At 36.1% G+C, this 72,089-nt stretch overlaps 5 protein-coding genes across 6 annotated transcripts in view; 2 read left to right on the top strand and 3 right to left on the bottom strand.

Annotated features, from left to right (window-relative positions):
- Positions 1-11,489: 11,489 nt before the first annotated feature.
- dnal4a (dynein, axonemal, light chain 4a) lies at positions 11,490-17,332 on the bottom strand. Its single transcript, XM_067381606.1, has 4 exons — positions 17,264-17,332; positions 15,097-15,179; positions 12,406-12,489; positions 11,490-12,195 (listed from the first exon to the last, which is right to left on the bottom strand). Exons 2-4 carry the CDS (start codon positions 15,166-15,168, stop codon positions 12,031-12,033), a joined length of 321 nt encoding a protein of 106 aa, XP_067237707.1. The 5' UTR covers positions 15,169-15,179; positions 17,264-17,332; the 3' UTR covers positions 11,490-12,030.
- A 5,899-nt stretch (positions 17,333-23,231) lies between these two features.
- cbx6b (chromobox homolog 6b) lies at positions 23,232-31,807 on the bottom strand. Its single transcript, XM_067381584.1, has 5 exons — positions 31,127-31,807; positions 28,978-29,227; positions 28,220-28,461; positions 24,972-25,151; positions 23,232-24,024 (listed from the first exon to the last, which is right to left on the bottom strand). The coding sequence occupies exons 1-5, from the start codon at positions 31,805-31,807 to the stop codon at positions 23,791-23,793; spliced, it is 1,587 nt and encodes a 528-aa protein (XP_067237685.1). The 3' UTR covers positions 23,232-23,790.
- A 6,671-nt stretch (positions 31,808-38,478) lies between these two features.
- Positions 38,479-42,850, top strand: LOC137017395 (E3 ubiquitin-protein ligase TRIM39-like). Its single transcript, XM_067381607.1, has 8 exons — positions 38,479-38,554; positions 39,819-39,907; positions 40,018-40,577; positions 40,659-40,754; positions 40,835-41,068; positions 41,169-41,295; positions 42,136-42,162; positions 42,301-42,850. Exons 2-8 carry the CDS (start codon positions 39,838-39,840, stop codon positions 42,846-42,848), a joined length of 1,662 nt encoding a protein of 553 aa, XP_067237708.1. The 5' UTR covers positions 38,479-38,554; positions 39,819-39,837; the 3' UTR covers positions 42,849-42,850.
- An 837-nt stretch (positions 42,851-43,687) lies between these two features.
- Positions 43,688-54,395, bottom strand: LOC137017384 (chromobox protein homolog 6-like). Its single transcript, XM_067381589.1, has 5 exons — positions 54,247-54,395; positions 51,826-51,869; positions 51,673-51,738; positions 51,233-51,299; positions 43,688-49,198 (listed from the first exon to the last, which is right to left on the bottom strand). The coding sequence occupies exons 1-5, from the start codon at positions 54,313-54,315 to the stop codon at positions 47,945-47,947; spliced, it is 1,500 nt and encodes a 499-aa protein (XP_067237690.1). The 5' UTR covers positions 54,316-54,395; the 3' UTR covers positions 43,688-47,944.
- A 1,721-nt stretch (positions 54,396-56,116) lies between these two features.
- The window catches only part of baiap2l2a (BAR/IMD domain containing adaptor protein 2 like 2a), an 18,436-nt gene continuing 2,463 nt past the window's right edge, over positions 56,117-72,089 (top strand). Inside the window, exons 1-12 of one of the 2 annotated variants that reach the window (XM_067381600.1) lie at positions 56,117-56,335; positions 56,758-56,833; positions 59,668-59,754; positions 60,417-60,478; positions 60,597-60,668; positions 60,915-60,995; positions 62,217-62,348; positions 63,445-63,546; positions 63,682-63,733; positions 63,843-64,035; positions 70,466-70,531; positions 70,599-70,752. In XM_067381600.1, coding sequence (XP_067237701.1) covers positions 56,282-56,335; positions 56,758-56,833; positions 59,668-59,754; positions 60,417-60,478; positions 60,597-60,668; positions 60,915-60,995; positions 62,217-62,348; positions 63,445-63,546; positions 63,682-63,733; positions 63,843-64,035; positions 70,466-70,531; positions 70,599-70,752 — 1,131 coding nt within the window. In that variant the 5' untranslated portion in view covers positions 56,117-56,281. The remainder of the gene's footprint in view (positions 56,336-56,757; positions 56,834-59,667; positions 59,755-60,416; positions 60,479-60,596; positions 60,669-60,914; positions 60,996-62,216; positions 62,349-63,444; positions 63,547-63,681; positions 63,734-63,842; positions 64,036-70,465; positions 70,532-70,598; positions 70,753-72,089) is intronic. The other variant, XM_067381601.1, reaches the window with a different exon arrangement.

Consider the following 72,089-nt stretch of genomic DNA (forward strand, 5'->3'; position numbering starts at 1 on the left):
TAGTAAGTGTTAAAGGAACACTCCACTTTTTTTGAAAATAGGCTCATTTTCCAACTCCCCTAGAGTTAAACAGTTGAATTTTACCGTTTTCGAATCCATTCAGCCGATCTCCGGTTCTGGCGGTACCACTTCTAGCATAGCTTAGCATAGATCATTGAATCTGATTAGACCGTTAGCATCTCGCTCGAAAATGACCAAAAAGATTTGACATTTTTCCTATTTAAAACTTGACTCTTCTGTAGTTAAATCGTGAACTAAGACCGACGGAAAATGAAAAGTTGTGATTTCTAGGCTGATATGGCTAGGAACTATACTCTCATTCAGGCGTAATAATCAAGGAACTTTGCTGCCGTTCCATGGCTGCAGCAGTGCAATGATATTACGCAGCGCCCGTGAGCCCCTGCTTGCACAGGGAACGTGCCTTGCAACCATGGAGACGTTTGTGACAAACGCTGCGTAATATCATTGCGTCTGCTGCAGCCATGATACGGCAGCAAAGTTCCTTGATTATTACGCCTGAATGAGAGTATAGTTCCTAGCCATATCAGCCTAGAAAATCGCAACTTTTCATTTTCTGTCAGTCTTAGTTCACCATTTAACTACAGAAGAGTCAAATTTTAAATAGGAAAAATATCAAAACTCTTTGGTCATTTTTAAGCGCGATGCTAACGGTCTAATCAGATTCAATGAACTATGCTAAGCTATGCTAAAAGTGGTACCGCCAGAACCGGAGATCGGCTGAATGGATTCGAAAATGGTAAAACTCAACTGTTTAACTCTAGGGGAGTTGGAAAATGAGCCTATTTTCAAAAAAAGTGGAGTGTTCCTTTAATATTAATGGGTCAAGTGTTGACAAAAAAGATGCGCCTTTAGTCGTTTCATGAAAATGGCTAAAGTTTCAGCTGCTCAGGTGGAATTAGACTGATCATTCCACTAGGGAACAGTCAAGGTAAAGGTCTGTGAAAGTGAGGTACTTCTAAGTACAAGTAGTGAGGTAGGCATATGGGGGTGCAGAGCCAGTGATTGTTCTGCAGACAAACATCACCATTAATTTTATGCTAGCAACAAGTGGCAACCAGTGCAATTTTTATGAGGAGAGGTGTGACGTGCGCTCTCTTTGATTTGTAATTCTCTTCAAATTGCATTGCTAACATTCGGTTTGCATGCTTTAAGGCTATGGTTAACTAATTAGATTTCCCAGTGTATGTAGGCCTATTTATTTACTTGTGGTCTTGTGTCTTATGCAAGTCGTTCCCATGTGCACTATTACAAGACTTCCGAAGCCATGGCATCAAGAGATTGTTGCAAGATGTCTTTTAGACATTATCTGTTAATTCTCATGTACATATCTCATTTGCATACACACAGTAAGAAGAAATTAGCAAGAAAAAAATTAATAATTGTGACAGTAAAAACATTTATGTTACAAAAAAATCTATTTTAAAGAAATGCTGTTCTTTTGAACTTTCTATATCATCGAATCCTGAATAAAAAAATAAAAAAAATCCACAAAAATATTAAGTAGCACAACTGTCTTCAACACTGATAATAAGAAGAAATGTTTCTTGAACATCAAATCAGCAGTCCTATATGATTTCTGAAGGATCATGTGACACTGAAGACAGTGATGGTTGAAAATTCAGCTTTACCATCACAGAAATAAAAGACATTTTTAGTCAAATAGAAAAGTTATTTTAAATTGTAATAGGCTAGTATTTCACAATTACTGTTTTTACTGTATTTTTTGATCAAATACAACCCGAATTCCGGAAAAGCTGGTACATTTTTTAAATTTTAATAAATTTAATAAATATGTCTGACATATTTTTCTCTATAGGTGAAAGATCTGTACTGAAGGCAGGATAATTCAGCACCCAGACTCTTCTACAAAGAAGCCATGCTGTTGTAATAGCTGCAGTATGAGGTTTTGCATTGTCCTGCTGAAATACACAAGGCCTTCCCTGAAATAGACGTCATCTGGACGGGAGCATATGTTGCTCTAAAACCTTTATATACACCTTTCAGCATTCATAGTGCCTTCCAAAACATGCAAGCTGCCCATACCGTAGGCACTTATGCACCCCCATACCATCAGAGATGCTGCTTTTGAACTGAATGCTGATAACACGCTGGAAGGTCTCCCTCCTCTTTAGCCGGAGGACATGGCGTCCATGATTTCCAACAAGAATGTCAAATTTGGACTCATCTGACCACAGAACACTTTTCCACTTTGAAACAGTTCATTTTAAATGAGCCTTGACCCACAGGACACAACGGCACTTCTGGACCATGTTCACATATGGCTTCCTTTTTGCATGACAGAGCTTTAGTTGGCATCTGCAGATGGCACGGCAGATTGTGTTTACCGACAGTGGTTTCTGGGAGTATTCCTGCGCCCATTTAGTAATAACATTGACACAATCATGCCGATGAGTGATACAGTGTAGTCTGAGGGCCCAAAGACCACAGGCATCCAATAAAGGTCTTCGGCCTTGTCCGCTATGCACAGAGATTTCTCCAGTTTCTCTGAATCTTTTGATTATGTCATGCACTGTAGATGATGAGATTTGCCTTTGCAATTTGTGAGGAACATTGTTTTTAAAGTATTCCACAATCTTTTTACGCTCTCTTTCACAGATTGGAGAGCCTCTGCCCATCTTTACTTCTGAGAGACTCTGCCTCTCTAAGACATCCCTTTTATAGCTAATCATGTTACAGACCTGATATCAGTTAACTTAATTAGTTGCTAGATGTTCTCCCAACTGAATCTTTACAAAAAATTTTTTGCTTTTTCAGCATTTTTCTTTTCTCCCTGTGCCAACTTTTTTGAGACCTGTAGCAGGCATCACATTTTAAATAAGCTAATTTAGTGGATAAAAGTGTAAAATTTATCAGTTTAAACATTTGTTCTATGTTCTATTGTGAATAAAATATTGGCTCATGTGATTTGAAAGTCTTTTAGTTTTCATTTTATTCAAATAATAAAAAAAAACCCATCCCATCCGGAATTCGGTTTGTAAATGCAACCTTCCAAACCATTTAAAAACCAATTGATTGATAGATTAAATAATTTCTTAGGCTCCATTTCAGTCTGTTCTTTACACAAAGCTATCAAATGATTTTAGAAGGTGTGGAGTAGGCTACAGTGCGCAACTCGCGCAAGAAAGTCATATGCATCTAGAAAGAAATGATGGCGAGTAACGGATGACAGAATTTTCATATTAAGTGAGCTAGTATCCCTTTAAAATGCAAATTTGAATTTCTTCTCAGAGAGTAATGAAAACACATAAGAGCCAAAGTGGAGACATCAGGCACCCTCTCAAAGAAACATGACCACATCAAATGCATGATGTCAAAAATCCTGGAATTAAGAAAACATACACACATGATCAGATTGCCATACGCAGAACGGCACCAGCCTTAAAGCCAGACCACTGCTTATCTTAAAAGATCCTTTACATAACATACAGCAGCTGTAAAAGAAGAGACCTGGGAAATCAGCCCTTAAAGCACTGGCCAAATGGCAGGAGCAGATTTGACATGCTTTTATCCCCAAAGTATGGAGCGCCGCCGCAGATACGATCCACCGCATCATTAATTCAGAGGCTCACTGCCGTATGCAGAGAGGCTGATCCCCAGTGTAAAATCATTTACGTGTGGCTTTTGCGTCTCCACATACACAACTCAACTCCACTAGCACAACAGATGCGCAAGTACCCTAAAGCACAAACAAACCAGATTACCAAGATGTTACTAATTAATATAGTGCACCCTAAAAGTATGAAAAAAGTAAGTGAGGCTCTGTTTGAAATACACTATTAAGATTCCTGCATAATAATATGAACATTTTCTGTAAGCATGAAATAGCTGGATAACCCTCTACATTGATCAAAATGCACAGTAGCCTATGTTTAGAATGAAGTTTATTATTTAAATAATAGGAAATGATGACAAGCAAACTAAAAGTCCATGAAAATAAAAATAAAAAATGACAGTTCGTGGCAGAATCAAGGTTTTTCTTTAACTAAAACTATTTAAAAAATGGTTAGGCTATAAAGTAAAATAATAAAACTGTGAAAAAGAATTTAATGCTTTGGAGTGCAGAGGAATATTGCAGAATGGCTTGCTTCCCAGAAATAAAAAGGGATCATCAGATGTTATTTTTCAACAAGACAAAGTGGCTTGAGTACAAGTCCATCAGGCTCATGTTTTGGCCTGATAAGAGTCCAGATTTGAACCCTAATGAATATTTGGTCTCACATTAAACTCAAACTAACTCCATGGGAGACATTTTTAACTACTCATGAACTGTTTGAAGCCATCAACATTGATTGGAACTCTTCTTCATCTTATAAAAAGCTGTCTACAAGTTGGGGAAGGCTATTCCCTGCTAAGTTACTTTATCTACTACAGTATTTGTGCAATTCTTGCTGATTTGTGATTAAAATTACCCCAAGCTTTACTCACCCTCAAGCCATCCTAGGTGTATATGACTTTCTTCTATCTGATGAACACAATCAGAGATATATTAATATATATCCTGACACATCCAAGCTTTATAATGGTTGTGAATAGGACCAATGAGTATGAAGCTGAAGAAAGTGCCTCCATCCACATCCATCCATCATAAACGTACTCCACACGGCTCCAGCGGGTTAATAAAGGCCTTCTGAAGTGATGCATTTGTGTAAGAAAAACACCCTTATTTAACAAGTTATGAAGTAAAATAATCTTAGCTTTTGCCAGACCGCCTTCCGCGTTCAACTTAGGAAGAAAGTGCAACACACTTACACTACATCCTACGCCTTCCCTATTCAACTTACGGAAAATACATTTTTGTAAGTTGAATACGGAAGGTGGTTTGGCGGAAACTAGATATTTTACTTTATAACTTGTTAAATATGGATATTTTTCTTACACAAATGCATTGGTTCGCTTCAGAGGGCCTTTATTAACCCCCCCAACTGTTTTATAATGAATGCAATATAATGACATTATGTTATCACAATGATGCATATTACTGTTTTAACTGTTTGTTCATTTTATTTTTTAAATAGCACGTTATTCAGTATATATTGCACCAAAATCCAGAAAATTAGTATGTCATTCCATTGCAAACATCGCCAGTGTTGATTATGCATGTATGCAAATAAATGAGAAACAAAATGTCCCGTTAAAATTCACTAACATATGATGATATGTTCTCTAAACCCATTTTTTTTTTTTTGCATATTATTTACCTCAATTCTACAAAGCGTAACACTTTACAATCCTTTGCAGCATTCAAGAAAACAGCCTGCTGTTTCACTCATAAATACACAAGAGCATCCTGCCATCCTGTTTATTAATACTGTATGTGTCAAGAGGCTAGACGTCAAACTCAAGGACAGATTATTAAATATTCATCCCCTTTTCTCTTTCTTGTGCATTACCTTCCTAATTCTTCTTGTCTGTGAATTTGCTAACTCCACACCTCTTACTCCATCTTTTCATCTTCCACATGGACTGCTGGTCTGTTATTTGGAATTCAGAGGGAACTGCTGCAGTCTGTAGGATGGAGAGTGAGGAAGCTTTGAATGATGCACTATTTGAGGCATCCAGCAGTCTTCTAATTCCTGTCTGAATAAGAAATTTATGGATGAAAGCTCAACACTCACAAATAAAAACACTGTGTGAGTGACATATCTCCACACGTGAAGGAGGGAACATGTTTGAGACACTCTGCTCACTCACACTGCCAAGCAATGAATATTTCATTCAGCCCAGAGTGAGAAACCAAAAGAGCGAGAGAGATGAGAGATTATTAGAGGAGTCACAACTATCGTCAACAGTTATATAACTAAGCAATAAGACCAGTTGGCAGACAGGGAGTGTATGGGAGACCTGTTAAATACAGTCATTTTTGCAGTTCAATTTGGTGCCACTAATGGAGCAGAAAGTATACACTTAAGCCACAGATTTGTGTTTCTTGAGCAGCAAATCATCATATTAGAATGATTTCTGGAGGATCTTGACACTGAAGACTGGAGTAATGATGCTGAAAATTCAGCTTTATACTTAAATCATCATTTTGACCAAATAAATGAGTGCGACTTTATATATATATATATATATATATATATATATATATATATATACACTGTAAAAAATAAATCTGTAAAAGAATAGAAAGTACCATTATCCAGTAATTATACTGACATTTTGCTTCTCTTGTTGCCCTTCAACTGAAAATTACAACAAAAGCTGCACAATGTGGCATCATATATCATATTCCGAGTTATATCAGTGGTGTGCAGTGGTGTTCTGAATGTTTTACAAAGAATCTGCCATTATTATAATGCATTTTAACTTTATTTATAATTATTTATGAAAATATATAATGCAGGGGTGTCCAACCCTGCTCCTGGAGGGCCACTGTCCTGCAGAGTTTAGCCCCAACCAATTAAACACACCTGAACTAGCTAATCAAAGTCCAAGTTTGCTTAGTAAGAAACTTTCAAGTAGATGTGTTGAGGCAAGTTGGAGCTAAAGCAGGACAGTGGCCCTCAAGGACAGAGTTTCAAAACCCCTGATATAATGCATTATAATGTACATTGTGAATATCTTTATAATGCATAAGGCTTTAAGTAAAGTGTTACAAAGAATGATCTTAAATCACTATGGAGAAAAGGAATAGGAACTCATACTGCTAAAAAAGTGGACAGATACCACTGTACTCTATAATGTCTGTGAAGCCATGCTATACTGTGAATAAAATCACAGCTGTAAAGGCCATTGTTAGGAATAACACACTTCAGCCGTTACTACTGACAATAACACTAATTCAACTAAAAACAAAACCTACTGTAGCTTGATCATAAATGTGCATGTATACAAAGCATTGGCCAATCAGCACCTAGAACTGGAAATATGTTGTAAAAAGTAGTATATAGATTGCTGCAAAAAAAAAAAAAAGGAGAGAAATCAAAGGAAAAAAGAAAATTGATTTGTATTCATCCCTCAAACTCACTCTTATCCCCTCGCTGATGCTGTCCTCACATCTCGTTCACTTCTTCATTTCTCTTTCAGCACACACACACACACACACACAAAGAGAGAAAGAGAGTTATGTAATCAGTGTAATCTCTCTTCTGCTTCATCTGAACATTCATGATCTACAAATCACTGTGATGATCTTCCCCAACTGCTGCTCTCTCTTTCATCAATCACTCATCTCTCTGTTCAATCTACTCTCTCTCTCTCTTTTCTTTTCCAGGAAGATTCTGCAGCAAATGACAAATTCATTTAAACTCTTTTCTCTTCCATCTTCACCCTCTTGGGTTTTGGTGCATATTTTATCGTATATAAAATCTCAGGAATGATGCATTCCTTCTAACTAATGATCTTGTTTCAATCTGATATTTGGCTCACATTCTTCTTCCCGTCGAGTCTCTCTGCAGTATGTTCCTGGTCAGCAAAATGTCAGGCAGATCCTGCATTCCCCTAGAGAGAGCCAAGCTGTTAATGTGGAGCGTGAGCCAGAGGCACACAGCACCACCCCGCCAAATGATCTGAGCTCGGTTTATCTGAAATACAGAGAGGGAGGAGAAGAGAACAGAAAGAGAAAAGACTGGGAGATGATGCAGTATAAGAGAGGAAACAGCATGTTTGGACAAGAACTCATCGAGAAACAAATAAGAGCATGATGAGGTGGACATAAGAGGAGCTTTTAGATATATAAAGCCTTTAAATATGAAACAAGTAGAAGTTACTGAAATTAAAAAATTAAAACACATGGGGAATCCCATTAAACTGCAAGTGTCTGACTTCACACTTAATGCACAGTTGTGGATTGAAAAAGAAGTAAGGCCCGTTCACACAGAACCATAGCAAAAACACGAGATGCGGGTAGTGGAGATGGGTTTTTTAAAAGTTGCACATATTTTAACTTGAGCGCTGTGTTTTTGGAATGCCGTATCAAGCACAAGACCTAGTAAAAAACAATGGAAAAGATGTGCCATAACATAATACTTATTACAATACTTAATGATTAAAATTTATAATAGAAGAGGTTAGTTTTAAAACAAACATTGGGGTTTACCACTGTAACTTTTTTTGTAAAAGTCTGCATGAAAAGAAAGATGCAGTAGTCTTTTCTTCCTTATTGTGATGTATATATGAGTGAAACAGCTTCTCAAACAAGAAAAAATATAGGGCGGGACTTGATTTTGTGGTATTGATTGGATGGTTGTGGTTTGCTATTGCTGTGATGTCATGTGAGTGACAGGTTGCCCCGCCCTCATGTCAGTAAACACATCATAGAACAGATGATGCTGCAAGAGGAAGGGGGAATTATTTTGATTAAAGATTATGAGGGCACATACATTGAATTAAATGATGTGCATAGAAAAATCATTTAATAAATACTGCAATATTCCATAAAAAAATATCAGTCCTGATTTCAACAGCCAATATTTATGAAAACATCTAAAATGATGCAAAATCAGAGTCAGTCTTCATCCCGAAGGTCACACAGCAAAAACACATTTTGTGGGAAAAATGCAGGAGATGCACCCAAACATAAGTGAATACTAAACCTCTTATTAATCCAAAACAATGCCTTTATATAATCAACTTAAAACTCTTCAGTTTTCAATTTTGTCCCTGTACTCATGAATCAGTCAATCGATATTTAAACTCAAATTTACCTCCTAGCTGTGATTAAAGCATATTCAAAGCATTGTCTGGAGTCTTGTCTGGTTATTGATGTGGGTCTACGACAGGTCAGTGGAACACTAGAGACCTTATTCCCAAGTCATAGTGTTCATAGGGGGCGAGACATCGTCCGAGACTCATAGGCATCCAGGGTTACAGATGCAGTCAGTGTAGCTATAGTCTTGGGTGTCTTATGCAATCAAAATATTATTAGGCATCTGTTTTTCCAATGCAGTCAGAGTAGTTATTCTTAGGCGTCAAGGTTTACCGATGTAGTCAGAGTGGGAGTCACCTGAGGATAACTGGAGGTGTCAGGTGTATAAGAGAAATCTACCACAACTCGCATGTCTTTTTTTGGATGTTTATTTATCTAAAACAACAATTATTGCACAGTGTTGACATTGAAAATAATGAAACATTGAATAAAAGATCAGAATAAAGTCATTAAAGGTTTTTAGGGGTGACTACCGCATTTAAACATTGCAGGTACTGTAGGATGGAACATTCTGAAAAAATCTTGCAGCATTTTACCAAAGCTGAAATCAAAGCACCATTAATTGCATTATAGTTGTTTCTCAGAATGATGTCTGTAACATAATTGCATGCATCCTCTGTGATAAAAGTCTTGAATTTGGCAGCAAGTTAGAATTGCAATCTATTTGAGTGGCCTGATTGGGTTAGACAGAATAACATTGGCTAAACCAATGGTGTGAGTTTGGGGGCATTTGGAAAACCAATGGCAGATGTGGAGTTTCATCAGAATTTTTGCATTTTGTTTGGTGACACTAGTGATGCAGAAATTACACACTTGTAATCAACAGCAAAAAAAAATAAAGCACATTTCTGTAATGACATAATGTATCTGGTAAAATGTACCACCCTGATAGGGCTAAAAACTATTAAAACAGGATTTTGGTCGTAAAAAATGACAAATTATGACATTTGTAAAATTACAGGCTGTAAAGTGGTACAAAAAGAATATTAATCATATTATTGCACGACTACAGAAACCTTCAGAAGTCAAGTTTAAAAAAATCTGAAAACCTTATATCACATTCAAGTATTCATGCTCTACAAATGCTGGTTACGTAAGAGAGAAAAAGGACAGGGCACAAGATTCCTGGGGTGAGAATGAAAGGATAAGAAAAAAGCAGCAGTGAAAAAGAAAGAGGAATCTGAAACAGGTGGCAGAGCAGCCCACTGAGAGACACACTGCTGGACAGGAAACAGAAAGAAAGAGACTGAGAGACAGAGAGAAAATGCATTTTTAAAATCACACATGAAATAAGAGTGCAGCGACACACATTCTGTTCTGAACAGCCTCACACAGCAAACACACTCCTACGACAACCTGCCAGACAAATACAACTGAGTATTCTGAGCCTCAAAGAGACAGAAATGCAGACTGACACCTCATTTGTTACAGAGCACATCAGTGTATGTTCAGTCACAAATGCACTGAAACAAATATTGGGATGGAAGCATCTTAGAATGAGGATCATGTGACACTGAAGACTGGAGTAATGATGCTGACAATTCAGCTTTGCATCACAGGAATAAATTGCATTTTAAAATTTATTAAAATAGAAAATTGAAATAATATTTTACAATATTAGTGTTTTTCACTGTACTTTCAATCAAATAAATGCAACCTTGGACAACTTTTGAATGGTGTTACATAACGGGATGAATTACTGAGTTAATGAGCCAGACCACAAAAATGACTAATAGAAATTTGGCTCTTGGTAAACATTATTCAACAGCATGCACAGCCTACATGATGTCAACAGAAAAGGAAAGCTGATGATGGATTTAAAAGGCAGATTTTGTTTGGAATAACATATACCGCTTTAGAGTTCGACATGAAGTTCGCAACCCAACTGATTCTGTAATACAATGTATTTCTGAATTTAAAATTATATTCAGTAAGAAAAAAAAAAAAGATGACAGGCGGTTGACCTGGAGGGATTTAAAGGGTTATTTCACCCAAAAATGAAATTTCTGTCATTTATTACTCACCCTCATGTTGTTCCACACCCGTTCGTTCATCTTCAGAACACAAATTAAGATATTTTTGATAAAATCCGATGGTTCAGTGAGGCCTGCATTGCCAGCAAGATAATTAACACTTTCAATGCCCAGAAAGCTACTAAAGACGTATTTAAAACAGTTCATGTGACTACAGTGGTTCAACCTTAACGTTATGAAGCGACGAGAATACTTTTTGTGCGCCAAAAAAAACAAAATAATGACTTTATTCAACAATATCTAGTGATGGAGGATTTCAAAACACTGCTTCATGAAGCTTCAAAGCTTTACAAATCTTTTGTTTCGAATAAGGGGTTCGGAGTGTGTATCAAACTGCCAAATGTGGTATGTGTGTGTATCAAACTGTCATGTGATTTCAGTAAACGAGGCTTTGTTACATCATAAATGTTTCGAAATTTCAATGGTTTTCTACTGGGGGGTGTGAGTTTGGCAGTTTGATACACACTCCGAACCAATGAATCGAAACAAAAGATTCGTAAAGCTTTGAAGCTTCATGAAGCAGTGTTTTGAAATCGCCCATCACTAGATATTGTTGAATTAAGTCGTTATTTTGTTTTTTTGCCGCACAAAAAAGTATTCTCATCGCTTCATAACATTAGGTTTGAACCATTGTAGTCACATGAACTGTTTTAAATACGTCTTTAGTAGCTTTCTAGGCATTGAAAGTGTTAATTATCTTGCTGGCAATGCAGGGCTCTCTGAGCCATCGGATTTTATCAAAAATACCTTAATTTGTGTTCTGAAAATGAACAAAGGTCTTAAGGGTTTGGAACAACATGAGGGAGAGTAATTAATGACAGAATATTCATTTGTGGGTGAACTAACCCTTTAAAAATAAGATGGATTGGCAGCATCAGCTGAAAAGGAAAATCCTTTGTGAGGAGGGCCAAGTTCATAAATATTTGATGAAATATTACAAATACAAAAGTTTTCTTTGGAATAACGTGCTATGGTGAAATGCTCATGATAAGACCAGGAATGTGATTTAAGCAAGTAAACAGGAAAAGTCTCTTGGTCCTGCAGTCAGTTGCAATAAACTTTATTAAAAATGCTAAAAAAGTCAATTAAACTTATTAAAATCTGTGTTTAGCTTAAAATTGAAGCCTATACATTAAGACAGAAAAAGAGTCACCTGGAGAAGTGCAAAGGAATCTGTATCCTTTGTTCTCCTCATATACAATTTCACACATTTGGGCACACACACGTGTCAAGTCAAATAGGGTTGCATAGTTAAGACGGGTCCGTGAGTATAAATATCTCATAGTGGCAATTGTGTGGGAAGCAACATCAGGAGCATTTCCAAACGCACACAGCCAGACTTCCTCCGAAGAACATGTAGAGCAGGTTCTTGACTTCATGGGTCACCTCGAACCCAAACCCCTCACCGATCACCACGTGCCACGAACTGCCAAACTTCTTATCCATGGACTCCTTGATCATTTTGGCAGCACTCTGAAAATAAAGCGAACCAGCGAGAAAGAGAGCGAGATGAAAGCATGTAGGCTAGTAGAGCAGTCCAGATGGCCAGACTGCGAGTGTGTGAACCGTCCTGACTCAGTACTAGACGGAAACGCAGAGCCCAACCCTACCTGTGTGACCTGGGGAACACATTTATTTGAAAGCCTGCACTTAATAACACTAAAACACGCAAACATGACTGACCTCATTGTTGGATGCAAATTTCTCACAGGCTGTGACGCAGAGCTCCATGGTCTCCACACGCATCTCCTCTGGCATATCTGTGTGCTGACCAACAGAACATGTTCTAGTCAAGCTCTTATATGTATAACAAGATTATTTTTTGAGGTATAACAAGATTATTTTATGAAGTACAAAGAATAATATATAAAGTAATTTGGAGTATATACATTGCAGTTCAAACGTTTGAGGTCAGTAAAATTATATATATATATATATATATATATATATATGTGTCCCAATTCGCATACTATCCGTCCTAAATAGTATTCGAAATAAGATTTAGTATGTGCCAAAACGTAGTATGTTGAAATGAGTATTCCAAAGATATTCGGATGGTCTACTTTTTCCAGTTAGATTGCGAAGTGCAGATCCGTGCACACTTCTAATGGTTAATATTGCCCATAATACATTGCGCTGTGGACAAGGATTCGATTAGAACTACAAATACGAATAAAAAGTGTTAAAAAACTACAAACATGACGGATGTGCGAGACCGACGGTTAAGCAGAGCGGTTAAGATAAAGGGCTTGAATGTTTAATAATCAGTATAACCTGACAAAAAGATATTTATTAAATGTTATCCACATTATATTTCATCTGCAACAGCATTGTGAACTTTTATAACGATACGTTTGGTCTTTAACTTTTAAATGCATCATTATGCAAAGACGACCCATGACTGTCAGATTAACGTGCAACGTAACGTAAAACTGGAAATCAAGTATAGCATGGGTACGATGTCATTGATAGGCGACGCACGGACACAGTCCGTGTCCTGGTTAAAATTGCTTATTTCTCTGGATTTAAACATTCTTGGAAAAACTAACAAAATATATAACATTGTTCTAGTGGTTTTTGGATATTTTAATCCAACAATCTTACATATTTAAGATTGTAAAAAGTCAAATAACAAAGAAGTGCAAGTACAGTGGGTACGGACCGTATTCAGACCCCCTTACATTTTTTACTTGTTGTTATATTGCAGCCATTTGCTAAAATCATTTAAGTTCATTTTTTTCCCTCATTAATGTACACACAGCACCCCATATTGACAGAAAAACACAGAATTGTTGACATTTTTGCAGATTTATTATAAAACTGAAATATCACATGGTCCTAAGTATTCAGGCCCTTTGCTCAGTATTTAGTAGAAGCACCCTTTTGATCTAATACAGCCATGAGTCTTTTTGGGAAAGATGCAACAAGTTTTTCACACCTGGCTTTGGGGATCCTCTGCCATTCCTCCTTGCAGATCCTCTCCAGTTCTGTCAGGTTGGATGGTGAACGTTGGTGGACAGACATTTTTAGGTCTCTCCAGAGATGCTCAATTGGGTTTAAGTCAGGGCTCTGGCTGGGCCATTCAAGAACAGTCACGGAGTTGTTGTGAAGCCACTCCTTCGTTATTTTAGCTGTGTGCTTAGGGTCATTGCCTTGTTGGAAGGTAAACCTTCGGCCCAGTCTGAGGTCCTGAGCACTCTGGTGAAGGTTTTCGTCCAGGATATCCCTGTACTTGGCCGCATTCATTTTTCCCTCGATTGCAACCAGTCGTCCTGTCCCTGCAGCTGAAAAACACCCCCACAGCATGATGCTGCCACCTCCATGCTTCACTGTTGGGACTGTATTGGACAGGTGATGAGCAGTGCCTGGTTTTCTCCACACATACCGCTTAGAATTAAGGCCAAAAAGTTCTATCTTGGTCTCATCAGACCAGAGAATCTTATTTTTCTCACCATCTTGGAGTCCTTCAGGTGTTTTTTAGCAAACTCCATGCGGGCTTTCATGTGTCTTGCACTGAAGAGAGGCTTCCGTCGGGCCACTCTGCCATAAATCCCCGACTGGTGGAGGGCTGCAGAGATAGTTGACTTTCTACAACTTTCTCCCATCTCCCGACTGCATCTCTGGAGCTCAGCCACAGTGATCTTTGGGTTCTTCTTTACCTCTCTCACCAAGGCTCTTCTCCCCCGATAGCTCAGTTTGTCCGGACGGCCAGCTCTAGGAAGGGTTCTGGTCATCCTGTCTGGTCGAAACGTCTTCCATTTAAGGATTATGGAGGCCACTGTGCTCTTAGGAACCTTAAGTGCAGCAGAATTTTTTTTGTAACCTTGGCCAGATCTGTGCCTTGCCACAATTCTGTCTCTGAGCTCTTCAGGCGGTTCCTTTGACCTCATGATTCTCATTTGCTCTGACATGCACTGTGAGCTGTAAGGTCTTATATAGACAGATGTGTGGCTTTCCTAATCAAATCCAATCAGTATAATCAAACACAGCTGGACTTAAATGAAGGTGTAGAACCATCTCAAGGATGATCAGAAGAAATGGACAGCACCTGAGTTAAATATATGAGTGTCACAGCAAAGGGTCTGAATACTTAGGACCATGTGATATTTCAGTTTTTCTTTTTTAATAAATCTGCAAAAATGTCAACAATTCTGTGTTTTTCTGTCAATATGGGGTGTTGTGTGTACATTCATGAGGGAAAAAAATGAACTTAAATAATTTTAGCAAATGGCTGCAATATAACAAAGAGTTTTATTTAAAAAAAAACACAGAAAATGGAGCAGTTTGAGTGATAACCCTAATACAGACAAACACAGACACATCAATAACGGATTCTTTCTATCTAGGTCACAGCAGCAGTCGAGCTGCACCCACCCTGATGAGCGGAAAGCTTTGCAGTCTTTTGTAGTCGGCATCCTCTTTTTTACCATCACCAGTTTCTGCCATCCTTTTCTTTACTAAAAAGAGAAAAAGAGAGACAGAGGGATTAGTCCTGTCTCATGGAAAGGAAACAGAAACAGAACATTAGGTCAAATCTCCCACCCATTAAGTGCATTAGGTCATAAATCTTATATTTTCACCATTTGGAGGGAGAATGCAGAATTTTGTTTGTAAGCAAAATATAAACATTCTCCTGCAGGATGACTGTCCTTATCAAATATTTAAATTGATCAAAAAGAACAATGAGGACAGTAATACTGGTATATTTTAATATATTGCCATTTCCTAGTTGGGGTCTGCTTTCCAAAAAGACTGGTTATGAGCTTATATAATTACACCTCTTGGGGATCTTTGATAATGATTTTTGAAAATCAGTACACCAACATCGACTAAATTAGAGATTTTATAGCTTTAAAGCTGTGTTAGGAAAATGGTAATGTTTAAGTAATGTTTATATGCAAGTACTTCTGTCATTAGTGTGATGCTTCCACATAATAAAAACTTTGGTAAAGTTGGTTTTATATTCGCACATTCAGACTTCTGATAAATTCAGACTTTCCAATAAATGTGCAATAAATTAATGTTTTAATTTTATGCAGCTACATGATATTGACAACCAACGATTGTCAACTTACAACATTTTTCACAGTCGATCAAAATAGGCAAGTAATGTTTTCATGGCATATTTACTTGTGAATGTCCACTGAATGTCCAATGTAGTGTGATTAACAAGGCTATTGAATACGGATGTCCGAATGTGCGAATATAAAACCAACTTTACCCAAGTATAATAAAACCAGATTATCAGCATTAATACGCATAAAATAAGTTACAGCTTCACTTATTACTGCATTTGCACAATAGAGTGTCAATGAAACAATCAAAATATCTTAAAAGTGGTGTGACATGATTAAACATCTAAAACAAGTATAATTTTATAATACAAGTATAATTTTTTCTACAAGTATAATTTTTTCTAATTATATAACTAGTATTGTGCAGAGATTTCATGACCTGAGAGATTACATGGAATATTTGTACTTTTATAGCTTCACTTGTCACACCACAGAATCATTTAAAACAAACTATTAAGACAAATTTATCATCATCAGCATGAAACGGAACTTTTATTAACTATTGTGATATATATCTGAGTTAAACGGCTTCTTGAACAAGAAAGAATGTAGGATTGTATTTTTTTTTCATGGGGAATTGATTGGATGGTTGTGGTTTGCTATTGCTGTGATCTACTTGGGTAAAGCTGGTTTTATATTCGTACATTCGGAGATACGTATTAAATAGCCTTGTTAATCACACTACATTGGACATTCAGTGAAAAATGTTGTAAGTTGACAATCATTGGTTATCAATATCATGTCGCTGCTTAAAAATGAATTGTAAATAAATTGTAAATGTTGATTTCATGGTGACTTTAATTTAAAAAGGACTTGTTGACCAGTTCTACACTTTTTCTAATACAAATGTATGTATTTTAATCTAAAATCTTGATGTTGAAAAAGAAGGTTAAAGTCCATGTCATTAGTCAACTCAGCATCACACCAAAACGCATAAACTCTCATTATTATCAAGTGTTTTTTATGTCATATATCATCGATTAATGTAAAGGCATTGCACAAATACCTTCACACTACAAAACAGTCAACAGACAACTATTATTCAGAATATTAAAACAGCCAGATTTTGAAAGTTAAATACTCTTGTTTATCATTCAAATCTGTTTAAAATTAATTATTAGAAAGAATAATGGCAGTGCACGAGACAACTTGCAAACTGAACCAGTCCTACAAAACCGACACTAAGATATCGTACCAATCCAAATAAAATAAAAAACGAGCCATGCAAAATCACGTTTTCAGTCTTTAGCGCATCATTATGTAAAAATAAAAAAAAGAAGATAAACACGTGTCGAGTAAGCGTTTGTTTTTAGCATCCCTGAGCTAATGTTAGCTTGCTAGCTCGACTCCATCCCTTAAAACGCTACGACTGATAAATGATTGAAAGCAATGGAGAAATATGAGCATGTAAATCGTTTAAAGCTCGGGAATAGTTAATTTTATATCACCACATTTCAATAACCTACCGTTCTGTCGCGCTGTATACAGACACTTTCCTCCACTAGTGTTGTCATGGATACACACCGGCCTCGGCAACCTCCGGCCCACGTGACCTGCTTATTTCCGCCACCGGCTACTGAATCTTTCTTTCTTTCTTTCTTTCTTTCTTTCTTTCTTTCTTTCTTTCTTTCTTTCTTTCTTTCTTTCTTTCTTAACAGTACCATTATCTTTCCATTGTACACAAAGGCATATCCAAGAAGAATACAGTACATTTTTGTTAGTTATGGTACAAAAATTGGTCCCACTCAACTCAGGGCCACCCCTTTGGCCACCCCGCTCACAACTGCAGTTTCTGTCTACTTTTTTTGTTGACAAGAATTGCGTTTATTTAAACGTAGAACCGTATCTTTAAGACCACAAAAAAAAAAAAAAAAAAAACGGGAGACTTTTCAGACGTGCACTCTCAGAGCCAGGCGCATGTCAAACGCGCGCGGAAATTATACAGGTGCCGAATGAGCTTCAGCAGAACAACGGTGAACGGCGAACATTATAGCCTATTTAGTTTACGTAAATGTTTCTCAACTGGTAACTTGCTAGACCGCGCACTTTTCAATCACGCGCAAATACGGCGCGCTGTATAGCTATTATTCACTATAAATAAAGCGCAAAAGAAAGTACGAGCATGCAACGTCGTAGTTCATTAATTATACATAAAATTCAAGGTTGAATAATCTTTGAACTACAGTATGTAGTTATCTGCATGTCATCCATGGAGATGCAACAATGGAGAACAAGCTATTGGGGGTTTTGAGAACCAGAACTGACTGAACAAGTTGAAATTTAGCTAGTGTATGTCCCTTTATTAATATGCCTGGAGGTGAACAATGATTTAAAAAAGACAAGAAAAAAAAGGTCAAATTCTCTCAGCATTCCATGATCTCAATTGTAATTAAGTACAAATTAACTGTATTCAGCTGTGTTGCAGGCACAGTCCAGTACATTATAGACAGACTCATTTTTATGTTGAAATAATGAAGATTTCTGTGCCACCCCAGAGTGGTTGCTGGCCCCTGCCTGGCCACCCCTATGAAAAAATCCTGGCTCTGCCACTGGTCCCACTTTATATTAAGTGGCCTTAACTACTATTTACTTACTTCAAAAAATAAGTACAGTGTACTTATTGGGTTCATATTGAATTGCAAAACACTTTTGCTACTATTGAGGTGGGATACGGGTAAGCCTATAGGGACAGATTTTGTGGCATGGTTCGGTTTAAGGGTAGGGGTATAATGTGTAAAGGATGGGTCAACAGTGTAATTATATATGTTAATTACAGAAATTAATTACTGATGTAATTACATGCAGGAGTTTTTAAAATATAAGTACAATGTAAAAACATGTATGTACACAATAAGTGCATTGTATCAAATGATTAATTTAAATGTAAGTACATAGTTAAGGCCACTTAATATAAAGTGTGTGACCCAAAAATTTAAGTAACAGTAGCAAAAAAAGCTTGAAGGTGTGTTTTTGTGTTAAAATAAGGTCAGCCGGTTGGTGTGCCACACAAATCTGGCAGTAAACCTTTTGTTTTTTGATTATAATGGCATTAAAGCCTTTCACTCGTGAATTGTCTGAGAAAGAGAGGGCAGAGAGGTAATCCCAGTGGGAATTATGACATTTTGGAGATTAAGGAAACTACTATAGGCAATGTGGGTCATCCACATCAGTGTTCTGGCATATTAATCCAACCAAAGTTCTGATCAGGATTGTTGAAAATGGCTTTGACTATTTTTTGTTCCACGTGCAGATGTTATTGAGCAGGCTGCCATCAGCGCCCACACCGCCAACACAGATAACAGTATTTCATAACACAGACTAGAGGTTAAAAGACCTCCTACACATCCTTCCCAAGCATCATTCACATCTCCACAGGGTACTCGGTTTGTTGTCGGTTTCAGCACTTTTTACTGGATTACTTTTCTGCACCTTAAACTTGGTTGGCATTTTTTGGAGATTCCCAGCTAAACACTATAGGATAATATCAGATTAAAAGTCAATCACATGAACATGGCTTACACTCTTAAAAATAAAAGTTCTGAAAGGGTGTTTTCTCAACAACGCCAAAAGAACACATTTGGTTCCCAAAAGAACCTTTCAGTGAAAAGTAGCCTTCTTAAAGGAACCATTTGCTTCTTACTGTGAAGAACATTTTAATAATACTAAGAACCTTTTTAAACTGTAAAGAACCTAAATGGAAAAGTTCCATTGATGTTTAAGGTTCTACATGGAACCATTGATGCTAATAAAGAATGTATAATCTGAACATTCTTGGCTTGGAAAAAGGCATCTTAACTGATTGAAGTATGAAGAGGATTCACAAGGATTTCACAAACACACCTCAATCTTCATTCTTAATTCAAGGAACGATTGAAGAACAATGTGGAGAAAAGAGGAAAAAATTGAGATCAAAATGAGAAGATGCTTATTTGAGGTTCCCATGTTGTAAGAACCTTTGGAGAACCTCTAGGCAACCTTTTAAAAACACATCCAGAGATAGGCTTATTGGTCTGTGCTTCTCGGGCTTCTAAAGCATGCTGGGATTCTTTTTATATTCTGAGAGAAAATAAAAAAGAGACAGATGCACACATACTCAAGAGAGCTGGGTCAGTTGAATTTGCTGGCAGGGGCACAAATGATGCAAGATGTGTTGCCTAATCCACTCATATAATGAATACAGTAGTGGACTGCAAGAGACAATACATACAGAAAAAGACTGGAAATGGTTTAACATCAACACAAAAGTAGTACATACATACTGATAAATGAATATATATATATATATATATATATATATATATATATATATATATATATATATATATATATATATATATATATATATATATCCCAGCATGCTTTATTATATATATATATATATATATATATATATATATATATATATATATATATATATATATATTTGGTCAAACAGCAACTATGCTGTTTACAGCAATGGAACATTGACATGTTATTTTTAGCTTAAACTTAGATCTAGCTGTCTCAGTCATACAAAATTAAATTGGTTTTCTCCAAAAGAAATATTGGATTTGGATGGAGATAACAAATCTAGACTGTACACAAAAAGACATGCGATCTGGTGATCATATGCTTGTGTACAATCACATTCAGTCAGTATGTACAAGGAATCATGGGACTAATAAACAAAAAGATAATAAACATAAATAGTGCACAGCATTTCAAAATCATTTTACATTCAGATATTTGTGCATCCCCTGCTTTTATAAAAAAAATGAACAAAAACAACAACCAGAGAGAGAGAGAAATGAGAGAGAACACTGTTGTTATTGTGCTATATATTTTAATTCTCATTGTCATATTAGATATTAAAGCATTTGATCTCCATTTCAACACAGACAAAGACACTGACAGAATTCAAGAAATGAACATTAGAGGATAGAAGAAAGATTTGAAAAATATAAATGAGTAAATCCTCAGAGTGTAGAAAAATGTTCAAGCAAAAAGAGAGAACTTTACATCCAACTTCCAAGATATATCTTCATTCAAAAACAAATATATTCCAGAAAAGGTAACAGTATTAAACAATCATTTGTAAACCACTCTTTCTGAACACAATATAAAGCTTGTTCATGTACACTGAAAGAACTGAACATCACAAAATGACTACTGAAATGCAAACAAACAGGCATTGCACAAACAACAGCAAGTACACAATACATCAGAAAGAAAATATATTTAGTGCTGAAACACTTTTAAAAACACAATTCCCAACCATTATGACGATCTTGTGCAGTTCAATTGTATGGCCACGAAATCTCAAACCACATGCCTATAAAACAACTGTTTGCAACATACACAAAATGAAACCAGTTCTGTGAGTCAGTATATATGATTGCGCATTTGGGACAGCATTCTTGTGTTTGACAAGGCCACAAAACTGGCATTTTTCAGCCTGCTGCATTTTACATATAGACAATACATTGAGTATAATCCACATAAAGCATACCATATGTGCGGTGTAATTTACATAAGCTCTTTATCAAGAGATGAAGAGGGATAGATAGATAGATGGTGGGATACACATATAATGGTGTAAATATTATACATTCAAATACGGAATGTTTGTTGCTTATTTTACAAATATAATTCTGTTGAGTAGATTCTTGTATAAATCTATATAGGCTATATATGCTAATTTCTCAGCATGAGAAGATATTTGTTTGTCTGTAGATATTTGCAGATTACGTTTAACAGGAACGCTGAAAACAGTTCTCAGAAAGCATGTCATTACAGGTGCCATATTATAAAGGGTTTCAAAACCATGGCTTTAAAGGTTAATAGCTATTCGTTGAAATATTGCTGAAGTATTCATCTGGCCAAATGCCTTCTTCAATTGCTCCTTTTTTCTGTCCTTCATTCTAATTCGATGTGATTCTGATGATGTTAAAGGGTTTTTAATGGAGGAGAATTCAACCAGGACTGGCCTGACCAATAGGATTCAAGTCTGTTGGAGTGATCACCATAGAAACAGTGTGATTCAAAAACATCTAAAAAAAAAAAAACTTGAATAGAAAAAAAAAACTAGTATAAAAAACTGCAGACTAAAAGCAAACAAATTCCCAGCTGTTTGAGTGTGTGTGTGTGTGTGTCAAAACTGATTTCAATCAAACAGGCTACACTGTATAAATAACAACAAATCTGAAAGAGTATGCAAACATTTGCTTTGAACTGTGGTAAAAAAAAAATCCTTTCATCAAATACTGAGACTGAAGATCCCACATCAAATGATGTTTGCCACTCAGATGTTCAACAAGGTATAGCTAGTAAAAAATGTGAATAATTTAAAAGGGGTGATACTTTCTCATGCAGAACTCGCCTCCGTGATGCTACGGTGCCATTGGTTGTTGCCATTGCTATGCTGTTGCTAAGGTGTTTGGAATGGTCTTTAGTATATTGCTAAGGTGATTGCTAAGACATTGATAGATGGTAAAGAGCCTATGATATTGGATACAATATTCTGGTCCCTAGATAAGGCTTATCTATGGTCACTTTAGCAAAATTTTGCCGAAATTTAGCTGGAATTCAAATTTCGCTAACAAAAGAGTCTTTTGTCAATAGTATAGCGATGTATAAAGAATATCTCACAAGTCACTTTCAAAACAAGAAGCTTTTTTGTTGCTCAACATGGGGAATCGACATGACCAATTTGAACTTGTTGCGAAATCTGCATTGGGAAAACTTTCGCCCTCACCTGACGTTCCAGATCATGTGGGTTCCTATTGAAATGAATGTATTTCGCTCGTGAAAATTCACCAAACAACAGTAAATGTGACTGCGACTTAAAGGGTTAGTTCACCCAAAAATGAAAATTATGTCATTAATTACTCACCCTCATGTCGTTCCACACCCGTAAGACCTTCATTCATCTTCAGAACACAAATTAAGATATTTTTGATGAAATCCGATGGCTCAGTGAGGCCTCCATTCCTAGCAAGATAATTAACACTTTCTCTGCCCAGAAAGCTACTCAAAACATATTTAAAACCATTCATGTGACTACAGTGGTTCAACCTTAATGTTATGAAGCGACGAGAATAGTTTTGTGCTCCAAAAAAACAAAATAATGACTTTTCAACAATATCTAGTGATGAGCAATTTCAAAACACTGCTTCATGAAGTTTCAAAGCTTTACTAATCTTTTGTTTCGAATCAGTGGTTCGGAGCGCCAAAGTCACTTGATTTCAGCAGTTTGACTGATTCAAAAAGTATTCTCGTCACTTTATAATATTAAGGTTGAACCATTGTACTAACATGAACTGTTTTACATACGACTTTAGTGGCTTTCTGGGCACTGAAAGTGTTAATTAACTTGCTGGCAATGGAGGCCTCGGATTTCATCAAAAATATCTTAATTTTTGTTCCGAAGATTAACGAAGGTCTTTCAGGTGTGGAACGACATGAGGGTGAGTAAATAATGACAGAATTTTCATTTTTGGGTGAACTAACCCTTTAAGGTGATGTTGCTTGGGCACTTTCCCATTGGATATTTAGATCGAAATTTGTTGCCCATTCTCAATGGGAAAGTGCACAAGCAGCATCGCTCGGCAACATTGCTCAAAAACTTGCCCTGTGTATCATCACCTTAAGTCTATAGGATATTTGTACCCATTTTATGATCCACCAAGTGAAAATTCCTTGGCTTGCTTAGAAAAATAAGTGCACATTTTTCCTCAACTAGTCACACAATTTGAGGTATCATTCTTGTTTGTAGCACAGATGGTGTGGGACAAGCTATGCGCTGAAATTTAACACTTAGAGTTAGGGGTTTGTTCAAATCACTACCCCTGAGCAGTAATAATAGTGAGGCTTGTTTCAGCAAACACCACTAAACAACTTTGCCTTGAAATCAACATACATATCTGATGGTGGCGTGGTTTTCTGATGAATCTTTTCCCATTCTGAAACCCCGTCTTTGACTCTCTGACCCTTTAAACAACCGCTCACGAGATTATTACTGTGTGACGCTGGTGCGATGCTCGCAGTGTTCGGCCGGTTGCTTGGTGACGCCTCCGAAAACCTCTACCTCACGGCTGGTCCAGGGGACTACATTACCCAGCATCCCTGTGCTGCAGTGGGCAAGAGCAGAGAGCTCTGTGTGTGAAAGCGGCCGGTCCCACATATTAAACTGAGACAGCTCTCCCACCATAGCCCGCGACGCCTCGAAACGAAGACCACCCACTGAGCTCTGCAGGAAACAGGAAATCATATTCAGAAATTTTTGTATTGTTTAGGAAAAATCATATTAAAATGAGTGATTTTAGTAAAACTCTAAAAGTTTTTCATTTATTACCTGCCTTAACCACTAAATTTTCATGTCTGGTAATTAATGTCCCAATTAAAATATTTTTGAGTGATAACTCTAGCTCTATACTCAACAAAAAAATTCATAAATGTCTGGTAAATATTATAGCTTATTTTACATGAAAGCTTATTTAAATATGCTTATTTTTAAAGACAAAATAAGAAATAAGAGAAAGCTGATGACTTTGTTGTTGGAATTTTGTTCCATCCAGATATTGATTATCTCGGAAAGCACCATTTTTGTGTTAAACAAACTTAAGAAACAGCACTTGACAAAACATATATATATATTAGTGTTATTAGTGTAAAATCTAATCCAAAATGGCATTTAAACTTCATGCAGCGCTAAAAAACGGCGAAAGAACATTTGTCCATTTCTGAGACTGATAGTGGGACCTTTTTTAGTTTTATCTCCAGTGATATTAAAAGATTTGCCTCATAAAAATGTAATATACCATTTAAATGTGTCTTTTAAGCTGTCTAATATTCCAATATTATATATATATAAAAAAAATGGTCCCAGACACATCCACAAATGTATTAGATAAGCTCTGAATAGCCAATGATACTAGAACCGCCAAATCAGCTCAGAGAATTCCCAGAAAATTCACTTGCTAAATGGTCCTGAGGATGACTATAAGCCCTACTGGGTCCAATGTAAGGATAAGTATGCTGGAGTTTAACGAAATCGGGATGAAGAGGGCAGGAAAAGGTAAAGGAAAAGATAAACAAACATTGTGTTCATGGTACATGCTGTGTGAATACCAAATCCTTCTCATCTTGACCTAGCACCGTCTGGCAACCAGTTACAATAGCCAAAGTCTGACGTACCTGTTCTTGGCCAAGTATGAGAGTTCCTCCCCGTCGGATGCTGTGACGGGTTGCCAGGTCACTTCCTTCACTTTTTAGCTTGCCCCCTAGGTAGGCATGCCACGCTCCAGCTCTCCGGTTCCAGCTCACACACATATGCTGCCATCTGCCTACTGTTAAGTTGAGAGGTAAGTGCGCCACCTAAAGGATGGAGGATCAAAAAAAAAAATCCAAATTACAATCCAAAGACTGATCCTGTGGCCCATGTGCTTGGATAATTGAGACCAGCCTGAAAGCCTGAGAGATTATCTAACTGTCCACTATTACAGCTCTAAAAAACACACTGCTGAACACGGGGCAAAACAATTCAATTCAATCGCTTTAACATTCAGTAAGAGCAGTCAGAGGTCAATCTAAGCATGTGTTCATCTTTTACCAAAAACATCCCTTAAAATCCTAATAGAAAGTATCCTGAAATTCTACTCTCTCTTTTAAGGGCTGTTCACTCTAAGGATGATGACTACAAAGTTCAAATACTCATTCCATTAGAATCAACCAATCAGAAACCACAGCACTTTAAAGAGGCAGGCGACATAACTGCAGCATACTTCAAATAAATGGAACGTTATTGTTGGTTGGTGAGGACTGATATAGTTATTGTTATGGTTATCTTTATAGTTATAATTCTTAGTGACATTGGGTCAAAACTAAATAATATGGGTCTTATCGGTTTCAGTCAATGGATGACAATGATTGTCACTGGAATTATCTCATTGTGTTACATTGTAGATCCGAGTAATTATGTTTTTGAATCCATTATAGATTTGAGTCATTGATCACAGCATTTCTAGTGAGATTATCTAAATACAATATTGTTAAATCTGCTGTGTAACGCCGGGTTCAGACTACACAATATCAGCCCAATGTTGGCATGATTCGTAGGGCGTCCTGGGGATTCATATTTCGTAAATGACAATGGCCGTCAGGACACAAGAATCAATTTGTTTTATCTCTAGCTTCACGAGATCCCAACAGAAAGACACAGTATGTTTAATTTTATTTGTTCAGTCACATCTGTGACGTTGACCAATAGGTGCACAGAAGCTCTTCCCTACACAGCTTTCAAACATGACGAAACAAAGAGAGACGATTGTATTGGTGTTGCTAGGTGGAATTATGCAATAGAGGAAAGCTTTGTAGAGCTTTGGCAACAATACTCAAACCTATATGAAATTTTCTTGAGGGACTACCACAACAGAGTGAAAGAAGACAAATTCTTGCAAACGATGGCGGAGACAATTCAGCCGCCCAACCATTGTTTGTTTACACTCTTGTGAAAACACAAGAAACCGGCATAAGGGGCCATTTACACAGAACATTTCTGCATTCCACTGAACTGCTTTTTCATTGTTTTGTTTTTATTATGTAAACACACATCTGACATTCACACTTTTAAAACAGAATTTTTCCTCTCAGGTACATTCATATGGTTGGGAACTGAGAGTTTGGCAAATGACATTCGGTTCTGTTAATGGTTCAAGCACGCAAATTCTTTCGCTGAAGCAGATGGTACACATTGTATACAAAATACAAAGTATCCAGCACTACCAATTCAACTGTGTCACAACGACACTGCATCTACTATCTGCAGAGCGAATGACTCCTATAAGCCATTCATTTCAGTGAATCAACAACAAACAGTGCAACCAGTGTAGTCTGAGTCCAGCTCCCGAATGAGTGACTCTTATACACCGGTTCTTTTTAGTGGATCAAATTATGAGCCAGTCCTTGTTAGTGAATCAACTTCAAACATTGCAACCACTGAAGTGCGATTCCTGAATGAATAGTTGGTACTTTTTAGTATCAGACATACAGCTTAAATGTAAGACTTAAATCTGAGAGACTTACCCCCAGTTTCACAGACAATGCTTAAGCTAGTCTTAGACTAAAATGCATGTTTGAGCTGTTTTAAAGTGCCATTGAATTAAAAATTGAATTTACCTCGGCATAGTTGAATAACAAGAGTTCAGTACATGGAAATGACATACAGTGAGTCTCAAACTCCATTGTTTCCTCCTTCTTATATAAATCTCATTTGTTTAAAAGACCTCCGAAGAACAGGTGAATCTCAACATATCACCGACTGTTACGTAACAGTCAGGACCATTAATATGTACGCCCCCAATATTTGCATATGCCAGCTCATGTTCAAGGCATTACACAAGGGCAGCCAGTATTAACGTCTGGATCTGTGCACAGCTGAATCATCAGACTAGGTAAGCAAGCAAGAACAACAGCAAAAAATGGCAGATAGAGCAATAATAACTGACATGATCCATGATAACATGATATTTTTAGAGATATTTGTAAATTGTCTTTCTAAATGTTTCGTTAGCATGTTGCTAATGTACTGTTAAATGTGGTTAAAGTTACCATCGTTTCTTACCGTATTCACGGAGACAAAAGCCGTCGCTATTTTCATTATTAAACACTTGCAGTCTATATAATTCATAAACTTCATTCTTTATAAATCTCTCCAACAGTGTGTAATGTTAGCTTTAGCCACAGAGCACCATCAAACTCATTCAGAATCAAATGTAAACATCCAAATAAACACCATACTTGCACGATTAGACATGCTGCATGATGAACACTTTGTAAAGATCCATTTTGAGGGTTATATTAGCTGTGTGAACTTTGTTTGTGCAGTGATAGAGTCGAGAGCTCGGGAGGGGGCGGAGAGCATGCGATTTAAAGGGGCCGCAGCATGAATCGGCGCATTTCTAATTATGCCTCAAAATAGGCAGTTAAAAAAATTAATTTAAAAAATCTATGGGGTATTTTGAGCTGCAACTTCACAGACACAATCAGGGGACACCTTAGACTTATATTACATCTGGAAAAAAACGTTTGATGGCACCTTTAACTGAAATAACTTGCTCTGACATATCTTAAAATATGTCAGTGCCATTGTTTCGTCTCAAGATGCACATCAATAATGTGTTTTTCTAATGAACATTAAAGCTACTTAAATGCCCTAAATGAACTACGGCCTAATCCTGGCTTAGTCTAAGCCCTGTCTGTGAAACCAGGCCATGAATATTTAAGACTCAAAGACAACTTTACAGTTCTGAAAGCAGTATTTTATAATGATAAAATAAACGAATTAAATATGTTACCACATTGTTTGTTTGATGTCAGAATCTGAATTGTTAAATTATTTTCACTTCCCATCCCCACATGTCAAATATCATGTTGTGATGCGCTACCTCATTATTAATGATGAGCTCGATGGGTCCATGAACCAACTGCTGAAGCACAAACTCATGGCTCTGGTCAGAAACAGCATAAGAAACTGTTGTTCCCAAGATGCTCTTTGCAGGTTTGAGCCACATGCAGACAGTCAAAGTGTGGAGGATGGGGATTTCCTGCTTTATGATAGCATACATGGAAGTGCTGCGTACAGGGAACGAGAGCCTATAACCCTCTGGAAACTTGTTCTCAGAGAGACCTGTGGAAAAAATGTGAGAAACAGAACGAAAGAGAGACAGGGAATGAATGACAAAGAGTGAGTTAAATTAAAAGCCCAGAGAAGACAACACTGGATACGAGTTTAAAGGCATGTTCCTGGTTCAATACAAGACAGCATCTGTCAATTTCACTATCACTATATTGATTTGAATGCTCTAAATGTTTTACGGAAACTGAGTCCACCCAAAAAAAAAAAAAAAGTCGCTCATCATTTACTCCGTCTCATGTTGTTCCGAAACGGTAAAGTAGATATTTTGGTGAACACTGGGAGCCAAATAACATGGGAGCCCATTGACTTGCCCAAAAAAAAAGAGACATTATCTTAAGATATTATAATATCTTCTTGTATGTTCCCCAGGAGAAAGAAAGTCATGGAACAAGCCATGAAGGTGAGTGAATGATGACACATGTTTAATTTTTGATTGAACTATCTCTGTGAGAAGACTTTGGTTAAAATCGATATTTCTTCCGGCAGTAAATCCAACCTCTGTCTCACCTTTCTCCAGACTGCTTATCCGCTGGTGTACAGTGTCCAGTCCATAATCAATATGCTCCTGATGTTTCTGTGTCTCTTTGCGCAGAGTTTTCCTTTCTTCCTCCAGCAGTTTTATCTTTCTCTTCAGTTCTCCTTCCAGGTCCTCCACTCGTCTCTGTGCAGCTGGTTTACGGGCAGCGCTAGAGGCAGTACCTGCTTCTTTCCGTGAGCTTGTGTCGCTGTGATTGAACGCTGGTGGTGCTATTTCAGACTGTAAACAAGACAGAGATTTTTCCTGTGTGTTGTGATGTAAGAACCTCATTCATCAACAATGCACGAGTGCAATCAATCTATCAATGAAAAGTGAATGCATTTAACAACCAGTATAATTACTCACAATGTACACTTATTACTCAAAATACAATTATTAACCTATATTCAAATGTAAACAGTTATGCATCTTATATTCTGATCAAATCAAACCCTGTCTAAATTTAAGATTTAAGAATTCATCATGTTTTTTAATTGATTAATTAAACAGAATCAATTTTCAGAGCAAATATTGCACTTCTAGCAAGTATGAGAGAGGCTGGATGTTTAATGAAACTGATTAGCACTACATAATGCTTCCTTACTTGTATGGCAATAACAAATTCTATTCTATTCTATAAGTATGGGATGATTTTAAAGGCATCTGCACCAGCTTGCAGAGATGCCATTCACAGCTGCAGGAGTCCATAATATGCTTCCAGTGGAGTGTGTCATGTTTCTCATCTCTCCCCTGCTGTCACACAAGCTGATTGGCTCAGGCTAAATATAGGCTATTCTTGATTTTCAAACATACATTCTGGAGTATAACTCTATCTTTTTCTTGAAATATAGCCGTTATGCTCCTTCTAGTACTAGTTTTTCAGACTGATAGATTTGGGTTAGATCGAGGTTAATCAGATGCGCTAAATGTGGTCGTGATGAGGATGTAATTTGTTGTTCCCATCGGCTCGTAAACCATGAAATCTGCTCACGTAGCCCATATTTCCTTCGAAAAACCCAATCAGGGACGCGCGTCTTGGCGCACAGCAATAAATCACGGCACAGGCGCGCGATGGTAAACGTGAGCTGAAACGCAATCATACTCCAGAACTCACAGAAGGATGAACTTTACGAGCACACTGCAGCACCTACACCTACGTGTTCAAAAAAGCAAAATAAGGCTGCTATAGGCTACTAATCACGTTTATCAACAGGTCAGACAGTAGCCATCTAGCACCAGCTTTATCTTATAGCCTAGGCTTACACTGGGTTAAAAACAACCCAAGTTGGGTTGAATGTTTGCCCAACGTGCTGGGTAGCTTTAGTAATTATGTGTCTGATTTTTAATTTTCAACCTTTTTGGGGGGTTAATTTTAAGCGTGCAATATAGTCATTTTTAAACAATAGTTGAGTTAAATAAAACTGTCCAGCACTTAGGACAAACATTAAACCCAACCGCTGGGTTAAAACAACATAAACGCTGGGTTTGTCCATATTTAACCCAACTTGGGTTGTTTTTAACCAGCATTTTATTTTTTTAGATTGTATGGGTCAATAACATAGGCTACGCTCATTTAGCTATTCAAAATACTTTTTTTGAATGAACATTTTTTTAAATTTAAAATTACATTTGATAAATTGAAAACTTTTTTTTTTTTTTTTTTAAATAAAAATTAAGAATGAATTTGGCTATATTTGGCCAAAACAAGGACATTGTGACGTAACAAACATCGGAGAAGCCATTTTGTTGTCATGTGACTTTTATCATTAAAGGTTTTTAAAAAATAATATTTTGAACTTAAAAGCCACGATTATTGACAGCCTATTCATGATTCAAAAATATAATTTCACAGATATTTTACCTCAAATAGTCTATTTTTTTTTAGCCAATAACAGTATTTAGGCTAGCCTATTTTTATGATTTTAGAACTTTTTTTAAATACAATTTTTCAAAAATATGTAAAACCAACATGATTGTTACATTTCTAATAACTCAACATGTTTCTTAAACTTCATTTTAAATACATTTCCCATTTTTACCATCTCTCAGACAACCTAGTTTATTATCGACCTACAAAAAACTTGATTCTCAGTCACATTAATAAATGTAGGCTTTTATAAGGTCTTGCGTGTTTCTTACCTCCAGTTTCTCAATGCGGTCTTTCATTTGAGTTATGGCATGCACCAGCTCCTCCACCGCATGAGCCGTCCGCATTGAGGATCCCGCATCGTCCCGCATCATTAGTTGCTCCTTATTCTCTTTACGCGCATCCCCAAGTCCTGCGCTCCGTTCTGGGACCTTCCGTCCCTTCAAACCGCTCTCGCATTCCGAAAGCTTCCCCGTTAGCTCTCGTATGGTTCTCTGGTCCGTGAGGATCTCATCTTTCTGCTGTAGGACGGTCTGCCGGAGCTCCTCGGCGGTGGTGCGGAGGTACCCCCAATCCTCTCCCGCGTATAACGACTGGTCGTCCGCTTGTTGCTGAAAGTTTTTCGGGTTGCACTCACCAGCGGGGACAGGGGTGCAGATGAGTCTGCTGTAGGTAACCTGCTGTTCGCTTCCTCCGGTCCCTAGTCCTGTTAAACCGTAGAATGTTGGCGCCTCCGGTCCTCCTCGTTCCCTACTTGTCGCATCAGTAGTACCGTGAAGAGCGTCCCGCGGTCCTGCTCGGGCGACGGACCCGGAGGAAAACGCCTTCCCGGTTGCGCCCGGTGACAGTGACTGGTTGTCGGCTAGGGGCTGCGCTGCGGCCGCGGATGCCGGTGGAGATCCGCTGTGGACCGCGGCGATGATGCAGATGACCGCTCCGATAAACGCCACCATCCCGGCGGCCAAAATGACAACGATGAACTTCAGGTTGGCGGTTATAAAATCAATAATGAAAAGAAAAAAAAGATAACAAAGAGATTCAGACCTTAAGAATGAATAAAGTTCATCAATAAATTCTTCATCCCATGAAATCAAGAGCTTTTCTTCAGTAACGTGTCCACCCGCAGGACGCGTCTCTCTATATCTCCATCTCGCTATTACCGTGGGGACAACAAGAGGTGGGGGTTTAGCTTACACATCAGGGGTGGGCTGCACATGCGAGGGAGGTGGAGACAACACCAACCTCATGTTCTACCAATGTGAGCTAGATTCCATAGCCCAGTCTGAAAATAATACCTGTAGTAGTGCTTAGGAAAGCAAGTATGCAGGATGCAATATGGGTCTAACCATGTCACTAACTCTTATCCATACTATAAGGATACTGAAATATTTAAAATATATTTATTCAATATAACCAACCTTTTAATATGAAATACATATTAAAAATGAAATACATCATGTTTTTAATTCCCTCACAATATACAATTCTATTTATCAATGAAATATTATATATCTATCATGTTGTAAAATGTATTTTTTAATATTTTAAAATTAAGAATTCAATATACATACACATGCAAGAAATAAGGTCTATCAAATCAGTATGCAAAAATGACAGTGATGTTAGACTTTATATGGGCTTTATGCTGAATATCGCAGGAAAACAGGTCTCACTGCATACTCTCTTGAGTAGATACTTATTTTTAAAAAGTAAATACTTTGTGACCGCTAAACAAGTATGTTCCATATAGTATGATGTAAACAGAAGGTATTACATTCGCCATGTAGTTATTATCATGCCAGCATCAGTTGTGTTGCTTCACTGCAATTCACAAATCCTCTCCAGTGGCCTTATGGGATTGTAAAGTGTCCATCATATGCACACCTCAGAATATCGCTGGAAGAAGTAGGTCAATCTAGGGACTTTTTGCCTACTCTTTTATGAATTCAGACATACTTCTTTTGTCACATACTGTTTTTCACCTACTTTATAGTAGGGAAGTATGCGATTTTTGAAAGCAGCCAAAGTGTTAAAGATGCCCTAGATTCAAAAATTGAATTTACCTTGGCATAGTTGAATAACAAGAGTTCAGTACATGGAAATGACATACAGTGAGTCTCAAACTCCATTGTTTCCTCCTTCTTATGTAAATCTCATTTGTTTAAAAGACCTCCGAAGAACAGGTGAATCTCAACATAACATAATGTTACGTAACAGTCGGGGTGTACACCCCCAAAATTTGCATATGCCAGCCCATGTTCCCAACATTATGAAAGGGATTACACGTCTGGATCTGTGCACAGCTGAATCATCAGACTAGGTAAGCAAGCAAGAACAATAGCGAAAAATGGCAGTTGGAGTAATAATAACTGACATGATCCATGATATCATGATATTTTTAGTGGTATTTGTAAATTGTCTTTCTAAATGTTTTGTTAGCATGTTGCTAATGTACTGTTAAATGTGGTTAAAGTTACCATCGTTTATTACTGTATTCACGGAGACAAGAGAGCCGTCACTATTTTCTTTTTTAAACACTTGCAGTCTGTATAATTCATAAACACAACTTCATTCTTTATAAATCTCTCCAACAGTGTGTAATGTTAGCTTTAGCCACGGAGCACCATCAAACTCATTCAGAATCAAATGTAAACATCCAAATAAACACCATACTTGCGCGATTAGACATGCTGCATGACGAATACTTTGTAAAGATCCATTTTGAGGATTATATTAGCTGTGTGAACTTTTTTTATGTTGTTTAAGGCAAGCGTGAGCTCTTGGGGTGTGGAGCACCAGATTTAAAGGGGCCGTGTACCCTGAATCGGCTCATTTATAATGATGCCCCAAAATAGGCAGTTAAAAAAAATCATAAAAAAAAAAATCTATGGGGTATTTTGAGCTGAAACTTCACAGACACATTCAGGGGACACCTTAGACTTATATTACATCTTTTAAAAAAAAAGTTCTAGGGCACCTTTAATGGCAGTACAAACTGATGGCGATATCTATGGACTTTAAATGTAATCTAACCGAGCTAGTTCTATTATTGTTGGCATTTTATTCAAATGTTATTTAGAAGAAGAAAAATGAAAAACTTTTAGATATCAATCTGCATGTTATGGACATGGTTATGCTCATCTTTGCTCGCGCCTTTATTTACACAACCGGAAGCGCTGCAACCTGTTTTACAGAATACGTAAGTTTGTTGTGCATAACCCCGATATTCTCTCAATGTAGGTCAATATCAGATTTTTAAACTTCATTGTAACATTTCTTATAGAAGTTGATCAAAACCTAAAAATAGATGGCCAAGTGCCTTGGAAATTATGGCTGGGCGATATATCGCATGCAATTGTCACGCGCATTTCGTCAGTAAAGCCGGTTCCCTGATTACCGCTAAATCGCCATCACCTGCTTTCAAATGGAGCGGCATTTAATAGACAGAGCCGTAGATCACTGACAAGCTACGCAATATTGCGTTTATTATCGAAGGCGATTCATCTGCGATAATGAACACGATATTGCGTGGCTTGTCAGTGAACTACGTTTCACTAACAATAATCAGGGAACCGGCTTTACTGACGAAATGTGCGTGACAATCGCATGCGATATATCGCCCAGCCCTATTGGAAATCACAGCATTATTCAATGTGTTGACGTAATTTAAACTGAAACAGGAAGACAGGGTGGGACATATTGAACAGCTCCTCCCCTTTTTTAAAATAGCCAGTAGCATTTTGTTTATGTCACAGCTCGAACAAAGCTGTTGAGCTTGGTAAAACCTCAGTTACTCTCTAACCATTTCTCCTTCTAATCTCTTCCAATATCGCTTTAAAATACAGCATTCTGTGCAGAATTCAAATGGGTCTGATACGTTTTGTGGTCTGCGCCGACTCGCGAATATGATCCGCTCTGTGCTCTCGTGTCTCTGGACTGGAGCAGACTGTGTGCACACTGTGGCAGTTCGCATGACATTAACGTGTAACCAGACGTCATTCGCCTCAATGGAAAGCATATTTACACTGTCTGAATCATTCCCTATCCCCTATATAGTGCACTATGTGCCATTCACCATGTAGAAGCTAGTAAATGTGTAAACAAGGGATTTCAGCCTCAGCTTCAGCATTTATTGTCAATGTAGGGGGGCGGGATGCTTTAGATTCTAGAGAGCGTTTGATTGGACAGAAGATCTGATGAGAAGCTGAAGTGCGATGTGATGCCGTAAAAATCCGTGATCCATTTTAGCGGAAGTGAGAGACTGTAAGATTTGAATGCTTATATCGCCTAAATGCAAATTTTGTCGTTGTTTTGGAACACACAATCTCATATAACATTAAGGGTTAACATATTAATAATAAAATCTAAAAAACTCAAATTTTGATTTCAGGGGGACTTTAAATGATCCACAAAACAAAGTTTAAAAGGAGTGTTTAAGTGGTTTGAAATAGAGAAAAGAATAAAAAGAAGAATTTAAATATGCTTGCAAGTCAACTTTAAGTTTTATATAAATGTTTCGATACTGACTTTCTAACAGCAATGGGCTAATAAAATGATTCTTATAATAAAAACAAGTTCTACATATTTGCATGCCTCTTCCTGTCCTCATTTGTGAGCATCCCAGACAGGTACCGTAAGTGTCGAAACCTTGGAATCCCCCTGATCCCATACGGTCCCAGTGAAGCATGAAATCAGGAGCACAGGAGGAGATTAGTGTCCTGGATAAACATGACCTCATCATTTCACAGCAAGTCTCCGGGTCACCCTTTTATGTGTAATCCACCTCCACACACACACACACACACGCTCACACTCATACACCACGCGTGAGGAGGATGAGAAAATCGTGCCTAAAAGGACCCAGTCCAAAGCCAGAAGATTAACACAGATTTATATCAAATAATCCCTAATGATCATGTTTTATGTGAGGATTTTTGTCTTTCTGGAGGCTTTTGGTTATTTCAAACTTTAAGTAAAAAATGGTGGATGGTGACTTCCCTTTAGCTGTTTTTTCTTAGTTCCCAACCACTTTGTATTAGAGATGATTTGTATTCAGTGACTGAAGACAGACTGTCAGGTTTAAGGATTCTTTTATCCATCTGACATGAGTAGCTTAACAAAAGCAATTTTTTACTTCAAAACCTCCTTGATTAAAATAGCACTGTGTTGGTGTTATTGCATAATGAAGCTGCATTCAATGAGTTTTTGCAGATGTTGGATTGGATCAAAGTGAACAGGAGATTTCTATATGTGTATGAATTCATCCTGTTACTGCCGTTTACATAATCAGAAAAGATGATCTGGTCACCCTGTCCTCTCGCTGCCACCATAATTCTCATGTTGGGAAAATAATGTTTCCTCCCACACTACCACACGTTCCCTGTTCTGCCACTTAAAAGATCAGCCATAATCATCCATAAACTTTATTAGTAAATTCCTAGTATGTTGAGAGATTAAAATTATGTTCTCAAGATTTATTGATCACAAGTACTGCCTTATGTTCAGGCCTGAATTTAATTGTGTTGGAGCTTGTTGCCAGCTGCTGTTTTTAAAGTCAACATAAAGGGGAGAAAAATTAGCTTCTTGAACAAGAAAAAATGTAGGGCGGAACTTGATTTTGTCCACCAGCAACTGATTGGCTTGTGGATGGGTGTGGTTTGCCATTGCTGTGATGTGAAGTGAGTGACAGGTTGCCCCACCTTCGCGCCAGTAAACATGTCATCAGAGAAGAGAATAACTTTGCAAAATGTTGTGGACAGACAAGTCATTTTATAGTACTGCAATATTCCATTAAAAAAAGAAAAGTCCATTTTGATTTCATGGTGACTTTAACAAACGTGCAACAGATCAGAGGTAAGAGAAAGAGAGGAGAGGGAATAGTAGGTTGTTCCTGATTCCATTAAAAACTAAAGTGGGACACCAGTCTAAGAATGGAATATGTCGCTCTAAATCAGAAAGACTGATTGTGCTGTGTAAGAAAGCTTAAAGAAGGACACTGCCTGGCTAGAAAAACCACCTGAGAAGACAAGTGGATTTCACAGTATTTTACAACAACATTTAGTAGCATAGCAGGTTATGCAATGCAACCTTGAAAGACTGCCCTATAAGATGGCCTAAAACAGATATAACTTCATTACACTGCACACTTTACTAATTCTTTATGAACAAATTAAGTTTCTGCTTGACTATTTAAAATGCCAGGAGAATACCTTTTCCTCTTTAGGGAGCAGATCGTTGTTGTTCCTTTTTGAAGTGTTTTAGTGCTGCCCTCTAGTGGTCAGTAACATTAGAGCCCTCTGGAAATCACAGTATTTAAAGGGTTAAATGAAAATAATGTCATTAATTACTCAACCTCATGTCGTTCCACACCCGTAAGTCCTTCATTCATCTTCAGAACACAAATGAAGATATTTCTTGATGATATCCGATATGGCTCAGTGAGGACTGCATAGCCAGCAATGACATTTCCTCTCTCAAGATCCATTAATGTACTAAAAACATATTTAAATCAGTTCATGTGAGTACAGTGGTTCAATATTAATATTATAAAGCCACGAGAATATTTTTTGGTGCATCAAAAAACAAAACAAAATAATGACTTATATAGTGATGGCCGATTTCAAAACACTGCTTCATGAAGATTCGGAGAGTTATGAATCAGCATGTCGAATCATGATTCGAATTTTGGGTGAACTAACCCTTTAACGGGTGAGCCCAGTTTCAGACAAGGCTTAAAGGGTTATTTCACCCAAAAATGAGAATTCTTTCATCATTTACTCATCCGTCATGTAGTTCCAAACCTGTAAGACTTTTGTTCATCTTTATAACGCAAATGAAGATATTTTTAATGAAATCTGAGAATCTTTGTAAATCTTTGTCTCTTTAAAAAGTTCATAAAGAGATAGTAAAACTATATGAATGCTCAACCAAATTCACGTGATGAGCACACACCTCATTGGTTTTTGTAGAGGTTCAAATGAGCTGCGTAACAGACAAGAATCAACCTGATTGGTTCTCGCACATCGAGCAAGCATGACTGAGCTTCCGTTTACCATATCTGACATGTGCCTTGCCTAAATTAAATCTGTGCATCATATAAAGTGATCATGTCTCTTCAGAAAATTTGGACTAAACCACTCAGAATTTTCATTTTTGGGTGAACTAACCCTTTAAGCCTTGTTCCAGACAACATGTTTGAGCTGTTTTAACTGAAAGCAACTTGCACTGACATATGTCAGTTTTGTTTTGTTTCAAGATGCACACCAGAATTTTTTTTTCTAAGACACGTTTATAAAAGTTAGGTTCCAATGATTTTCTTGCCATGAAAGAAGAACTTTGTGAACCAAATAACAGTGCATTGACTTCCATTTGTGTGGAAAAAACACTGAGAAATTTCTCAAAATGTCTTCATGTCTTCAAACTCTTTAATTTCATGTCTCTTTAAACCGAAACCGGTGCTGCTCTCTCGTTTCACAGATGTAACTGCCGACATTTTGCGTCTCAGTTGTCGATTGTAGTGAAAATGACATCAGAGGACTCCAATACAGACTGTCGCATGAGAACATATGGGAGGAGCTATATGACATCACTGCAGGTGAAGAGCTTTCATTGAAAGTGAAACTACTAGACAGACAACAATCTTTAATCAAGAGATCGTAGACATTCTAAAATAGAACACAGATGTAGATATTCACTCACAGGTACGTGACAGAAATATAGGAGATGTTTATAATGCTTGTAATGAAAGGAAGATTTCTAATGTTTCTTGAAGTTTAGTGGTTTATTATGGCCTAGCTGAGATAAGTTGAGCAAGAAAGGTTCAAAATAAAATCATTATTTGTCATGCACCAAATATTGTTTATTTACTGCATTGAAATGCTATCAGATTATTATTAAAACAAATCTTATTGTTTTCTAAGTAAAGTTTGGTGTATGCTGTAATTTTGTACATGGAAGTACCTATATGAGCTGCAGACATACTAAATCTATATGCATGTCTTCAGATTTATATTTATATTGGGTGATAGGCCTATCAAGCAGCTATGTTTTATGGTCTCTGAAAGCCCTGTATTTCATAAAAATATAAATAGCAAAAACACTTATTTAGATAACTGCTTTTTTGTTCATTCCTTGGTAATGTGCTTGATTTGTGCTCTTTAAATGATTAGTTCACTGTAAAATGAAAATTACCCCAAGCTTCACTCGCCCTCAAGCCATCGTAGGTGTAATTGACTTTCTTCTTTCTGTTGAACACAATCTGAAAAATTAATAAATATCCTGATGTATCTAAGATTTATAATGGCAGCAAACGGGACCAACGAGTATGAAGCTCAAAAAAGTGCATTCATCCATCATAAATGTACTCCACACAGCTCCAGGGGGTTAATAATGGACTTCTGAAATTTGTGTAAGAAAAATATCCATATTTAATGTTATAAAGTAAAATATCTAGCTTCCACCAGACTGCCTTCGTATTCAACTTATGAAGGAAGTGTAACACCTCTCGCAGTTCAAAACGCTTACGCTATGTACGCCTTCCATATTTTTTATAATTTTTGTAAGTTGAATACAGACGGTCTGGCAGAAGTTAGTTATTAGGCCTACTTTGCAATTTGTTATATATGGATATTTTTCTTACACAAACGTATTGTTTCACTTCAGAAGGGCTTTATCAACCCCCCAGAGCCGTGTGGAGTACGTTTATGATGGATGGAAGCACTTTCTTCAGTTCATACTCATTGGTCCTGTGCACTGCTATTACAAAGCTCGGATGCGGCAGGATATTTATTAATATAATTCCAATTGTGTTCATCAGAAAGAAGAGAGTCAAATACACCTAGGATGGTTTGAGGGTGAGTAAATATTGGGGTAATTTTCATTTTAAAGAGAACTAATCCTTTAAACTCAGTTGTTACAGCTATGATTCATACTGTAAAATGTGTGTTTTGACATCTTCCTGAAAAGACCTAAGAAGAGTGGAGCAATGGCAGAATCTTCACCAACATCAACAAAACATAGAGTGGCCAGGAGACAGAGTATGGAGCTACATACAAGTCAGTAACCCTGAAACAGAGTAAATAAGTGAATGACTGATTTATCAGTTTTGTCAGAAGTTAGTGTCCAGAAATGACAGCAATATTGTCTACATTTGTCGTCTTTTCAGACCTGACCTCCTCCAGTGGTCCTCTAAATGAGGAGCTTCAGTGTTCTGTGTGTCTGGATGTGTTCACCGATCCGGTCACCGTCCCCTGTGGACACAACTTCTGTAAGAGCTGCCTGAACCAGTGCTGGGACAAGAGTGAGACCTGCTGCTGTCCGCTCTGTAAAGAAACATTTAGTAAAAGACCCGACCTCAAGATCAACACAGCGCTTAGGCAGGTCATACAACTCTTTAAAGAAAAGTTTTGTCTGAAAAAATCTGAAGTTCTCTGTGACATCTGCGATGAAAGAAAGCTGAAGGCCCTGAAGTCCTGCCTGATGTGTCAGAGCTCTTACTGCGAGACTCACCTGGAGCCTCATCAGAGAGTCCCACGATTAAAAAAACACAAACTGATAAATGCTGTAGAAAATCTGGAGGACTATTTATGCCAGAAACACGAGAGACCTCTGGAGCTGTTCTGTAGAGATGATCAGACGTGTGTGTGTCTGTCCTGCACTGATGGAGACCACAAGACTCACAACACTGTTCCTCTGGAGGAGGAGAGTGAGGAGAAGAAGGCAGGGGTTACAACAAATATTATAATATTTCATTAATAAAATGATAAATCTATGAGTGATAAAATGTGTGTTTATCTGTGTCTATAGACTCAAGTGACAAAGATACAAACAGACGTGCAGCAGATGATCCAGGAAAGAATGAAGAAGATTCAAGACATCAAACACTCTGCAGAACTCAGAAAAGTGAGTTTAAATAATCTGACATTTGCAAGGTGCTAAAGTACAAATAAAAATGGAATCTTGTTTATTTATTTATTTATTAGCAAAACACAGAGAAAGAAAAAAAAGAGAGCATTGAGCTCTTTATGGGAATGATCCGTTCTATTGAGCGGTGTCAGGCTGAGCTGCTGGAGATGATGGAGCAGAAGCAGAGAGCAGCAGAGAAACAGGAAGAAAAACTCATTAAAGAGCTGCAGCAGGAGATCACTGAGCTAAAGTTAAGAAACACTGAGCTGGAGCAGCTCTCACACACTGAGGATCATCTTCATTTCCTACAGGTCAGTGTCCTCTGTCTATATGTTCGATGGAAATGTAAAAAGCATCACAGGGCAACTCTGTCCCCCATGTTTAAGGGCTTTCTCCTTTCTTTTCCTGTAGATTTACCCATCCTTGTGCAGCCCATTCGTCATCAAGAAGTGGCCTGATATCAGTGTTAACACTCCTGTGAGTCTGAACACCCTCAGGACAGCTCTGACTCAGCTGCAGCAGACTCTAGATGAAACCGGTAACTGAATATTATCAGTTCTTGCATTCCCTCAGAGATGAACCAACCCATAACTTCTTGATAACACTATCCCCTACTGTTTGTTCAAACACACACACATTTATACTGTATACACTAACACTTTTACACTCTCCATTTGACCAATTGATTATATTTTATAATTTTGCAACTGGGATTTGTGACATACAGCTTGTTAAGTTTCATTACCCCCTTTATTTCCTTCAGAGAATTACTGTGGAAAAAAGAAATCTATGTATTTGAATCTATGGAATTTCTATATTCCACCGAAAAAAAAAAATCTAAATTCTTTTCTTTTGGATATCTATTTTTATCACTCCATAAAATCTGAAAATATTGTCAACAGCCAGAAAAAAAATAATTTTCACCATTTTTTTTTTTTTTTAGAAATAAAATGTTGTATAAAATCAGGCAAATTATATATCAACATATCCCTCTGTTAAAACCAGAAAATAGATATGAATAAAACTAAAGTTTGGTGTATGTAAGTTCTGCTGACGTGGAGATTTCTGACTCAAAGCAGGAGAAAAAAGTGATTTTGCGAAAACGGCCTTTAAAGATATACACTGTAATTGAAATCTACAGACACAAATAGATAAAGTGCTATAAAATGTACACTTAAAAGTGTAGTTCGGATGTTTTCTTTCCACCAGTCCAAAAAAACACTATAAGCCAGAAAGTGCAAAATCTCAAAATTGACAGGTGTATGAAAAAAGTGTTTTTGCCCTGTAGTGTCCCCCCTTAAATATAACGTAAAGCCTAAATTTTTTTTAAAAAATCATGTAGAACTGATCATCTTTTTATCATTATTTGTCTCCATAGAGTTTAAGAAGATGCACTTATATGCAGGTACAGTGTGTGATATGCACAGATCTCTCACTTTCACAAACAATAATAGTTTAAATACATAACATTAACTTTACACTAAACACTTGAAATACATCAAAATCTGAATATGTGATTCATATTCTTGGATCTCTCCTGCAGTGGATGTTACTCTGGATCCTGATACAGCTCATCCTAAACTCATCCTGTCTGATGATGGAAAACAAGTGAGTCATGGAGACACTAAGCGCAATGTCCCAGATAACCCGGAGAGATTTGATTATTGCATCTTTGTACTAGGGAAGGAGGGATTCTCTTCAGGGAGATTTTATTTTGAGGTACAGGTGACGAACAAGACTGAATGGAATTTAGGAGTGGCCAGAGAATCTGTCATAAGGAAAGGGGACATCACACTGACACCTCAGGATGGATACTGGGCTATATGGCTGAGGAATGGAAAGGAATACAAGGCACTTGCAAATCCCTTATGTTTTCTCTCTGTGAGAGTGAAGCCCCAGAAGGTGGGGGTGTTCGTGGATTATGAGGAAGGTCTTGTCTCCTTTTATGACGTGGAGTCAAAGTCCCATATCTACTCTTTCACCGGCCAGACCTTCACTGAGAAACTCTATCCATATTTTTGCCCATCACTAAACAAAGATGGTAAAAACTCAGCCCCACTGATCATCTCACCTGTCAATTACAATAAATGAATGTACACAACATATGAAAAACAATATGAAAAAGCAAACTTTTATAAAAATCAGAATTGCAAATAAAAAATAACATTTGAGAAATATCACAAGAGCGCTGTTGTTCTGAATCTGAGATTTGTCTGTAGGCATGAGGGTCACGGATGCCGTTCTGACATTCAGACCAACCACATGATTGTGATTTTGTTTATACAACAGTTCAATTCACAAGAAGTTAATATTGAGTTCTAAAAGAAGCCAAAACATCCAGCCATAAATGTCATCAAGTAACACAGACTGTAAGCCGGACTGTAACAGCATATAGGAGTGGAGCAGAGGGACAGAACTTGCAACCACACACAATCTGTAACACTGTGAACACAAACAAGTGGAATAATTCAAACACTTAAACATCTCAGTGCTTTTATATCTTAGAACTGTGCTCAGCCAATCAAATTTTAGGAATTAACTTGTATAATATGAATTTGTAGTATGTTTCTTTATACCCACCTTCCATTATGAATGTGAAATGTAAATGTTACACCTGTGTTGATTACATGAGATTAATTTACAGAGTATACATAAAGACCTTGAATTAAGTGAAACAATGTCTGGTAAGCAGAACTACAAAACACACACATAAGATTTACCTTCCACATCTTTTCCCTGAGGTACACTTGTTAACTGCATTAGTTTGTATTGACAATCAGTATACACAAATGAACACCGCATTGATGCTGGTGACATTACTGAGACTTAAGTGGTTTTTAAAGTGTATCCAAAATTACGAAAATACTGAAAATATCAGTGAAAAATGACATACTGAATAGGATGCGATACCATCACATTAAAAACTACACATAACACATCATTTGCAAAATCACAAATGCAATTCCTTTATTAAAACAGGGCCAGTGAGCTTAGCTACACTTCTACTTCAAAGACGATACAAAAATGACCATCATTTTCAACACTTCAGTTACAAATCTGTACACAATACATAATCAAAGCAATGAAAAATAATTATTATTCTGCTATGGCCATTACAAAATAAAAATAAGCATAAAGTTAATATTTACAACAAAAAATCAAATCAATAAATAAAATTGGCTAACAAGCTTTCAGACTGAAAGGGGGACCCCAAAAGGTTCCCACATTGTTGAAATGAGATGGAGTGTCAAATTCCAGCACTTATTATACAGGTAAAGAAGAATGCATTCCCTTTTCTCTCTCTCTCTCTTACACGCACACACACACACACAAATTCACTACTGTAGCCAGAAAAATGTCTACACAGAATGGTTGAGAAATTACACAGTGCATCAGTGTGGAGCTGATCTCCTGAACACAGTTTAAGGGCTTGTTCTCAAACAGTCAGGGCATTAATGATTTGCACATGTTGTGTGTGCTCAACTCTGCTAACTCAGCTAACGACACAGACCTGGTTGCACAAAACAGCAAATGTAAATAAGAATGCTGGCTGGAGAACGTTGAGCCTGAACATTTGAAGTTCAAGTCTTATGCAGCTAGGCCACTAGTAGCCGATTCTAAGATGTCTGGTTGACATAGCTTGAAAGCTCAGGAATTACACTGAGAAACTTTGCTGGGAAATCTGGGAAAGGAAGTCCAATCAGTTAGAAAAGAAGTGAGAACAGCCTGAAGGACTGTATGTAGGATGTAGCTTGAACGCCCTATTAGGAGTTAACCTAAGTGTGTACAGGATACTAGTGCTGGCTTTGTCAAGGTAACATATGTATGTTTTGTATATAAAAGAATCGGAAAAGACGTTCATTCAGAAGTATATGAAACCAGAACTAAAGCCAATTCCATATATTCAAACATCCTTCAAAAGAATCACAAAAAAAAAAAAGAGCTATGCATGATCCTTTTGAAAATATTTCCATATTCAAAAAAATCTTCCTTTGCTCAAAGGCACGAGTGCATTACCGTTTAATCTTTTTAAATAAGACAAGAAAACATGCATTCTAAGTGCCGAGGAGTTTGCAATTCCTCAAATTTGCCATTTGAAAAATATATATATATATATATGGCTGAACAAACAATATGGCTGAACAAAACAACTCCATTACAATAAAAATCTATTTCTTTACAGGTCAACGAGAGAATGTGTCCTTAAATCATCCTCATCATGGAGGTTTGAGATAAACCGTCAACACATGTGGAGGAATTATGAGAGTCAGGATTCAGTGGGATAAGCCGTGAACTGGATGGGGATTTTGAGAGGAAATCTTGATTCTCATCCCCTCCCTGAGCACAAGTCTTGAAGTGCTGGGTAAGTGGGATTACAGGGGAGGCCGCAGGGGTCAGAATATCCAGTGTTTGCAGCAAATATTAGAGATTTAGGACCAACAATGTTGGAGAAAACCACAAAGCTGCAGAAAGCAGGACTAAGTGCTTCATCGCTGATGACAAATGGAAATTCAAAAGCAATAAAACAAAGCCGAAAAGCAATCCACAATAAAGACAATACACATTGGAGAACCGCAATTGTATGTAGTAACATTATGTAAATTATTACATTATGTAAATTATTACTAACCTATGTTAGGTTAATTAAAGGTAATCTAGAATGGCGCTTTAGGTGATTCACTTTCGAGTCAATCAATCAAGTCTCAGCTTTTAAATACGGTATATTAAAGGCTTGTTGGACATTAAGAACAAGGCACGCCAAGAACGTAAGGGAAACTGCATTATGAGCTCATTTTATGACCCAAAGCAAAACTCTAAACATTGTATTTGGCCACAGCAAAAGTTTCCATATCAATGACATCACCATCCACTTCATCAGGCCAGTGTGTTTCGCCTGTGCCTTTTCATATTTAAAAACTAACACTGGTTTGCATCAAGACCGAAGCTCAAGAGGTTTAAACTTCAGTTCTCATTAAAACTCGAGGGTAGAGACCGTTCCAACCACGTCAGGGCAAGATCAAAACTGGCTTTTCCCAGAATGCCCTTCTCCAAAGTCTAAGCAAATAGTCACAGACTATGCACTCTCTCTGTTAGGATTTTTCCATCCCTGATCATAAATAGAGAACTAAATGATCTTAAAGTGATTCCTAGCACTCCAAGTGAGAGCGAAAGATGAACTTATTGTCTGCCAAAGCTTTTTGCAGAGCATTTAGAGTCTCTACTACAGAAGAACACTTCAGTGAGAAACAAAATAGCTGAACAAATGTCTTTAAAAAGGCAAAAATAAAACAATATTAACATGAATACACTAGTCATTAAATAATAGTTAAGGTTTATTGAACGAGTCCATCAAATATCATCTAGATTTCAATACAAGTACTGCTCCGTTTTTTAAATTCTGAGCTAAATTAAAGAGGAAAAATCTAGAAAAAGCATTGAAGGAACACCTGGCTTGCTGGCTCAGATTTCTGTAGTTGAATCTCTGGCAATTATCTCTGCATTTCAGCTTAGCTACAACAAAACTTCCTATTCTTCATTCTCCCTCCTTCTCTTGCCTGAGCTTTTCTTACAACTGTTTACCGAGAACCTCTGTGAAAGGTAATGTGGGCAAGATAGCACTATAAACACTCGTCAGGCATAAACACTGAGATAAAACATACAAGTTTGGCATTGATGGTTGTTATTCTGCTTCATTATGAATGTACTGGCTGTGGGGACCCTTAAAGCTGGAGGTGCCCATGTCAGGAATCCTGCCACATGCCAGAGCCTAACTAAAAATAAAAAAATAACCAGGGTCCAAAATTAACTTTGTGCCACAATGACAGGTGAATTGAGGAACTTTTATGGCCATAAATATTTTCATATAAGAAATATACTAGCAATTTTATTTTGTTGCTATGACAATATATTTAGTTGTTTTTCTCTTGAATATTCGCAACTGTTACTGCAGGTAATCACACAAAAAAAATAATGTTTTGGTGGTTTAACGCCAGGAAGGTCTCACCACTTTCACTGTAGTTATTAGGACAATATAAGAAAAACTCGAGGTGAGGTTCAGACTACCGTTCTTACATTACACTTACATTTAAAATATGTATTATGTTGCTATTCCTAACAAATTATCGGAAAACTGGTTACTTGCTCTCCAAAGTGAATTCTTATTCATATTTTGATCAATTTGGACTCCGAAAATATCCTTAGAATATAATATATAACAAAAAAGGTCTTTAAATTCAGCCCTCAATTGCGGTTTACAGTACATTTCAATGTTTTTGATGCGATACATAATACATTCACTCACAGAAATGATCGAAAATGCTGCAGTTTGAGTTTGAAGATACAATACTGTGTGTAAAACATTCAAAAGTTTGGGATCAGTAGGATTTGTAACAGAAATTAATACTTTTATTCAGCAAGGATGCATTAAATTGATTAAAAGTGACTTTTAAGTTGAAACAAAACAAATTCATTTCAAATAAATGCTGTTCTTTTGAACTTTCTATTCATCAAAGAATCTTGAAAAAAAGTTTCTTCACAGTTTTTACAAAAATATTAAGCAGCACACCTGTTTTCAATATTGATAATAAGAAATGTTTCTTGAGCAAATCATTATATCAGAATGACTTTTGAAGGATCATGTGACACTGAAGCCTGGAGTAATGATGCTGAAAATTCAGCTTTGAAATCACAGGAATAAATTACAATTTATAATATATTTAAATAGAAAACTGTTGTAATAATATTTCTCAATATCACTTTTTTACTATATATTGTACAAGATACTTGTTTCAAAAACATTTAAAATCTTACAAACCCCAAACTTTTGAATGGTAGCATGCATGTATGGATGTATGTATGTATATACATACATACAGTTATGATATACGGAATACATACCATAAAGTAAATTGCTTGGAAGAAGCCATTGTTGAGTAAATATTTTCTCATTGGTGAGAAAAGTCAATGTATTCAGATTAAACACAGTGATCCAAAAAAACCTTCGCCCGACACATTGTTTCATGGTTATAAAAATCATGGCACAGTGTTGTAGAGTGGACAGCTTGGCCACATCTCTTAACAAAGGCTCGCATGAGCGTCAGACAGATGAAACTGTAAACAATCTACTAACAAACCTCCCAACATCCCTTTTTGAAGGCTAGAGGAGGCCGTATCTGTGGCGTCTGCACTCATGTTTTGTTAGAGGGATGCTTTGGCTGTTGTGTGTCATTTTGAGCGGATTTATTTTTGGGGTAGCAGGGAGGAGAGGTAGCGGACGGGGGGTGACAGAACTCCTTGATGGTTACGGTGAGGAGGTTAGCTGTGATGTCCGTAACGACCACATTGGCACATCGGGATGTCATGTCAGGATGCCAGTCCAAATCTTCCTCTTCCTCCGATGGCTCCTCCGACACGGGAACCTCCGGGACCTTGAGCGACCGACGGCCAGAGAAGGGATGCCGTCTCCGCAGTCGCCTGTCCATTTCATGAGGTACGGAAAGGTCTAGGATGTGTTCGTTGTCTTCTGAAGATGATGAAGCTGAGGAGGAAGAGGAAAACATAGGAGAGGATGGAAGAGCAGAAGGACCCGAGCTGTTTTTGGATGCCACGGGTTGAGCGCCCACTTTGTGAAGGGCAGGATCTTGGCTGTTTGTTGCAGAGGTCTTGGGTGGCAATGAGGAATGCTGGGATTGGGTTTGTCGCAGAGAGGGTGGCTCGCCATCCGAAACTTCCGAGCTCGAGTTTGACGGAGGCAGTTCATCATTGAGAGTCTGACCTTTGGAAACGTCCAGGACTTTTGAACTTTTGGAGGAAGAGAGATTGTTTGTGTTGTTGCGACTCTCTCCGCTTTGAGTCTGGTTCTCTGCATTGTTCAGAGAGTGAGAATCGAAGAGTTTTCCGAAAACTGGAAACCCAGAACTTCTAATTGGGGACTGGATTCCTCGGTAGGACACTTCTCCAAACCGCCTGTTTTTACCAATCACTCTATTCCGGGATGGAATTTTCTGCCGCCCAAAATGGGACTGCTGGGCAGCGGGCATGTGTGTCCTTCTACTATTAGCAACTCCGCCATTCCCCGCCTTGTCAACCACTTTGAGGTTCAGAATAACCCGTCCCTTCTTCACTTCCCTGGGTTTGACTTTTCGATTGAGAATACGGACCGTTTCCGAGAATGGACTGACTGTCGGACGGGACGAAAAAGGACCAGAGGGACCGACTGTTTGATCCGGGCGGGGCAAGGGGCGACGTGCCATGCGATGGCAGCGGTGAATGTCTTTTTTCAGTTTGGGCTGAGCAGCGCCCGACTGCAGTTTAGCATTAGATGGGGCAGTTGGGGTGTAGGACGGTGCAGCTGAGGGTGGAGGAGGCTTGGAATGCGGCTGAGGACGACTATGCTTGAACTCCGGGACTCTTGGGGAAGTCTCTGCAGCCTGTGCTCTTGACTAAATAATTGGGAAAGAGTCGAAAATTATTCACTTTTTAAAGAGTTAGTTCACCCAAAAATTTTAATTCTGTCATTAATTACTCACCCTCATGTCGTTCCACACCTGTAAGACCTTCGTTCATCTTCAGAACACAAATTAACATATTTTTGATATCCGACGGCTTAGTGAGGCCTCCATAGACAGCAAGTTAATTTACACTTTAGGGCTACACGATATTGGAAAAAACTGACATTGCGATATTTTGTTTTTCTGCGATATATATTGCGATATGAAAAAATAATTCACCAGATGACTTGAATAGCTCTATTTGGAAAGAATTACTCATTCTAGAATGATTGGGGTGAGTGAATAAACATAGAAAATAATGAACAAATTACAAGCATAGATAAATATAATAGAACAAAGATACAAATTAAATAAATAGTGCTTTATATTTTCCAGGTAAGTAACAGTATTCAGGTAGAGAAATTGAATAATCAAATGTAAAATAATATTGCATAGTCTCACTGTATAAATTAAACATAATTAACCTGTGTTAAAACTACAAAAGTGATTTTTCTCTTTGTCTTTTGTTGTTTGATTAACATTCATGACACAGAAAGCGGCAGGGGCTTCTGTCACTTTAAGAACGAATGCGCGGCGCGGATACATATTACTGTTACACATTCGGTTTTCTTTCTCATTTGTTTCATTAACCTAAGCCATAATCAATTGTGTTTACAAGGATCTTTTACGTGCCTTTTGACAAGTGTTTTCATTTATGTGTCTGTTCAGATGCGGGAGAAAACTCCTGAATGTTTAAACTGACAGGACCTAAATCACATTCAAATGATAAACTTTCATTGTATGATGGTCAAACTTTGCAATTAATCAGAGAATCACGTGCGTTTTGAACCGTGGTGTCCCTATGGCGATCCCTATACTAGACATCCCACATCCTGCGATGTGACTATCGCGAATGCACACACTGCGATTTCGATATATCGTGCAGCCCTATTACACTTTCAAACGCCCAGAAAGCTAGTAAAACATATTTAAAACAGTTCAAGTGACTACAGTGGTTCTACCTTGATATTATAAAGCAACGAGAATACTTTTTGTGCACCAAAAAAAACAAAATAATTACTTTATTCAACAATTTATAGTGACAACCGATTTCAAAACACTGCTTCGAATCTTTTGTTTCGAATCAGTGATTCAAATCACGTCAAACTGCTGAAATCACGTGACTCTGGCGCTCTGAATCACTGATTCGAAACAAAAGATTCGAAGCAGTGTTTTGAAATCGCCCACCACTAGATATTGTTGAAAAGTCATTATTTTGTTTTTTTGGCGCACATATTAAGGTTAAACCTCTGTAGTCACATGAACTGATTTAAATATGTTGTAGTACCTTTTGAAAGTGTTAATTATCTTGCTGTCAATGTAGGCCAAGAGATTTCTGTCCCAACCAATGAGTTTGATCTGGCATGTAAAGCAAGTGCGCTGAAAATATTTGGTGTAGAAACAATTTTCATGTAGAAATTGGCAGTAAATTTCACAATTTATTTAAAAGAAATAGTATTCTCTTTTAAAATGCATAATAATCTGTTTTATTTACAACTCCCAATTTATCATATCTGATGCGCTATGTACATGCATTGATCAATATTTATATGTGAATAAAAGCCTAAATTAAAAGCATTCATCATAAAGCAAGCATGTCTTCAGATGACTTTAAACCGCTCGATTTACATAAAATTCTTTTACAATGTTTTTATGACCCTTTTGAAGCATCAAATTCATGTTTTTGACTTATAATGGAGGGACAGAAATCTCTCCAGTTTCATTAAAAATATCTTCATTTGTATTTCAAAGACAAAGTTTTATGGGTTTGGAACATGAGAGTAAGTAAATAATGACAGTTCTCATTTTTGGGGTGAACAAACCCTTGAAATATTTTAAAAGCATATTTCCAAAACAAATTCACTAAATGACTTTGAACACCACAAAACACATTTATTTCCATGTTAGTTGGTATTGCTGACATACCTTTAAAAGCAGCGTTTTAGGTTTCGGGCCTCTCTTTTTAGGTCCGTACATCTCTTGCTCTCGCTCTCTGAGTAAAAAGATGAGTTGTTCAAAGGGTTATGTCAGTGTTTGTGCTTATATGCTGAATGGTTGTGCCAGTTTGTGCTTTTTGAAGAACAAAGTACCTCTGAGCACAAAGCATGACTACAAAAGTTTTACTTTAGATGTGTGACTCAAGTATTCATGTGATGTGGATAGAGATGACTGCTTCCTGTGGGTATGCAGGAAAGAGCCTGTCTAGCTTTGACTCAAGGAGACCACTTCAAATAGAAGCATCAACGGTCACAAACGTATTTAACGCTCATGATCGCATGAGAAGCTAACATTTCGTAACTTGCCTATTTCTTTTCAAACTGTTAATCAGGGGAGAATCATTAACAACAATACACAATAACACTCACTTTTGTTCAAACGCTGCAACGAGACGTTCATCTAAGATGTTTTCCTCAGGTTCCCATGTGCTATACCTGAAAAATATACAGATCATTTAACATCCACCACCTCTTTTATATACACACAAGCTTAACTAATGAATCATATTTCAGTTCACTCACTTTATTGCCCATCCTTTCCATTTCACTAGGTACTCCATCCGTCCCTATGGAAAAGACAAATCAGTCCCCAACATTTCTGAAAGATATCTTTCCTTATTTACTCTCCTTCATGCCATTATAATCCCACATGCTGTTATTTTTCAGTGTAACCCATCAGTGTATTTTTTTAAAGAATCTTTACTCAGTTTGTCCTAGTGATTGTAAATTAAATGCCTAAATTATTACATTACTAGCTAACTGTATTCTCTAAATTGTAATGTTGACATGCTTTCTTTGTAAAGCTGCTTTGAAACGATATGTATCGTGAAAAGCGCTATACGAATAAATGTGAATTGAATTGAATATACAGATGATTTTCCATATATTTTTAAAGCACTGTAAATCAAAAGTAGTAGCCCATATTTATTAATCCATCATTTAAAATGCTTGTCCTATTTAGAGACGAGTGGAAGTTGTCCATATGACAAAGCTATTTTAAGACTTTGAATATAGTCACATGGACCACTTTTAAGATATTTTATGCTTTATTTGCTGGAACTTGATAGCCCCAGTTCACATTCACATCCATTAGATGGAAAAGCAAAGACTCATAAAAACTATGGAATAACTTTGTTTTTTTTGTTTTATTTGTAGTAAAACCATGGTTCATTTTCGTACAGGTCAGGCATGACTCTTAAGGGAGCAATATGTAATATTTTCTGTCCGCTAGAGGCCTATTCAAAACAAAGGTGTAGCTTGATGACGCCAAGTTTGAGCGAGGAATCTTGGGACATGTGGTCTTCACCTCACAGCCGGTGGAAAAGAATAGGGATTGGACTCGGGAAGAAATCATGTTCATGGATGCGATTATTAACGTTACTGTAGTATGAAGCAGAGCAGGACTGAGTGTTGTAGAGCTGAACGAGGCCTCTGGAGCGATTGCTTAACACACGCCTCATGAGCATCGGGACTTTTATTATGACACAGTCGCCTTCCGCTTTTTCAGGTCATGAGTGTGAGGTAACACAGCTCTGTTTATCATATTAGATACATTTGAGTGTGTTGAAAATGTTATAACGTTACTCTGTGCGCTTGCTCGGCGGCTGCTGTGAGACACTTGTTCGAGACACACTGCAGTAAGATTGATGGATTTTAAAATATCATATTAAATGCTGGATGTCTTGTGTTGATAAATGGCATGCAATTCATTTTAAAACGTATGATGGAGAAAATTCTGTATTACTGTTACTAAAAATAAAGCTACATCTGATTATGCTATGTTAACTATTTGACAAAATAGTTTTTTTCTCTGAGGCATGGTAAAGCATGGTACTCGCAAAAAATCAAGAAAATTTGATTTAAACAATAAGACTAAACGTGTTGAACTATATAACAACAATTCGTTTTCTATCTATAAATATATCAAAACAGTTGTTCCCTTGTCTATTAAAACATGTAATATATTAAAGCATCTTTGGTGTTTCCATGGTTTCTACAAAATAAAACCGGAAACCGAGGGTATCGCGGGTATGACGCAATTGACAGGCGACTCCTCACACGTCCCGGAGCCTTGGTTAAAATTGCAATTTTCTTACGATTTACAAATAGTTGGAAACATTTTGTATATTGTAAGTACTCAACAAAATATATAACACTGGCCTTGTGGTTTTTGCCTATTTTTCTACAAAAATATTACATATTGCACCTTTATATTCTCATTAGGCTACCCCATAAATTAACGATTAAAAGATGTCCATTCAGTAATCAAATGTATGCTCATGCGTATTGTAACACCATATGCAAAGTTCGTTCATATTTTTAACTATCAGGATATGTTGGTGATTTGACAACCAAAATGTAACCTGCTATACAGAAAACAAAAACAAACAGAGTCTTGAACGTAAAAACTAGTGGTTGCTACGCGACGCGACGCCACCGATACAGACCGCAAATATTCCTTTATAAATGACCCAAACTGTACAAATGTATAGTGTTTGATTGATTTCAGCGCAATGTAAACAGTCCCGTTGTTTAGGCTACAGCGCTAGCGTTCCAGTTTTGTAGCGTCGCGTGACTCGCGTCGCATCATTCCGCACGCCTGCAGTGTCGATGGGGTGTCAGACGAACCGGCCTTTGTCAAAAATTTGCACTCCGAGTAGACACAAAAAAAGCTAACGCGCTAACAGCACCAGCTCCAACTGGCGCCACTCCAACCTAAACAAACATACACAGTACCCTGAGCTCAAAATCAAGCAACTCAGTACAGTTAGTTGTGCATGAATGCATACACAAATGCGCGTAATACGCTTAACTCGAGCGGTTTTATGGTTGCATAGAAAGCATGGTGCTCTAATGCAGTTCAGTGCACTGCAGGGCTGAAGTTTAGTGCGTCTGTAGGCCGCAGTGAAAGGAAATAAAATGAGTTTTAATAAACAGACTGACCTTACGGACGCGGCGCTTTAGGATGGCCTCAGCGGCAAACACACGGTCGCCTGCCGCAGATAGCTCCATCTTTAGTGGGACAGCAGAGACGGGTTCTTCCGCGGAAGCGATGGAAAGATCCTGCGCCGTGGAGGAGTGAACCAAACACAAAACACACACATGCGCCCGCGCGCCTCTGACAATGCGGCCCATACAAGGAGGGTACTCTGATCGAGTTCAAACTGGCGGGGGGGAACTGGAAAGGAAGAACAATGGTTTTGTTGACATGGGTATTATTATTATTATTATTATTAATGCTAATACAACTAATAATGCTTATCTATCTATCTATCTATCTATCTATCCATCTATCCATCTATCCATCTATCCATCTATCCATCTATCCATCCATCCATCCATCCATCCATCCATCCAAATATTGATACTTTATATTTATAGTTTTTTTTATTTTATCATATTAAATTTTCACCGTCATCAATAATGACACGACTAATTATAATAATAAATAATAATATAATAAATGTAATAAATAATAATATAATAAATAATATAATAAATTATATACACTACCATTCAAAAGTTTGGAAACATCACTATTTTTAATGTTTTCGAAAGAAATCTCTTCTACTCACCAGGGTTGCATTCATTTGATCAAAAATACAGAAAAAAACAATAATATTGTGAAATATTATTACAATTTAAAATAATGGTTTACTATTATATACTTTAAAATATAATTTGTCTGTGATGGTAGCTGAATTTTCAGCATCATTACTCCAGTCTTCAGTGTCACATGATCCTTCAGAAATCATTCTAATATGCTGATTTATTACAAATGTTGTGCTGCTTCATATTTTTTTTTTTACAACGTGATACGATTCTTTGATGAATAAAAAGCTAAAAAGGAGTAGCATTTATTTAAATTAAATCTTTTTATACAATACTGTACAAAAGTTTTTTTTTTTTCTTCTTTTCTTTTTTTGGAAGAAATTAATACTTTTTTTCAGCAAGGATGTGTTAAATTGATAAAAAGTGATAGTAAAGATTTATATTGTTAGAAAATATTTCTATTTTGAATAAATGCTGTTTTTTTTTCTTTACTATTTATTCATCAATGAATCCTGAAAAAAGTATCACCGTTTCCAAAAAAAAATTAAGCAACACAACTGTTTCCAACTTTAATAATAACTGAATATCAGTTATTTCTGAAGGATCATGTGACACAAAAGACTTGAGTAATGGCTGGTGAAAATTCAGCTTTGCATTACAGAAAAAAATATATATTTTAAAGTATAGAAAACCATTATTTTAAATTGTAATAATATTTCACAATATTACTGTTTTTTTCTGTATTTTTGATCAAATAAATGCAGGCTTGATGAGCATAAGAGACTTCTTTCAAAAACATTAAAAATAGTAATGTTTCCAAACTTTTGACTGGTACTGTATATATATATATATATATATATATATATATATATATATATATATATATATATATATATATATATATATATATATATATATATATATATATATTGTATATATTGTTTTTAGGGGATAAAAAAGGAAATTAGTGATGTTAAAGAATATCGTTGTTTTCCAAGCACAAGCAAGTTTGTATAAAACACTTTTGGGGCCTGTCGCAAATGAAAATAATGAATTTATTTAATTATAACGACAACATAAATCTTGAATGCAATCCAAGTCACTTTAGATACTACACTGAGAAAAATGCTAAAATAGCCTATAGACGATCCAACAGCACTCCTGTCTGCTATCTGTGGTGTGCATGTTTACGGCAGGTGTCTAACCTCAGTCACACTTTTATTACTCTGCACTGTTCAATAATTCACAGGCCACACGGGTGACAATAGCTCACTGTTTCCCTCTCTCTCTCACACACTCACAAACGGGACAAGACAAGAGAGGACACGGGAAACAAGGTGGAGACAGCAGTGGGTCAGTCTGGTTGTTTGTTGTTTAGAAAGTGGAAGTTGTTTAGTTGTTTGCTGTGCTACAGTGACAGATCAAGATGTCAGGACAAAACAGTGATCAACTGCACCGCACCACTCTGGGCATTTATACGGTGAGTGTGAAGTCTCTCACTCTTGAGTCTGAATTATACACAATCACATGTCTTTTAACTGAGTAGACATTTTTTACATTCATATTAAAAGGTATATATCAATTGTCCAGGATTGTTTCCTATATGTTTTTTTTTTTTACATTTTAATTTTGTGACAATAATTAAAAAACACATAATTCTATAAATATTTAGCATGAAGCATAGTTTTTTGTCAATTTGCTCATATTAAGTTCAATAACATACACATATATATGGAAAACACTTTTTTTCAGAAACGTTTTTTAGATAGGAAACTTTGTTTTGACAAATAGCAACCTGCTACCAAGGTGACAGATTTGTGTGTTGTAACATATAGTCACAAAATGTGTTGACATATGATATGTTATCAGACTGTATCATTCTTACACTGTCTATCTGCTCAGAACATAATGGAGCAGTTCAACCCAAGCCTGCAGAGACTGGTGGCACTGGGAAACAGCTACATTCAGGCTTTCCAAGGCAAGTGAACATGAGAAAGAATGAATGAGGTAGATGGTAAGACTGAAAAAGATGACAGGGTGAAGAAGGAAAGTGGAGTGGTTGAACTTTGGCCTGTCGGTTGTCATTGATGATAATAAGTCAGCATTGCTGCAACGTCATTGGCTCATTTAACATCATTGTTTAATGACTGTCTATTTTATGAGTCTCACTAACACAGGGATGTCTATGCAAGCGACATATGTACATCAGTAGTTTTGATAGTGGCTGTTACTGTGGAATACATTCTGATTGTTTGATAGTCATCTTCTAAAAGATTAAAGAACCAATAAAATTATTTTATCTATTTTTTTTTTTTTTTATAGTGTTTTGGTGATTACACAATGAATATTTTACTTTGTAAGTTATTTAACCTCAGCCCAAAGAAAGAAAATAATTAAAATGAGAAAACAAGAATAAAATCGTAAATTTAGTGTGATAAATCTTGTTCAGTCATGAAACTCTAGAGGTCGAGGCAGAGGCAGTGTTGGGGTAATGCATTATAAGTAACTTTAGTTATGTAATCAGATTACTTTTTTAAGTAACTAGTAAAGTAATGCATTACTTTTTCAATTTACAACAAATTATCTAAGTTACTTTGTGAAAAAGTAACGTAAGTTACTTTTTCACATTTATTGACTGACAGCTTTTCTGTCCCCATGTTGAGAGAAATAAAGTGCAGAGGTGTTCATTCAGAGGTGTTCATTCAGTATTCCTCAAAATGACTAAAAACAGTAAAATGCAATCTCAGAATTTTACACAAACCTGGAATAACTATTATATTAAATGACACAAAAATAATTTATGTATTTAATCTTACTTTATTAACCAATGTCTTTACTGCTGACTTTTAATGATCTAATTCCACCATACTAATAAACAAAAATGACTTTATATTAGATTCAGAAATATAAATATATTCTCCTGCATCCTATTCTTCTTTAATCCAGAATGGCAGCACAGCTGAAATGTTTGTTTGACCTTCGTTCAACTTTGGAACACAAATGAAGATATTTTTGATGAAATCTGAGGGTTTCTGATCCACATATAGGCAGCAATGACATTTGCACCTTTTGAGGTCCAGAAAGGTATATAAAGACATCGGTAAAACAGTCAACGTGATTACAGTGGTTCAAACTTAATATTACGAAGCGACGAGAATACTTTTTGTGAGCCAAAACAAAAAAAAATTACTTTATTCAACAAATTTTTCTGTCATACTGCTATGCTATTTTCGTTGCAGAGCTTCAGCGGCTCAGTATTTGCCAGCTCCTGTGTCAGCATCACACGCATGTGGCATGCGTCGTGCTGCTCACATGACCAGTTCCAGCCAATAATGATCCGCCGTTCGGACGTAAACACTGAAGCTCTGCAACGAAAATAGCATAGCAGTATGACAGGGGACAGACAAATTTGTTGAATATAGTCATTATTTTTTGTTTTGTTTTTGTGCACAAAAAGTTTTCTTGTCGCTTCATTATATTAAGGTTGAACCAATGTAATCACGTTGACTGTTTTATCGATGTCTTTATTACCTTTCTGAACCTTAACAGGTGCAAATGTCATTGTTGCCTATGTGTGGATTAGAAACATCATCATCCTCAGATTTAATTAAAAAATAGCTTAATTTGTGTTCTGAACATGAACAAAGGTCTTACGGGTTTTGGACAACATGAGGTTGAGAAATAAATGACAGAAATTTCATTTTTGGGTGAACTAACCCTTTAACATTTGCCAAAAATAGAACATTTTTGTTTTTATTAAAAAACAAACAAGCAAGCCCAGCTCAGGTTTGAAAATGTAACGCAAAAGTAATGTAATGCATTACTTTTCATAATAAGTAACTAAGTAATACAATTAGTTACTTTTTAAGGGAGTAACTCAATATAGTAATGCATTACTTTTCCATTACAATATTGAGTTATGCATTAAAAGTAACTTCCCCCAAAACTGCTGATAGATCCTTTACATGCACTCTGTAAGCATCACATCATTACCTCATGGCACAAGCTGATTGGCCTCTGCTGATCCTGCAGCCAATGAGATTGTTTGCTCAACATTTAAATCTGGTTTAGTGTGTGCTGAAGGCTAGTCCCCCAGCTCCACCTGCCTAGATATGCTAGATCTACAGGATTGTATGTCTGTTTATACAGCAGCAGCATATCTTACATGCTCACAGCAGCATGTCTGCGTATCTATTAGCAGTTGTAAGTACTTCCTCTGCTGCAGCAGTGTAACATTGCCCTATTCAATAACATGCCAAAACTATTCTGAGAGTTGAACTATGTTTAAAACAAGACAACAAACCTGCCAATGAAACAAGGCAAAATGCACTTACAGTATGATATATTCTCTGTCTAACAAGTCTTAAATGGTACAAAGACAAAAATATGATTAGGCAAACTTAATAAAGAATCAAATATTTTCAAAATATATTTAGAATACATTTGAATTTTCAAATATATCACATCAGATTTGTTGTCAATGAAGCCAGTCATCATTGGTTTGTTAACCATCAAAAAAGGAGCAAATGCACATATTCAGAATGAGATTTGTGTTATACGGTAAAAGGGAAAGAAGGGCTAAATGAGCTAAAAAGAGCAATGATGGCAGAATTACTTTAATACTTTAGTACTTTAATAACATAATAATCTAATGAATTTAAATATTATTTAATATTTTGTCTTAGGTAAATTCATCTTGTTTAAAGGATGTTCAGATATTATTACTGTGAAAAGAAGTTAAAATAATTCTTACAATGTTAAATTAATTGTTTGAAAATTAATTAATTAGTTGTTCTGTGTGCATATCTACAGCCCTTGCCGTCACAAGTGAGGCCTATTTCAATGCTCTGTCTATGATGGGTGAACAGGCCATGCAGAGTATGTCATCGCGTTTGCTGGGTAAGCTTTTATTTTTCTCTTATTTAATTTTCTTTCACATTCTTTCACTTTTAAATTGCAGCAGGGCACGTTTCTGTCAAACTCAGAGATTTTTTCGATACACAGTTCATTTTCCCCCCCTGATGAATAGGTACTTTCCATCACAGGGCCAGAGCGGGAGAGTGAGAGACAGAGAGTTTTGTGTGTGTGTTTATTGAGGGTGATAAATTGGGAGGGAGTCAGTGTCCTTCAAACACTCATATTGTACTTTGCTCTTGTAAATGCACTCTGCTCTTCCCCAGAACTCTCCTATACACACGAGAGAGAGAGAGAACGAGAATGTGTGTGTGTGTGTGTGTGTGTTTATTCATGGCTGACATCTATCACCCTGTTGTAGTTTAATGGAAAAATTTCATTAAATTTCAATAGTGCTTTTGTTGTAATGAATCATATTTTATGGCCACAGAGAGATGGTGTGACAGAGTGTGTGTGTGTGTGTGTGTGTGTGTGTGTCAGTTTTGTAGTCAATATCAGATAACTGCACCTCCTCTGTGATGTTAAATAATAAATGATGACATAACGTCAGCTTGGCAGTGCAACCTTTAGAGGGTAATACCTATACTTTAGCACACAGACTGTTATAAGATCATAAATAAAAATGCATGTGTGTGTTTGTTTTGCAGGTGATGTGTTGGTACAGATCTCAGACAGTCAAAGGAGACTCACCAGTGAGCTGGAGGGAGTGGTGTGTTACAGATCTCTATTGATCCATCTTTCGATATCTCTCACTTTGTTGACTTAATGCTTGTTAGATTGTCTGTACATCCAGTCCCATGTTTAATGAGTATGTCTGATTGATTCAGTTCCGCTGGTTCCACTCTGAGGTCCTTCAAGAGATGAACAACAATGTCAGACTAGATAAAGATTATATTTTGGTGAGTTTTTATTCAGTATATATTGCAAATGCAAACAAGAAAATGTGCATTTTAAGAAAACAAAACCCGCATTGTTCTTAAAATTATAACGGCAGCTTAATCTAAGAGCAGAACTAATGTTTACTTATATATATTTCCTTCCTTCGACCATCTCAAAAGTCATAACATGGAAAATTAGCCGATTAAATGAATCTGAATGTTGAAACTAAAATGATAAATATGTTGTTGGTTCACTTTCTCCTCCAGAACAGCAGGAGGCGCTATGAGATGGAGGTGAGAAACCAAGCAACAGCACTGGAGAGACAGATGAGGCGAGGGGTCCCTCAGGTGAGAGCAGTGTGTGACCCTTCCCAAATGCCACATGAAGGCCTGGTTTCACAGACAGGGCTTAGATTAAGCCAGGGTTAGGCCTTAGTTTAATTAGGACAATTAAGTAGCTTTTATAAATGTGCCTTAAGACAAAAAAATGGCACTTATATATTTTAAGATATGTTATTGCAAGTTGCTTTCAGTTAAAACAGCTCAAATTTGCATTTCAGTCCAGCACTAGGCTTAAGCCAGGGTTACCTACTCTCACACATTTGGCTCTCACGCTGCTCAAGTAAATTTCACACCAAGTTAAAAAAGCAAATGTGTTGCACAGACCGTTTGGCGTATAACATCAAGAATTGCAAGAGTGATTCGATCACCAAAAGTAGTATTTGTGCATAAAAAGCAGATTTACATATCTAAGATAACTATTATTTAATTGAGTTGTTGATTTGAATCTTTATTCATAATACCAGCTAACAGGGCTCCCTGTATGTTCACAGCATTAGTAGAGAAGGATCCTCCCCCCTTCCATTATTCTCACTCTAAGCTAAACTCAAAAGTTGGCAGCCCTGCTTAAGCCTTGTCTGTGAAACCAGGGGTAGATATCATTTCTCATTTTATGATTCAGAAGGCGGCTTACGAGCTCCCTTAAGACTGCTGATTGCAATGTAAAATGAACAACCACATTTCACTTTGATGTTTATGGGAGGGTAAATCTATTACTATGAGAACTGCAAATATATATCGTTTTAGCTTTGAAGAGTTTGAAGAGAGTTTAGAGTTTGAAGTTTGAGGGTGGTAATATTTTTAAAATGTTTTTGAAAGAAGTGTCTCATGCTCACTAAGGCTGCATATGTTTGATCAAAAATACAGTCAAAATAATAATATTGTGAAATATTGTTATAATTTAAATAAGCTGATTTCTATTTGAAAATATTTTAAACTGTAAAGCTGAATTTTCAGCATCATTACTCCAGTCTTCAGTGTCACATGATCCTTCAGAAATCATTCTGATATGATGATTTGATGATTAATAAACAGTTCTTATTATTATCAATGTTGAAAATAGTTTTTCTGCAATATATTTTTTTTGTGGATTTTTTCAGGATAAAAAAAACTGAAATAAAAGAGCTTGTTTGCTGTAAGGCATCATTGTTATTCATGATGGTGGTAATGGCTACAAATTGTTTTGTTAAAAAAATGCTGATGATGATCTTGATGGTAATGTTTGTGTAGGATGGCAGTGAGTATGTGCACTTTCTCAGAGAGTGTCAGAAAGAGGCATTGAAAGAGGAAGAAAGAAGATATCGATTCCTGGCAGAGAAACACTGCGGATTCACCCAGTCTATTGTATATCTCATGAACAAGGTTAATATCATTATTTTTTATTAGTGTCTATAATTAACTAGCTGCTTAAAGGTTTAGTTCACCCAAAAATGAAAATAATGTCATTTATTATTCACCCTCGTGCCGTTCTACACCCGTAAGACCTTCGTTCATCTTCAGAACACAAATTAAGAGATTTGTATTGAAATCCAATGGCTCAGTGAGGCCCCCATAGGGAGCAATGACATTTCCTCTCTCAAGATCCATTAATGTACTAAAAACATATTTAAATCAGTTCATGTGAGTACAGTGCTTCAATATTAATATTATAACGCGACAATAATAAACAAAATACAGTGCTTCATGAAGCTTCAGAGCGTTATGAATCAGCGTATCGAATCAGTGATTCGGATCGCGTGTCAAACCGCCAAACTGCCGAAATCACGTGACTTTGGCGCTCCAAACAGATGATTCGACACGTTGATTCATTATGCTTGGAAGCTTCCTGAAGCAGTGTTTTGAAATCGGCCATCACTACATAAGTTGTTATTTTGTTTTTTTGGCGCACCAAAAATATTCTCATCGCTTTATAATATTAATATTGAACCATTGTACTCACATGAACTGATTTAAATATGTTTTTAGTACCTTTATGGATCTTGAGAAATGTCATTGCTCCCTATGGAGGCCTCACTGAGCCATTGGATTTCAACAAAAATATCTCAATTTGTGTTCCGAAGATTAACAAAGGTCTTATGGGTGTGGAACGACATGAGGGTGAGTAATAAATGACAGAATTTTCATTTTTGGGTGAACTAACCCTTTAATGTGCTGCTTTGGGTTGTAACCAAGATGATATGTAAATGTTATTAGAGAGAACTTGTCAAAATGGATTGAAATGTACTGAAGGTGTTATTGTAAAAGCTTTTCATTTCAATTTTGAAAGGTGAAAAAACCCTGTTTATGTACACAGTTTTTGAGTGGGCTTTAAAAAAAACTGCAAAAATCTTTGGGCAGCTTAATGCTACATTCTAGAATATGATTTTTTTTCCTGCTTTTTAAACATTTCTTGGAACTGGATTTTGTTCATGCAGAGTGCTGAGTTTGATTAACAATGATTGTGTTATTCCTCCCACAGACAGGAGGCGGCCTGCAAAATAGAGCAGAGGGGTGGAAAGATCTGGTGAATCACACAAGAGAATCCCGTCCACGCACTCCTTCACGACTGGAGGACAACACTGTGAGATACAGTATAATGACACAATAATCATATTAAAAAAGAATCACATGATACTATAAAGTGGCACTTAAAGATGATGCTGTTCATAGATGTGGATGTTGAAACTTACCTCATGTTTCCATGTCCTTCTGTAAGCTTGATGTTAATCGCTGGGCAGAGCAGCCGCTGGGAACGGTTCCCTCTAGAGGTGTGGAGAACCTTATTTCAGACATCAGAAGAAATGTCTGAAGAACATTATGCACTATTGTTTTGTTTTTTTCCTCAATATATGACAAAATTTCATTCCTTCATTGCAGGCCCCTCCCCACAGCCCAGTCGTTCCAACTCCATCTCAGGATTGGCTGGTGGCAGAGTGATGCGAGCGCTGGTGTCTCACCCTCCCAATGCCAACTCCACCCTCCTGCCATTCTCTCGGGGAGAAACCGTCACACTGCTTGTTAAAGAGCCTAGGAACGGCTGGCTGTTTGGTCGCTTGGATAGCTCTGGACGGTGAGAGCAGTTAACACCTTAATCCAGACTTCTGATTAGTGCAGTTAGATTCTTGAGCAAATCTTTCTGGTCCGGCCGAGCATTACATTTAAATTACATTTTCACACAATAGATCTGAAACTAATTTTAGTGCCAGGTTGATGATGAATGACGCACATCCCAAGTAGCATGCACACTCCTTGCTCAGCACCGAATGAGTCAATGAGCATGTCCAGATGTGTTACTGAACCAAAGAACCACTTCGAAAGAACAGAATGAACTGGTTCTAAGGTTATATTCAGTGTCAGTCCAAATCTTATTATTTCTGTATCCAACTGGAATCTGATCTAAATTATTGACTATCTACACTGTGTTTCACAACTGTTCAGATCTGATTTGTGTGTCCTGTGGTGCAAACATGCATTGGTTTCTAGGGCAATGACGTTGCATTGGTAGGCATATGCCAAAAACAACATCTACAGCAACATGGAGGAGTTTGCAATACAGATGCTGTCTTATTTACAACATGACAATGTGTAGCCGCTGCACTGGACTACCAGATTTTCTGAGGCAGCGGCAGAAACATATGAGGCTGGTATGTGCGGATTTATTCTGTGCTGTCGTTTCTGTCGGTCTCAAAATTCAACATGTCTCCATTATAGTAATTTTTTGTTCAATCAGGCACTTTGCAACAACACAACCTTGTTTCTGCAGTGACGTTTAGCATGTTTCCTATAACAATGTCTGACATTACATTTTACGTAGACTGATCAAGTCAGACTGAAAGAGATTTCTAGAAATGTGATTTGAATAGGATTTCAAACCTACGGAAGAGGATTAGGGCCAAGCAATAATTAAAAAAAAAAACATCTCGAGATCAAAGTTGTTAAATTTTGAGAAAAAAGTCGAAATAAAATGTTGAGAATAAAGTCATTAAATTATGAGAAAAAACTTGTTAAATTTTGAGAAAATTTTTTTCTTGAAATTTAACAAGTTTTTTCTCATAATTTAATTAGATTTTTCTCATGAATTAACAAATTTGTTCTCGTAATTTAACACGTTTTTTCTCGTAATTGAATGACTTTATTCTCAACATTTTATCTCAACTTTTTTCTTGTAATTTAACACGTTTTTTCTCGTAATTGAATGACTTTATTCTCAACATTTTATCTCGACTTTTTTCTCGAAATTTAACAACATTTTTCTCATAATTTAAAGAATTTGTTCTCATAATTTAACAACTTTTTTCTCGTAATTGAATGACTTTATTCTCAACATTATCTCGACTTTTTTCTCGTAATTTAACAACTTTTTTATCGTAATTGAATGACTTTATTCTCAACATTATCTCGACTTTTTTCTCAAAATTGAACAAGTTTTTTCTCGTAATTGAATGACTTTATTCTCAACATTTTATCTCAACTTTTTTCACGAAATTTACCACATTTTTCTCATAATTTAATGAATTTGTTCTCGTAATTTAACAACTTTTTTCTCGTAATTTAATGACTTTATTCTCAACATTTTATCTCGACTTTTTTCTCGTAATTTAATAACTTTTTTCTCGTAATTGAATGACTTTATTCTCAACATTTTATCTCGACTTTTTTCTCGTAATTTAATAACTTTTTTCTCGTAATTGAATGACTTTATTCTCAACATTATCTCGACTTTTTTCTCGTAATTTAACAACTTTTTTCTCGTAATTGAATGACTTTATTCTCAACATTATCTCGACTTTTTTCTCAAAATTTAACAATTTTTTTCTCGTAATTGAATGACTTTATTCTCAACATTTTATCTCGACTTTTTTCTCGAAATTTAACCACATTTTTCTCATAATTTAACGAATTTGTTCTCGTAATTTAACAACTTTTTTCTCGTAATTTAATGACTTTATTCTCAACATTTTATCTCGACTTTTTTCTCGTAATTTAATAACTTTTTTCTTGTAATTGAATGACTTTATTCTCAACATTTTATCTCGACTTTTTTCTCGTAATTTAATAACTTTTTTCTCGTAATTGAATGACTTTATTCTCAACATTTTATCTTGACTTTTTTCTCGTAATTTAATAACTTTTTTCTCGTAATTGAATGACTTTATTCTCAACATTATCTCGACTTTTTTCTCGTAATTTAACAACTTTTTTCTCGTAATTGAATGACTTTATTCTCAACATTATCTCGACTTTTTTCTCGTAATTTAACAACTTTTTTCTCGTAATTGAATGACTTTATTCTCAACATTTTCTCTAGACTTTTTTCACGAAATTTAACCACATTTTTCTCGTAATTGAATGACTTTATTCTCAACATTATCTCGACTTTTTTCTCGTAATTTAACAACTTTTTTCTCGTAATTGAATGACTTTATTCTCAACATTATCTCGACTTTTTTCTCGTAATTTAACAACTTTTTTCTCGTAATTGAATGACTTTATTCTCAACATTATCTCGACTTTTTTCTCGTAATTTAACAACTTTTTTCTCGTAATTGAATGACTTTATTCTCAACATTTTATCTTGACTTTTTTCTCGTAATTTAATAACTTTTTTCTCGTAATTGAATGACTTTATTCTCAACATTATCTCGACTTTTTTCTCGTAATTTAACAACTTTTTTCTCGTAATTGAATGACTTTATTCTCAACATTATCTCGACTTTTTTCTCAAAATTGAACAAGTTTTTTCTCGTAATTGAATGACTTTATTCTCAACATTTTCTCTAGACTTTTTTCTCGTAATTTAATAACTTTTTTCTCGTAATTGAATGACTTTATTCTCAACATTATCTCGACTTTTTTCTCGTAATTTAACAACTTTTTTCTCGTAATTGAATGACTTTATTCTCAACATTATCTCGACTTTTTTCTCAAAATTGAACAAGTTTTTTCTCGTAATTGAATGACTTTATTCTCAACATTTTCTCTAGACTTTTTTCACGAAATTCAACCACATTTTTCTCATAATTTAACGAATTTGTTCTCGTAATTTAACAACTTTTTTCTCGTAATTTAATGACTTTATTCTCAACATTTTATCTCGACTTTTTTCTCGTAATTTAATAACTTTTTTCTCGTAATTGAATGACTTTATTCTCAACATTATCTCGACTTTTTTCTCAAAATTGAACGTTTTTTCTCGTAATTGAATGACTTTATTCTCAACATTTTATCTCGACTTTTTTCACGAAATTTAACCACATTTTTCTCATAATTTAACGAATTTGTTCTCGTAATTTAACAACTTTTTTCTCGTAATTTAATGACTTTATTCTCAACATTTTATCTCGACTTTTTTCTCGTAATTTAATAACTTTTTTCTCGTAATTGAATGACTTTATTCTCAACATTTTATCTCGACTTTTTTCTCGTAATTTAATAACTTTTTTCTCGTAATTGAATGACTTTATTCTCAACATTTTATCTTGACTTTTTTCTCGTAATTTAATAACTTTTTTCTCGTAATTGAATGACTTTATTCTCAACATTATCTCGACTTTTTTCTCGTAATTTAACAACTTTTTTCTCGTAATTGAATGACTTTATTCTCAACATTATCTCGACTTTTTTCTCAAAATTGAACAAGTTTTTTCTCGTAATTGAATGACTTTATTCTCAACATTTTCTCTAGACTTTTTTCACGAAATTTAACCACATTTTTCTCATAATTTAACGAATTTGTTCTCGTAATTTAACAACTTTTTTCTCGTAATTTAATGACTTTATTCTCAACATTTTATCTCGACTTTTTTCTCGTAATTTAATAACTTTTTTCTCGTAATTGAATGACTTTATTCTCAACATTATCTCGACTTTTTTCTCAAAATTGAACAAGTTTTTTCTCGTAATTGAATGACTTTATTCTCAACATTTTCTCTAGAATTTTTTCACAAAATTTAACCACATTTTTCTCATAATTTAACGAATTTGTTCTCGTAATTTAACAACTTTTTTCTCGTAATTTAATGACTTTATTCTCAACATTTTATCTCGACTTTTTTCTCGTAATTTAATAACTTTTTTCTCGTAATTGAATGACTTTATTCTCAACATTTTATCTCGACTTTTTTCTCGTAATTTAATAACTTTTTTCTCGTAATTGAATGACTTTATTCTCAACATTTTATCTTGACTTTTTTCTCGTAATTTAATAACTTTTTTCTCGTAATTGAATGACTTTATTCTCAACATTATCTCGACTTTTTTCTCGTAATTTAACAACTTTTTTCTCGTAATTGAATGACTTTATTCTCAACATTATCTCGACTTTTTTCTCAAAATTGAACAAGTTTTTTCTCGTAATTGAATGACTTTATTCTCAACATTTTATCTCGACTTTTTTCACGAAATTTAACCACATTTTTCTCATAATTTAACGAATTTGTTCTTGTAATTTAACAACTTTTTTCTCGTAATTTAATGACTTTATTCTCAACATTTTATCTCAACTTTTTTCTCGTAATTTAATAACTTTTTTCTCGTAATTGAATGACTTTATTCTCAACATTTTATCTCGACTTTTTTCTCGTAATTTAATAACTTTTTTCTCGTAATTGAATGACTTTATTCTCAACATTATCTCGACTTTTTTCTCGTAATTTAATAACTTTTTTCTCGTAATTGAATGACTTTATTCTCAACATTTTATATTGACTTTTTTCTCGTAATTTAATAACTTTTTTCTCGTAATTGAATGACTTTATTCTCAACATTATCTCGACTTTTTTCTCGTAATTTAACAACTTTTTTCTCGTAATTGAATGACTTTATTCTCAACATTTTATCTCGACTTTTTTCACGAAATTTAACCACATTTTTCTCATAATTTAACGAATTTGTTCTCGTAATTTAATAACTTTTTTCTCGTAATTTAATGACTTTATTCTCAACATTTTATCTCGACTTTTTTCTCGTAATTTAATAACTTTTTTCTCGTAATTGAATGACTTTATTCTCAACATTTTATCTCAACTTTTTTCTTGTAATTTAATAACTTCTTTCTCGTAATTGAATGACTTTATTCTCAACATTATCTCGACTTTTTTCTCGTAATTTAATTACTTTTTTCTCGTAATTGAATGACTTTATTCTCAACATTATCTCGACTTTTTTCTCGTAATTTAATAACTTTTTTCTCGTAATTGAATGACTTTATTCTCAACATTTTATCTTGACTTTTTTCTCGTAATTTAATAACTTTTTTCTCGTAATTTAATGACTTTATTCTCAACATTATCTCGACTTTTTTCTCGTAATTTAACAACTTTTTTCTCGTAATTGAATGACTTTATTCTCAACATTATCTCGACTTTTTTCTCAAAATTGAACAAGTTTTTTCTCGTAATTGAATGACTTTATTCTCAACATTTTATCTCGACTTTTTTCACGAAATTTAACCACATTTTTCTCATAATTTAACGAATTTGTTCTCGTAATTTAATAACTTTTTTCTCGTAATTTAATGACTTTATTCTCAACATTTTATCTCGACTTTTTTCTCGTAATTTAATAACTTTTTTCTCGTAATTGAATGACTTTATTCTCAACATTTTATCTCGACTTTTTTCTCGTAATTTAATAACTTTTTTCTCGTAATTGAATGACTTTATTCTCAACATTTTATCTTGACTTTTTTCTCAAAACGTAACATTTTTCTCGAAATTGAACAACTTTAATCTCGAGATGGTTTTATTTTTTTATTATTGCTTGGCCCTAATCCTCTTCCGTACAAACCACACATGAATGTAGCTCAAAATGGATTTGTATCATTTACACTTGCTAAATCTGATCAGATTCCAATCAGATATGCACAAAAATCTGATCTGGACTGACAGTCAGAGGATAACTTTAAAAATTTTGACAGTTAAAATCGGCCCATTTGGTTCTTTCTGAGTCTTACCCTTGGTCAGAGGAATCCAGCACTCTGACGGAGAGAAGTTAGCCAGGGGGTCCAGAAACCTCAGTGGCACCCCTGGTCGGACATGACTGAAAAAGCTGACTTTCAACTCTGCCTGTAGGTTTGATTTGTTCATTTTGAACCAGTTCTAAAACATTAAACCCAATAAATACACAATTATAATCGTTAAAAAAAAAAAAAAAAAAAAAAAAAAAAAAAAAGTTTTTTGTTTCAATAACCTGTCTGGACATGGTTATTGGCTCATTCGGTGCTGTACAGGAAGCATGCATGCTACTTTAGATGTGTGTCTTATGTCATCAACCCGAAATTAAAGTTTGATTCAGTTCGATTCTGTGAACCAGTTACCTGCTGAAGTGAATGATTTGTTCAAGACTCAACCATCTCTACTTTTAATGGTGTTCACACTCCACAAATATCCATTTATGAAATGGAGAGTTGCTTTATTCTCCTCAGTAACACATTAAAAACATCTGATGCTCAAACAGACCACCTGATTTTGTTTCCTGTTCATTCGATATGCATTGTTTAGGCAAGGCTGGTTCCCTGCTGCTTATGTGGGCCCCATGGATGAACCACCTGAGCCACCTGTTTCCAGGTAAGCCGATACTGTACTTTTCTCATTTTTTAATTCTCATGAACTTTGAACATTTTTCTCTGTTCAGTAGCAGTTCTTTTAGAAGCAGCAGTATGAGTAACCTCCTCGACCAAACCGTGAGCAGCAGCCAACAAATATCTCCGCCTGCACCTCCGCCACCACCTCCATCGACCAGATCTAGCAATTCCAGACCCGTGACTCCCACCCCTTCAGAAAACAGGGTAACAACTACATTAACAGCAACATAAAAGCTGAAGGGAAAATATTTCTAATTTTTTAATTATTATTATTTAATTATATTAAAATGGCTGGATTTTATCCATCAGCATTGTGTTAGACTGTGAAAAGTATGGCAGGTTGTTGAAGATATTGGTGATTTCAGCAGAAAAGGAAAAGTTATTTCATTATGAAGGCAAAAAAATTTGTCTTTGGAATAATGTGCACTGAAGAATCATTCACATTTATAGCAAGTATTAAGAAAGTAAGTAAAGTATGTTGACTTTTATAATTGAAGATAAATGATCACATTCTGTTTTTTCCCCATCAAATAGACATTAATATTACATGCCAAATAAAAATTAAGATGCAGCGACTGTAATGTAGGAATCCTTTGAGTGTGCTTTACATTCTGATGTGGTTTGTGGGTTTTTTGAAGATCTGCTGATGTTCAGAATATTTTAAATCCTTGGAGAGATTCTTGACTGTAAGCTAATGTAAATGTGTAGATAAGACGAGAGCAGGCTGACGTTGAATGTTAAGTGTCAGTTCCTACTGTGGCCAGCAGGGGCACTGTGGTGAAGTTCTGTTCTCCATGACACCACATCCTTCGTTCTGGTGGCTGCAGGGGGGCAGCTCTTTCTGCTGACGGTCTGTCTCTCTATCTGTGTGTGTGTGTGTGTGTGTGTGTGTGTGTGTGTGTGTGTGTGTGTGTGTGTGTGTGTGTGTGTGCATGCTTTGATGTGATTCTCTCTGCTATACCACAAATAATGCAAAGAGCCACAATTATATATGAGCCTATTGCTTTTTGTTCCATTTGTTGTGGTTTGCTGTGTCTCTATCTATCTATCTATCTATCTATCTATCTATCTATCTATCTATCTATCTATCTATCTATCTATCTATCTATCTATCTATCTATCTATCTATCTATCTATCTATCTATCTATCTATCTATCTATCTATCTATCTATCTATCTATCTATCTATCTATCTATCTGGATGCTTAACAGGATGGAAATAAAGAGCTTTCATGCTGATTTGATTCATTTTATTAAACATCACAGAATTGATCAAATTCATTGCTAATAGGCCTACACACCAACATGTGTGCTGTCCATTTCCCTCCAAAATGATGTCATGTCCTGGAAGATGATATAATTCAGAAACTGGCTTTTGTTATTTTACAAAACAGGCTTGAGGACACAGGAAAAAACCTTAATTAATGACCAATTAAACCATATATAGTAATATTTTGTATATTTTGTTGGGGATATTGTTTAATTTTCATTATATCCAAAACTGAACTATAAACTAATATGATGTTTATAAAATGTAAGTT

This window comes from Chanodichthys erythropterus, chromosome 3 (assembly GCF_024489055.1).
Source record: "Chanodichthys erythropterus isolate Z2021 chromosome 3, ASM2448905v1, whole genome shotgun sequence".
NCBI classification, from domain to species: Eukaryota; Metazoa; Chordata; class Actinopteri; order Cypriniformes; family Xenocyprididae; genus Chanodichthys; species Chanodichthys erythropterus.

Coding starts and splice junctions, on each gene's coding strand:
- dnal4a (XM_067381606.1), bottom strand. CDS start 15,168: ATGGCAGAAACTGGTGATGGTAAAAAAGAGGATGCCGACTACAAAAGA. Junction 12,490..15,096: donor AAAGCTTTCCGCTCATCAGG/GTGGGTGCAGCT, acceptor TCTGTTGGTCAG/CACACAGATATGCCAGAGGA. Junction 12,196..12,405: donor AATTTGCATCCAACAATGAG/GTCAGTCATGTT, acceptor CTTTATTTTCAG/AGTGCTGCCAAAATGATCAA.
- cbx6b (XM_067381584.1), bottom strand. CDS start 31,807: ATGGTGGCGTTTATCGGAGCGGTCATCTGCATCATCGCCGCGGTCCAC. Junction 29,228..31,126: donor ACCGCATTGAGAAACTGGAG/GTAAGAAACACG, acceptor TCTTGTTTACAG/TCTGAAATAGCACCACCAGC. Junction 28,462..28,977: donor GATAAGCAGTCTGGAGAAAG/GTGAGACAGAGG, acceptor TTTTTTCCACAG/GTCTCTCTGAGAACAAGTTT.
- LOC137017395 (XM_067381607.1), top strand. CDS start 39,838: ATGGCAGAATCTTCACCAACATCAACAAAACATAGAGTGGCCAGGAGA. Junction 39,908..40,017: donor GAGTATGGAGCTACATACAA/GTCAGTAACCCT, acceptor TCGTCTTTTCAG/ACCTGACCTCCTCCAGTGGT. Junction 41,296..42,135: donor GCAGACTCTAGATGAAACCG/GTAACTGAATAT, acceptor TTGTCTCCATAG/AGTTTAAGAAGATGCACTTA.
- LOC137017384 (XM_067381589.1), bottom strand. CDS start 54,315: ATGGAGCTATCTGCGGCAGGCGACCGTGTGTTTGCCGCTGAGGCCATC. Junction 51,870..54,246: donor TAAAGCGCCGCGTCCGTAAG/GTCAGTCTGTTT, acceptor TCTTTTCCATAG/GGACGGATGGAGTACCTAGT. Junction 49,199..51,232: donor CTAAAACGCTGCTTTTAAAG/GTATGTCAGCAA, acceptor CCAATTATTTAG/TCAAGAGCACAGGCTGCAGA.